At 59.3% G+C, this 54,093-nt stretch overlaps 14 protein-coding genes across 16 annotated transcripts; 6 read left to right on the top strand and 8 right to left on the bottom strand.

The window, feature by feature from the left end:
* Positions 1 to 388: 388 nt before the first annotated feature.
* On the top strand, positions 389 to 4,910 carry IUM83_12130 (Elicitor-like transglutaminase; the record flags this gene model as incomplete). The annotated part of the gene is made up of 2 exons (XM_067936734.1): positions 389 to 2,010; positions 4,652 to 4,910. The coding sequence occupies 2 exons, from the start codon at positions 389 to 391 to the stop codon at positions 4,908 to 4,910; spliced, it is 1,881 nt and encodes a 626-aa protein (XP_067794986.1).
* A 1,537-nt stretch (positions 4,911 to 6,447) lies between these two features.
* IUM83_12129 (elicitor-like transglutaminase) lies at positions 6,448 to 11,939 on the top strand (the record flags this gene model as incomplete). Its single annotated transcript, XM_067936733.1, has 2 exons — positions 6,448 to 6,803; positions 11,705 to 11,939. 2 exons carry the CDS (start codon positions 6,448 to 6,450, stop codon positions 11,937 to 11,939), a joined length of 591 nt encoding a protein of 196 aa, XP_067795055.1.
* A 1,447-nt stretch (positions 11,940 to 13,386) lies between these two features.
* On the top strand, positions 13,387 to 14,804 carry IUM83_12128 (elicitor-like transglutaminase; the record flags this gene model as incomplete). The annotated part of the gene is made up of 2 exons (XM_067936732.1): positions 13,387 to 14,718; positions 14,787 to 14,804. 2 exons carry the CDS (start codon positions 13,387 to 13,389, stop codon positions 14,802 to 14,804), a joined length of 1,350 nt encoding a protein of 449 aa, XP_067795085.1.
* Positions 14,805 to 14,806: 2 nt separating this feature from the next.
* IUM83_12127 (uncharacterized protein) lies at positions 14,807 to 19,160 on the bottom strand (the record flags this gene model as incomplete). Its single annotated transcript, XM_067936731.1, has 2 exons — positions 14,807 to 14,878; positions 14,943 to 19,160. The coding sequence occupies 2 exons, from the start codon at positions 19,158 to 19,160 to the stop codon at positions 14,807 to 14,809; spliced, it is 4,290 nt and encodes a 1,429-aa protein (XP_067795052.1).
* Positions 19,161 to 21,122: 1,962 nt separating this feature from the next.
* On the top strand, positions 21,123 to 23,279 carry IUM83_12126 (elicitor-like transglutaminase; the record flags this gene model as incomplete). 2 transcript variants are annotated; one of them, XM_067936730.1, is made up of 1 exon in its annotated part: positions 21,123 to 23,279. In XM_067936730.1, the coding sequence occupies one exon, from the start codon at positions 21,123 to 21,125 to the stop codon at positions 23,277 to 23,279; it is 2,157 nt and encodes a 718-aa protein (XP_067795001.1). The 2 variants fall into 2 exon arrangements, with proteins under 2 accessions (XP_067795001.1, XP_067795002.1); XM_067936729.1 differs by having other exon boundaries at positions 21,828 to 23,279.
* A 214-nt stretch (positions 23,280 to 23,493) lies between these two features.
* IUM83_12125 (non-structural maintenance of chromosomes element 4) lies at positions 23,494 to 24,628 on the bottom strand (the record flags this gene model as incomplete). Its single annotated transcript, XM_067936728.1, has 3 exons — positions 23,494 to 23,627; positions 23,693 to 23,783; positions 23,852 to 24,628. 3 exons carry the CDS (start codon positions 24,626 to 24,628, stop codon positions 23,494 to 23,496), a joined length of 1,002 nt encoding a protein of 333 aa, XP_067795003.1.
* A 958-nt stretch (positions 24,629 to 25,586) lies between these two features.
* Positions 25,587 to 27,417, bottom strand: IUM83_12124 (Concanavalin A-like lectin/glucanase, subgroup; the record flags this gene model as incomplete). Its single annotated transcript, XM_067936727.1, has 4 exons — positions 25,587 to 26,140; positions 26,220 to 26,312; positions 26,622 to 27,112; positions 27,296 to 27,417. The coding sequence occupies 4 exons, from the start codon at positions 27,415 to 27,417 to the stop codon at positions 25,587 to 25,589; spliced, it is 1,260 nt and encodes a 419-aa protein (XP_067795053.1).
* A 1,297-nt stretch (positions 27,418 to 28,714) lies between these two features.
* On the bottom strand, positions 28,715 to 30,366 carry IUM83_12123 (putative calcineurin-like phosphoesterase; the record flags this gene model as incomplete). The annotated part of the gene is made up of 2 exons (XM_067936726.1): positions 28,715 to 29,984; positions 30,074 to 30,366. The coding sequence occupies 2 exons, from the start codon at positions 30,364 to 30,366 to the stop codon at positions 28,715 to 28,717; spliced, it is 1,563 nt and encodes a 520-aa protein (XP_067795054.1).
* A 1,356-nt stretch (positions 30,367 to 31,722) lies between these two features.
* IUM83_12122 (urocanate hydratase) lies at positions 31,723 to 33,888 on the top strand (the record flags this gene model as incomplete). Its single annotated transcript, XM_067936725.1, has 2 exons — positions 31,723 to 33,735; positions 33,820 to 33,888. The coding sequence occupies 2 exons, from the start codon at positions 31,723 to 31,725 to the stop codon at positions 33,886 to 33,888; spliced, it is 2,082 nt and encodes a 693-aa protein (XP_067795083.1).
* Positions 33,889 to 34,304: 416 nt separating this feature from the next.
* On the bottom strand, positions 34,305 to 35,570 carry IUM83_12121 (dTDP-glucose 4,6-dehydratase; the record flags this gene model as incomplete). Its single annotated transcript, XM_067936724.1, has 1 exon — positions 34,305 to 35,570. One exon carries the CDS (start codon positions 35,568 to 35,570, stop codon positions 34,305 to 34,307), a length of 1,266 nt encoding a protein of 421 aa, XP_067795084.1.
* A 1,548-nt stretch (positions 35,571 to 37,118) lies between these two features.
* Positions 37,119 to 38,446, bottom strand: IUM83_12120 (uncharacterized protein; the record flags this gene model as incomplete). The annotated part of the gene is made up of 2 exons (XM_067936723.1): positions 37,119 to 38,186; positions 38,291 to 38,446. The coding sequence occupies 2 exons, from the start codon at positions 38,444 to 38,446 to the stop codon at positions 37,119 to 37,121; spliced, it is 1,224 nt and encodes a 407-aa protein (XP_067795004.1).
* A 1,175-nt stretch (positions 38,447 to 39,621) lies between these two features.
* IUM83_12119 (putative serine protease family S08A) lies at positions 39,622 to 43,128 on the top strand (the record flags this gene model as incomplete). The annotated part of the gene is made up of 7 exons (XM_067936722.1): positions 39,622 to 40,204; positions 40,290 to 41,174; positions 41,420 to 41,479; positions 41,554 to 41,779; positions 41,851 to 42,102; positions 42,176 to 42,870; positions 43,091 to 43,128. The coding sequence occupies 7 exons, from the start codon at positions 39,622 to 39,624 to the stop codon at positions 43,126 to 43,128; spliced, it is 2,739 nt and encodes a 912-aa protein (XP_067795132.1).
* Positions 43,129 to 43,585: 457 nt separating this feature from the next.
* IUM83_12118 (Cercosporin toxin biosynthesis protein) lies at positions 43,586 to 45,067 on the bottom strand (the record flags this gene model as incomplete). Its single annotated transcript, XM_067936721.1, has 1 exon — positions 43,586 to 45,067. One exon carries the CDS (start codon positions 45,065 to 45,067, stop codon positions 43,586 to 43,588), a length of 1,482 nt encoding a protein of 493 aa, XP_067795138.1.
* A 718-nt stretch (positions 45,068 to 45,785) lies between these two features.
* On the bottom strand, positions 45,786 to 49,880 carry IUM83_12117 (ABC transporter G family member 36; the record flags this gene model as incomplete). 2 transcript variants are annotated; one of them, XM_067936719.1, is made up of 1 exon in its annotated part: positions 45,786 to 49,880. In XM_067936719.1, one exon carries the CDS (start codon positions 49,878 to 49,880, stop codon positions 45,786 to 45,788), a length of 4,095 nt encoding a protein of 1,364 aa, XP_067795139.1. The 2 variants fall into 2 exon arrangements, with proteins under 2 accessions (XP_067795139.1, XP_067795140.1); XM_067936720.1 differs by having other exon boundaries at positions 45,786 to 47,336.
* Between the last annotated feature and the right edge of the window lie 4,213 nt (positions 49,881 to 54,093).

Raw genomic sequence — 54,093 nt, 5'->3', positions numbered from 1 at the left:
CGTCTCAGTTCCACGGCAACTGGAGCCAGCGCCTCGAATTTTGCTAGTAGTGGACGCTAATCGACAATGCAGTGACGTCACGGTTCCGTCGACTTGAAATTCGCTTCGATTCCGTCGTTCTGGTGCATCGATGTCGCTCCGTCGTGAGGGTCCACTACGGACAGCAATACGCTTGGACACCGAAAGTTTCACGGGTCAGTCGACGATCTTTGAGCCGGTTCAACCGGCCAGTGCACGCAATTGACAAGCATCGCGAGGCAGTCATCCATTCACACTCACGCGCACCTCGGAGCGGATCCCGACGCTCGCTTCCTGCCGTTCACTTTGGAATTTGCCTCCTCGAGCTCACTTCGGTCCCTCCTGCGACTCAAGCTCCATTCTCACCGCGATGTCGTCGACCCGCCCGACCCCACCCTGGCTGGGGTACTCCGTCCTCGCGCTGGCGCTGCTGCCGTCGACGATCCAGGGCGAAGCCATCACGGAGAGCGTCGTCACGCCCCTCGGAGACACAGCGTCGCTGACGCACAGCCACCCGGCATTCGGCGGCCTGCAGACCGGCAAGGTCGTGGCGCCCGTCGTGCTCACGGAGCAGAACGGCGACGCTGCGGCGACGCGCAACTTGGAGGCGGAGCTGTCGGACATCTCGCGCCTGGAGACGTACTTCGGCACGTCGATGGAGACCAACTTCAACGTGATCAAGGACTCGTATTCGAGCGCTGTCCGCGACGTGCTGCCGTGGTCCGGGGACTACTGGGCCACGTACAAGGACGGCGTCAACGTCGTCTGGAAGGACGGAGACGCGTCGCCCACCGAGAAGTATGCGGCGGCCTTCGGCATCAACGTCAACTCGTTCAAGGACAGCATCTCGCTGAGCACGGGCGTGCTGTCCGAGGCGGACTACGAATCGGCGTGCACTAGCGACGCGGACTGCGACGACGGCAGCCTGTGCGGCATCCGCGAGGGCGACACCAGCGGCTACTGCATCCCGACGTGGCACGGCATCTGCCACGCGTGGGCCGCCGCCGCGCTGTACGAGGCCGAGCCCAAGTGCGACGTCCAGAAGGACAACGTGACCTTCCACTCCGTGGACATGAAGGCGCTCATCAGCCAGCTCTACGACGGCGCCGCCATCGAGGTGGTCTTCACCGGTGCCCGCTTCAACGGCCCCGACAGCCCGGAGGAGCTGGACGAGTACGGGCGCTACGTCGACGACGCGCGGCGGGACATCAACCCCGCCTTCTTCCACATCGCGGCGGCCAACATCCTCGGCAAGCAGCAGCGCTCCTTCATCGTGGACGTGAGCTCCGACTCGCAGGTGTGGAACCAGCCCGTGCAGAAGTACGAGTTCCTGGAGGCGGACATCGTGGACGCCGCGAACCTGTCGCTCGAGCACTTCGGCACCGAGACGTACCCGTTCAACAGCGGCTTGACGTACCTGGCCAAGTGCACCATGCGACTCACGTGGACGGCCGAGTCGATCGAGGACGGCGCGCTCACGACCACAGGCCGCATCGAGGCGTACACGGTGTACGAGGACTACGAGTACTGCCTCGAGCTGGACGAGAACTACACGATCGTCGGCGGCGAGTGGCTCGGCGACTCGCGCAAGGACCACCCGGACTTCCTGTGGTTCCCCGCGGCCAAACCGAGCGCGGACACCGTCACGGACTCGGGCATTGCGTATGCGGACGTGCTGGGTCTGATCGAACAGTCTCTGGAGTGCGTGGACGTCACGATCAGCCCTGACGCCCCGGATGCGCCGTCGACCAAGACGCCCGGATCGGAGTACACCAAGTCGCCGTCGTACACCAAGACGCCGTCCAAGACCACGAAGACACCAACCGCGACGACCACGACCCCGTCCGCCACGACGTACACACCGCCAACGTCCATTGACTCTTCAGCGGCCACAGAAGCACCGGAGCCGACGACAAAGACGCCCGAGCCGTACACGTACGCCCCTGAGCCGACAACGGAGCAGCCATACACGACGACGCCCGAGCCGTACACGTACGTCCCTGAGCCGACGACGGCAGCACCAGACACCTATGCCCCCGAGCCGACAACAGAGACCCCGTACACATATGCGCCGACCTATGAACCGCAACCTACGCCGAAGGCACCTACACCGACAACGAAGACTCCAAAGCCGACCACGAAGACCCCGGAACCGACAACGAAGACTCCAAAGCCGACCACGAAGGCCCCAAAACCGACCACGAAGACCCCGGAACCGACAATGAAGACTCCAAAGCCGACCACGAAAACCCCGGAACCAACGACAAAGACCCCGAAGCCGACAACAAAAACTCCTACGCCATACACAAACTCACCCTCAACCTACCCACCTCAGACCTATGCACCGGAGACGTACGCGCCGGAGACGTACTCGCCATCGACTTCCCCGGTGGAGACGTACTCGCCTGAGACCTATGCACCGGAGACGTACGCGCCGGAGACGTACTCGCCATCGACTTACCCGCCGGAGACGTACTCGCCTGAGACGTACGCGCCGGAGACGTACTCGCCATCGACTTACCCGCCGGAGACGTACTCGCCTGAGACCTATGCACCGGAGACGTACGCGCCGGAGACGTACTCGCCATCGACTTACCCGCCGGAGACGTACTCGCCTGAGACCTATGCACCGGAGACGTACGCGCCGGAGACGTACTCGCCATCGACTTCCCCGGTGGAGACGTACTCGCCTGAGACCTATGCACCGGAGACGTACGCGCCGGAGACGTACTCGCCATCGACTTACCCGCCGGAGACGTACTCGCCTGAGACCTATGCACCGGAGACGTACCCGCCGGAAACGTACTCGCCATCGACTTACCCGCCAGAGACGTACTCGCCTGAGACCTATGCACCGGAGACGTACGCGCCGGAGACGTACTCGCCATCGACTTACCCGCCGGAGACGTACTCGCCTGAGACCTATGCACCGGAGACGTACGCGCCGGAGACGTACTCGCCATCGACTTACCCGCCGGAGACGTACTCGCCTGAGACCTATGCACCGGAGACGTACGCGCCGGAGACGTACTCGCCATCGACTTACCCGCCGGAGACGTACTCGCCTGAGACCTATGCACCGGAGACGTACGCGCCGGAGACGTACTCGCCATCGACTTACCCGCCGGAGACGTACTCGCCTGAGACCTATGCACCGGAGACGTACGCGCCGGAGACGTACTCGCCATCGACTTACCCGCCGGAGACGTACTCGCCTGAGACCTATGCACCGGAGACGTACGCGCCGGAGACGTACTCGCCATCGACTTACCCGCCGGAGACGTACTCGCCTGAGACCTATGCACCGGAGACGTACGCGCCGGAGACGTACTCGCCATCGACTTACCCGCCGGAGACGTACTCGCCTGAGACCTATGCACCGGAGACGTACGCGCCGGAGACGTACTCGCCATCGACTTACCCGCCGGAGACGTACTCGCCTGAGACCTATGCACCGGAGACGTACGCGCCGGAGACGTACGCGCCATCGACTTCCCGGTGGAGACGTACTCGCCTCAGACCTATGCACCGGAGACGTACGCGCCGGAGACGTACTCGCCATCGACTTACCCGCCGGAGACGTACTCGCCTGAGACCTATGCACCGGAGACGTACGCGCCGGAGACGTACTCGCCATCGACTTACCCGCCGGAGACGTACTCGCCTGAGACCTATGCACCGGAGACGTACGCGCCGTAGACGTACTCGCCTGAGACCTATGCACCGGAGACGTACGCGCCGGAGACGTACTCGCCATCGACTTCCCCGGTGGAGACGTACTCGCCTGAGACCTATGCACCGGAGACGTACGCGCCGGAGACGTACTCGCCATCGACTTCCCCGGTGGAGACGTACTCGCCTGAGACCTATGCACCGGAGACGTACGCGCCGGAGACGTACTCGCCATCGACTTACCCGCCGGAGACGTACTTGCCTGAGACCTATGCACCGGAGACGTACGCGCCGGAGACGTACTCGCCATCGACTTACCCGCCGGAGACGTACTCGCCTGAGACCTATGCACCGGAGACGTACGCGCCGGAGACGTACTCGCCATCGACTTACCTGCCGGAGACGTACTCGCCTGAGACCTATGCACCGGAGACGTACGCGCCGGAGACGTACTCGCCATCGACTTACCCGCCGGAGACGTACTCACCATCGACTTCCCCGGTGGAGACGTACTCGCCTGAGACCTATGCACCGGAGACGTACGCGCCGGAGACGTACTCGCCATCGACTTCCCCGGTGGAGACGTACTCGCCTGAGACCTATGCACCGGAGACGTACGCGCCGGAGACGTACTCGCCATCGACTTACCCGCCGGAGACGTACTCGCCTGAGACCTATGCACCGGAGACGTACGCGCCGGAGACGTACTCGCCATCGACTTACCCGCCGGAGACGTACTCGCCTGAGACCTATGCACCGGAGACGTACGCGCCGGAGACGTACTCGCCATCGACTTCCCCGGTGGAGACGTACTCGCCTGAGACCTATGCACCGGAGACGTACGCGCCCGAGACTTATGCACCGGAGACTACCGCACCAACATCGTCTTCTCCCCTCACAGAGACGCCGTACCCGAGTTTGATCTGCTATGGCGAGACGCCGGCACCTTCGACAACTGAAGCGCCATCGATCCCGTCTTCGGTGTCACCTTCAAGTTATCCGACGGATTCACCTTCGAGCTACCCGACCGAGGCTCCAAGTGCGACCACTGCAGCCCCTACCCAGACGCCGACGTATTACCCAACGTCGGCTCCCAACACGACGGAGACGACCGCGCCAACGCTGGCACCGACGGATACACCAACCTACGCCCCGACATCAGCGCCGACCTACGCCCCGACATCAACACCGACACCGACTTCAACACCGAAGACAACTAACCCGGCCAGCCAGTCGTCGACCCAGTCGGCCACCCAGGGTAAGAGCAGCAGCAAGTGGTACCGTCGACTTGGGGAGTTCACCCTTTGGTGGTGATCGCTATCTCCGCATCCTGGACAGTGACCAGCTAAATCAGTCCAATCCGGGCTACTGAGCTGCACCCCGTGCGTCTTGATGTTCTGCGACAACGGTGACGCCCGGCGTGACCGCAGTCTGCTTCCTCTACATGATTATTTTTGAAAATTGAGGGTGATGCAGTAAATACACTTAGTCTTTGCTCGAATTTTGGATTGGAGGCAACATCACTCGCTCGCTATTAAGTCAATATCATGACCCTATAAAGTACTTGTGATTAGCTGGAAAAAAATACAGGTAGCCATTCCTGATCTGAACGTCCTGCTTGGTGAGTTGTAGGTATGACCTAAAGGGTGACTGGGTGGCTATTATAACAATACCTTTGGGTATTGTTAGGTTTTAGACGTTACCGTATTAGTGTTAGTGCTTTCTACCGTCAAGTATAATAAGTAGTTTGGAATAGTTTGACATTTCAACGCAGTTTGAATATCCAATCGGAGCAACTTCAGCACAGCTAATACAATTTGCTTGTACGTCGCCTTAGAGAGTTTCGTTGGGTGGATGGATGGATGGACGGATGACAGGATGAATGGCCCACTCCCGAATCACTAGGATCTGCAACACACTTCATGTCATCAAGCGTGTGCGCATCCTAGTGGTTTTGGAGCAGGCCATTCATTAAGTCAATGGCGATTTGAAATACAATAGTTTCCTGGTCGCACCACGTGGCCCACGCTCGGTCTTCATAATATGTGCGCTTCATCGCCATAAGCTACGATCGATCAACAGAGAGCAGTGTTGCGTCACTGCTCTCATAACTCTGCTGAACAACTGGTATATTTACTATGCAGACGGGTTTACGCACACCGCGAAAATGACTATTGTAGAGACACCTTCGCTTCTGTTGAGCTGGTGTTGAAGCATCTGACAACCTATCTCAATCTTCAGAGAGAGAGAGAGAGAGAGAGAGAGAGAGAGAGAGAGAGAGAGAGAGAGAGAAGCTCGATCACCAAGTGATGACTCGTTGTGGACCCTATGCGAGCTCAAATTTATTGCTGTCGGTCGGTCCGAGCTAAACAGTTTCTTGTACGCTGTCCAAATGCAGTTGCGTGTCAGCGCAGCGTTACAAGGTTGGTTGTGCATCCTTCCAATTGGGATCACACCAAGATAAGAAGTGGAGGTTCGCTAAGTTTAGCAGGCAATCCCCTACATCCTAACAATACAAGTCATGATTGGGGAGATCAGGCACAAACGCAAGCTTGAGTCCGCTTCACCTTGGCTGTGCCCCGTCGTCTAGTACAATATGGTGGTGCCCCTCTACCAGCATAGGGCACCATGCCGTGACCAATGACCCTGTGCCCGTGCAATGGATCTGCGTTGATCTTCTTTACTTGGCATTCTCAATTTCCTCGACTCGATCCGATCAGCGGCTACTGCCCAGCTCGCCAAGTCGAGACCTACAGGATGGTGATGGTTGCTCGCTCCATTGCGGCGCTCGGCGCGGCGGTTGCTGCAGCCTCGACTGTGATGGTCCAGGCAGCTCCACTCGAGTACAACCCGTACACTCCGGTGGAACTCAACGCACCGCTGACAGCGTCGCACCCGGCTTACGGTGCGAAGCCCAAGAGTGACTGCGTCAAGCCTGTCGTCCCTGTCGACCCCAACGCCGCGCATGCCCAGTCAATGGCGGTTCGCGGTGATGCGGCGTCCCGCATGCTGCGCGACATGGAGGACGCATCTGGCACGGACGTCGACGACTTGGCCTCATTCTTCGGTGAGAAACTGGAGGTGGACTTCACGACGCTCCAGAAGCACTATGCGTACGCTACGGCGTCGAGCGCGCCGTGGCCAGGCAGCTACTGGCCCACGTTCCAGGACGGAATCAACCACGCCTGGAAGCATGGCGAGGCCTCTGCGTCGGAAAAATACGCTAGAGCGTTCGATCTGGATGCCGCAGACCTCAAGAACAGGATCTCCGCTAGCAACGGTATCGACTCGTGTAACAGCAACACTGCATGCTACAGCGACACTGACTGCTCGTCGGGTGTCCCTTGCGCGAAGCGTGAGGGTGCGTCCAGCGGCTACTGCATCCCGACTTGGTACGGTATTTGCCACGCGTGGGCCCCGGCCGCTCTTCTCGAAGATGAGCCCAAGTGCAATGTGGAGAAGAACGGCGTGATGTTCCACGTCATGGACATCAAGGCGCTACTGACGGAAGTGTACGATGGGGCCGACATCAACACGGTGTTCACTGGCGCGCGCTTCAACGGACCGGATAATCCTGCGAGTGAAGACCAGTACGGACGCTTCACCGACGCCACTCGTCGCGACATCGGAGCAGGGTTCTTCCACATCGCCATCACTAACATTATGGGGAAACACCAGACACCGTTCATCATTGACGTGGCTGCGGATTCTGAGGTCTGGAACCAGCCCGTGTGGTCATTCCATGTGCAAACGATGGAGATAGTCGACACTGCGGAATCCTGCACGAAATACTTCGGCACGACTTCGTATCCGTTCAACGATAAGATGGTGCGTTTGGCTTACGTTAAGACCACCGTCATGTGGGCTGTCGAGGCTTACGTGGACGGCCCGCTTGTGTCGACCGGTAAAGTGAACTCGTACACGGTCTCGAATGACTACGAGTACCTGCTCGAGCTGGACGCCAGCAACGCCATCATCGGCGGTGAGTGGGTTGGAGACTCGAAGGAAGACCACCCGGATTTCCTGTGGTTCGCGACAAGCAAGCCTGACATTTCGACCGAGACGAGCGTTGGTCTCAAATACGCCAATGTGCGGGACCTCCTCGAGTTGTCTCTGGCTTGCAACTCGACGGGTAACGAGCTACCAACCACCGACAGCAACGACACTATCCCTGAGCCTACAACCCCAGGGAAAGCCAAAGGCGACACAGGCGCAGGTAAAGGAAAAACAGGAGCAACAACAGAAACCACTGCACCATCAACTCCAGAGCCCACACCTGTTCCAACCTCGACTACACCAACTGACGCCATTACACTAGCGCCGACGTCGACGCCCTCGACGCCGTACAGCTCGACCGATGCGCCGACCGCCACGGATACCACGACGGACGCGCCGACGCCTGCGCCGACCACCGTGTCGCCCGAAGACGAGTCCACCGTTGCGCCGACGTCGACGCCCTCGACGCCGTACAGCTCGACCGATGCGCCGACCGCCACGGATGCCGCGACGGACGCGCCGACGCCTGCGCCGACCACCGTGTCGCCCGAAGACGAGTCCACCGTTGCGCCGACGTCGACGCCCTCGACGCCGTACAGCTCGACCGATGCGCCGACCGCCACGGATGCCGCGACGGACGCGCCGACGCCTGCGCCGACCACCGTGTCGCCCGAAGACGAGTCCACCGTTGCGCCGACGTCGACGCCCTCGACGCCGTACAGCTCGACCGATGCGCCGACCGCCACGGATGCCGCGACGGACGCGCCGACGCCTGCGCCGACCACCGTGTCGCCCGAAGACGAGTCCACCGTTGCGCCGACGTCGACGCCCTCGACGCCGTACAGCTCGACCGATGCGCCGACCGCCACGGATGCCGCGACGGACGCGCCGACGCCTGCGCCGACCACCGTGTCGCCCGAAGACGAGTCCACCGTTGCGCCGACGTCGACGCCCTCGACGCCGTACAGCTCGACCGATGCGCCGACCGCCACGGATGCCGCGACGGACGCGCCGACGCCTGCGCCGACCACCGTGTCGCCCGAAGACGAGTCCACCGTTGCGCCGACGTCGACGCCCTCGACGCCGTACAGCTCGACCGATGCGCCGACCGCCACGGATGCCGCGACGGACGCGCCGACGCCTGGGCCAACCGCCGTGTCGCCCGAAGACGAGTCCACCGTTGCGCCGACGTCGACGCCCTCGACGCCGTACAGCTCGACCGATGCGCCGACCGCCACGGATGCCGCGACGGACGCGCCGACGCCTGCGCCGACCACCGTGTCGCCCGAAGACGAGTCCACCGTTGCGCCGACGTCGACGCCCTCGACGCCGTACAGCTCGACCGATGCGCCGACCGCCACGGATGCCGCGACGGACGCGCCGACGCCTGCGCCGACCACCGTGTCGCCCGAAGACGAGTCCACCGTTGCGCCGACGTCGACGCCCTCGACGCCGTACAGCTCGACCGATGCGCCGACCGCCACGGATGCCGCGACGGACGCGCCGACGCCTGCGCCGACCACCGTGTCGCCCGAAGACGAGTCCACCGTTGCGCCGACGTCGACGCCCTCGACGCCGTACAGCTCGACCGATGCGCCGACCGCCACGGATGCCGCGACGGACGCGCCGACGCCTGCGCCGACCACCGTGTCGCCCGAAGACGAGTCCACCGTTGCGCCGACGTCGACGCCCTCGACGCCGTACAGCTCGACCGATGCGCCGACCGCCACGGATGCCGCGACGGACGCGCCGACGCCTGCGCCGACCACCGTGTCGCCCGAAGACGAGTCCACCGTTGCGCCGACGTCGACGCCCTCGACGCCGTACAGCTCGACCGATGCGCCGACCGCCACGGATGCCGCGACGGACGCGCCGACGCCTGCGCCGACCACCGTGTCGCCCGAAGACGAGTCCACCGTTGCGCCGACGTCGACGCCCTCGACGCCGTACAGCTCGACCGATGCGCCGACCGCCACGGATGCCGCGACGGACGCGCCGACGCCTGCGCCGACCACCGTGTCGCCCGAAGACGAGTCCACCGTTGCGCCGACGTCGACGCCCTCGACGCCGTACAGCTCGACCGATGCGCCGACCGCCACGGATGCCGCGACGGACGCGCCGACGCCTGCGCCGACCACCGTGTCGCCCGAAGACGAGTCCACCGTTGCGCCGACATCGACGTCCTCGACGCCGTACAGCTCGACCGATGCGCCGACCGCCACGGATGCCGCGACGGACGCGCCGACGCCTGCGCCGACCACCGTGTCGCCCGAAGACGAGTCCACCGTTGCGCCGACGTCGACGCCCTCGACGCCGTACAGCTCGACCGATGCGCCGACCGCCACGGATGCCGCGACGGACGCGCCGACGCCTGGGCCGACCGCCGTGTCGCCCGAAGACGAGTCCACCGTTGCGCCGACGTCGACGCCCTCGACGCCGTACAGCTCGACCGATGCGCCGACCGCCACGGATGCCGCGACGGACGCGCCGACGCCTGCGCCGACCACCGTGTCGCCCGAAGACGAGTCCACCGTTGCGCCGACGTCGACGCCCTCGACGCCGTACAGCTCGACCGATGCGCCGACCGCCACGGATGCCGCGACGGACGCGCCGACGCCTGCGCCGACCACCGTGTCGCCCGAAGACGAGTCCACCGTTGCGCCGACGTCGACGCCCTCGACGCCGTACAGCTCGACCGATGCGCCGACCGCCACGGATGCCGCGACGGACGCGCCGACGCCTGCGCCGACCACCGTGTCGCCCGAAGACGAGTCCACCGTTGCGCCGACGTCGACGCCCTCGACGCCGTACAGCTCGACCGATGCGCCGACCGCCACGGATGCCGCGACGGACGCGCCGACGCCTGCGCCGACCACCGTGTCGCCCGAAGACGAGTCCACCGTTGCGCCGACGTCGACGCCCTCGACGCCGTACAGCTCGACCGATGCGCCGACCGCCACGGATGCCGCGACGGACGCGCCGACGCCTGCGCCGACCACCGTGTCGCCCGAAGACGAGTCCACCGTTGCGCCGACGTCGACGCCCTCGACGCCGTACAGCTCGACCGATGCGCCGACCGCCACGGATGCCGCGACGGACGCGCCGACGCCTGCGCCGACCACCGTGTCGCCCGAAGACGAGTCCACCGTTGCGCCGACGTCGACGCCCTCGACGCCGTACAGCTCGACCGATGCGCCGACCGCCACGGATGCCGCGACGGACGCGCCGACGCCTGCGCCGACCACCGTGTCGCCCGAAGACGAGTCCACCGTTGCGCCGACGTCGACGCCCTCGACGCCGTACAGCTCGACCGATGCGCCGACCGCCACGGATGCCGCGACGGACGCGCCGACGCCTGCGCCGACCACCGTGTCGCCCGAAGACGAGTCCACCGTTGCGCCGACGTCGACGCCCTCGACGCCGTACAGCTCGACCGATGCGCCGACCGCCACGGATGCCGCGACGGACGCGCCGACGCCTGCGCCGACCACCGTGTCGCCCGAAGACGAGTCCACCGTTGCGCCGACGTCGACGCCCTCGACGCCGTACAGCTCGACCGATGCGCCGACCGCCACGGATGCCGCGACGGACGCGCCGACGCCTGCGCCGACCACCGTGTCGCCCGAAGACGAGTCCACCGTTGCGCCGACGTCGACGCCCTCGACGCCGTACAGCTCGACCGATGCGCCGACCGCCACGGATGCCGCGACGGACGCGCCGACGCCTGCGCCGACCACCGTGTCGCCCGAAGACGAGTCCACCGTTGCGCCGACGTCGACGCCCTCGACGCCGTACAGCTCGACCGATGCGCCGACCGCCACGGATGCCGCGACGGTCGCCCGAAGACGAGTCCACCGTTGCGCCGACGTCGACGCCCTCGACGCCGTACAGCTCGACCGATGCGCCGACCGCCACGGATGCCTGTTGCGCCAACAACCGTTGAGGGTGAAGCGGCTGTGCCTGTATCGCCCAAGCTGCAATACTCACCATCGACTGCTCCTACGATCCAAAGCGTCAGCGGAGAGGAACAATTGACCCCTGCGACCAAGGGCAGCAATGTGTTCGCGCCGGAGAGAGACATCCCGTCAGAAGTTGTGACGCGGGCACCTACGGCTCCAATTAGTCAACGCAACCAGGGATACTCGGTGCAGCACAACCAAGGCAACGGCGACTACCGCCAGACGAGGGTTAGTGGCGAGGACGCTCGGTCTGTCGATCAGCCCGCTTCCGTGGAGCACGCGATGTGCGCGTAAGTGTCATAAATCCGTCGACTAGCCTAATTGCTGTTCCTAGGTTAGCTGACACTCTGAAGCGAATATGTATATAAGTCAACGTAATGTAATGCATTTTTCAGAATCCCCGTCACGATAGCTCTCGCTCCGCAGGACTTGACGAGCTCATGTTGTGCATCACTCCAACCTGAGCTTCGTGCCTTGCCTGAACGTTCTAGCGTCGCCTAATGGGACGATGCAGTCGTTCTCAGCGCATCTATGCGGTTTGGCCAGAATAATACTTATATGTATGGACTCGAATCCACTCAGAGCCTCCATCTCTGAGTGTCCTGCTTGGTGAGTTGTAGGTATGACCTAAAGGGTGACTGGGTGGCTATTATAACAATATCTTTGGGTATTGTTAGGTTTTAGACGTTACCGTATTAGTGTTAGTGCTTTCTACCGTCAAGTATAATAAGTAGTTTGGAATAGTTTGACATTTCAACGCAGTTTGAATATCCAATCGGAGCAACTTCAGCACAGCTAATACAATTTGCTTGTACGTCGCCTTAGAGAGTTTCGTTGGGTGGATGGATGGATGGACGGATGACAGGATGAATGGCCCACTCCCGAATCACTAGGATCTGCAACACACTTCATGTCATCAAGCGTGTGCGCATCCTAGTGGTTTTGGAGCAGGCCATTCATTAAGTCAATGGCGATTTGAAATACAATAGTTTCCTGGTCGCACCACGTGGCCCACGCTCGGTCTTCATAATATGTGCGCTTCATCGCCATAAGCTACGATCGATCAACAGAGAGCAGTGTTGCGTCACTGCTCTCATAACTCTGCTGAACAACTGGTATATTTACTATGCAGACGGGTTTACGCACACCGCGAAAATGACTATTGTAGAGACACCTTCGCTTCTGTTGAGCTGGTGTTGAAGCATCTGACAACCTATCTCAATCTTCAGAGAGAGAGAGAGAGAGAGAGAGAGAGAGAGAGAGAGAGAGAGAGAGAAGCTCGATCACCAAGTGATGACTCGTTGTGGACCCTATGCGAGCTCAAATTTATTGCTGTCGGTCGGTCCGAGCTAAACAGTTTCTTGTACGCTGTCCAAATGCAGTTGCGTGTCAGCGCAGCGTTACAAGGTTGGTTGTGCATCCTTCCAATTGGGATCACACCAAGATAAGAAGTGGAGGTTCGCTAAGTTTAGCAGGCAATCCCCTACATCCTAACAATACAAGTCATGATTGGGGAGATCAGGCACAAACGCAAGCTTGAGTCCGCTTCACCTTGGCTGTGCCCCGTCGTCTAGTACAATATGGTGGTGCCCCTCTACCAGCATAGGGCACCATGCCGTGACCAATGACCCTGTGCCCGTGCAATGGATCTGCGTTGATCTTCTTTACTTGGCATTCTCAATTTCCTCGACTCGATCCGATCAGCGGCTACTGCCCAGCTCGCCAAGTCGAGACCTACAGGATGGTGATGGTTGCTCGCTCCATTGCGGCGCTCGGCGCGGCGGTTGCTGCAGCCTCGACTGTGATGGTCCAGGCAGCTCCACTCGAGTACAACCCGTACACTCCGGTGGAACTCAACGCACCGCTGACAGCGTCGCACCCGGCTTACGGTGCGAAGCCCAAGAGTGACTGCGTCAAGCCTGTCGTCCCTGTCGACCCCAACGCCGCGCATGCCCAGTCAATGGCGGTTCGCGGTGATGCGGCGTCCCGCATGCTGCGCGACATGGAGGACGCATCTGGCACGGACGTCGACGACTTGGCCTCATTCTTCGGTGAGAAACTGGAGGTGGACTTCACGACGCTCCAGAAGCACTATGCGTACGCTACGGCGTCGAGCGCGCCGTGGCCAGGCAGCTACTGGCCCACGTTCCAGGACGGAATCAACCACGCCTGGAAGCATGGCGAGGCCTCTGCGTCGGAAAAATACGCTAGAGCGTTCGATCTGGATGCCGCAGACCTCAAGAACAGGATCTCCGCTAGCAACGGTATCGACTCGTGTAACAGCAACACTGCATGCTACAGCGACACTGACTGCTCGTCGGGTGTCCCTTGCGCGAAGCGTGAGGGTGCGTCCAGCGGCTACTGCATCCCGACTTGGTACGGTATTTGCCACGCGTGGGCCCCGGCCGCTCTTCTCGAAGATGAGCCCAAGTGCAATGTGGAGAAGAACGGCGTGATGTTCCACGTCATGGACATCAAGGCGCTACTGACGGAAGTGTACGATGGGGCCGACATCAACACGGTGTTCACTGGCGCGCGCTTCAACGGACCGGATAGTCCTGCGAGTGAAGACCAGTACGGACGCTTCACCGACGCCACTCGTCGCGACATCGGAGCAGGGTTCTTCCACATCGCCATCACTAACATTATGGGGAAACACCAGACACCGTTCATCATTGACGTGGCTGCGGATTCTGAGGTCTGGAACCAGCCCGTGTGGTCATTCCATGTGCAAACGATGGAGATAGTCGACACTGCGGAATCCTGCACGAAATACTTCGGCACGACTTCGTATCCGTTCAACGATAAGATGGTGCGTTTGGCTTACGTTAAGACCACCGTCATGTGGGCTGTCGAGGCTTACGTGGACGGCCCGCTTGTGTCGACCGGTAAAGTGAACTCGTACACGGTCTCGAATGACTACGAGTACCTGCTCGAGCTGGACGCCAGCAACGCCATCATCGGCGGTGAGTGGGTTGGAGACTCGAAGGAAGACCACCCGGATTTCCTGTGGTTCGCGACAAGCAAGCCTGACATTTCGACCGAGACGAGCGTTGGTCTCAAATACGCCAATGTGCGGGACCTCCTCGAGTTGTCTCTGGCTTGCAACTCGACGGGTAACGAGCTACCAACCACCGACAGCAACGACACTATCCCTGAGCCTACAACCCCAGGGAAAGCCAAAGGCGACACAGGCGCAGGTAAAGGAAAAACAGGAGCAACAACAGAAACCACTGCACCATCAACTCCAGAGCCCACACCTGTTCCAACCTCGACTACACCAACTGACGCCATTACCCTAGCGCCGACGTCGACGCCCTCGACGCCGTACAGCTCGACCGATGCGCCGACCGCCACGGATACCACGACGGACGCGCCGACGCCTGCGCCGACCACCGTGTCGCCCGAAGACGAGTCCACCGTTGCGCCGACGTCGACGCCCTCGACGCCGTACAGCTCGACCGATGCGCCGACCGCCACGGATGCCGCGACGGACGCGCCGACGCCTGCGCCGACCACCGTGTCGCCCGAAGACGAGTCCACCGTTGCGCCGACGTCGACGCCCTCGACGCCGTACAGCTCGACCGATGCGCCGACCGCCACGGATGCCGCGACGGACGCGCCGACGCCTGCGCCGACCACCGTGTCGCCCGAAGACGAGTCCACCGTTGCGCCGACGTCGACGCCCTCGACGCCGTACAGCTCGACCGATGCGCCGACCGCCACGGATGCCGCGACGGACGCGCCGACGCCTGCGCCGACCACCGTGTCGCCCGAAGACGAGTCCACCGTTGCGCCGACGTCGACGCCCTCGACGCCGTACAGCTCGACCGATGCGCCGACCGCCACGGATGCCGCGACGGACGCGCCGACGCCTGCGCCGACCACCGTGTCGCCCGAAGACGAGTCCACCGTTGCGCCGACGTCGACGCCCTCGACGCCGTACAGCTCGACCGATGCGCCGACCGCCACGGATGCCGCGACGGACGCGCCGACGCCTGCGCCGACCACCGTGTCGCCCGAAGACGAGTCCACCGTTGCGCCGACGTCGACGCCCTCGACGCCGTACAGCTCGACCGATGCGCCGACCGCCACGGATGCCGCGACGGACGCGCCGACGCCTGCGCCGACCACCGTGTCGCCCGAAGACGAGTCCACCGTTGCGCCGACGTCGACGCCCTCGACGCCGTACAGCTCGACCGATGCGCCGACCGCCACGGATGCCGCGACGGACGCGCCGACGCCTGCGCCGACCACCGTGTCGCCCGAAGACGAGTCCACCGTTGCGCCGACGTCGACGCCCTCGACGCCGTACAGCTCGACCGATGCGCCGACCGCCACGGATGCCGCGACGGACGCGCCGACGCCTGCGCCGACCACCGTGTCGCCCGAAGACGAGTCCACCGTTGCGCCGACGTCGACGCCCTCGACGCCGTACAGCTCGACCGATGCGCCGACCGCCACGGATGCCGCGACGGACGCGCCGACGCCTGCGCCGACCACCGTGTCGCCCGAAGACGAGTCCACCGTTGCGCCGACGTCGACGCCCTCGACGCCGTACAGCTCGACCGATGCGCCGACCGCCACGGATGCCGCGACGGACGCGCCGACGCCTGCGCCGACCACCGTGTCGCCCGAAGACGAGTCCACCGTTGCGCCGACGTCGACGCCCTCGACGCCGTACAGCTCGACCGATGCGCCGACCGCCACGGATGCCGCGACGGACGCGCCGACGCCTGCGCCGACCACCGTGTCGCCCGAAGACGAGTCCACCGTTGCGCCGACGTCGACGCCCTCGACGCCGTACAGCTCGACCGATGCGCCGACCGCCACGGATGCCGCGACGGACGCGCCGACGCCTGCGCCGACCACCGTGTCGCCCGAAGACGAGTCCACCGTTGCGCCGACGTCGACGCCCTCGACGCCGTACAGCTCGACCGATGCGCCGACCGCCACGGATGCCGCGACGGACGCGCCGACGCCTGCGCCGACCACCGTGTCGCCCGAAGACGAGTCCACCGTTGCGCCGACGTCGACGCCCTCGACGCCGTACAGCTCGACCGATGCGCCGACCGCCACGGATGCCGCGACGGACGCGCCGACGCCTGCGCCGACCACCGTGTCGCCCGAAGACGAGTCCACCGTTGCGCCGACGTCGACGCCCTCGACGCCGTACAGCTCGACCGATGCGCCGACCGCCACGGATGCCGCGACGGACGCGCCGACGCCTGCGCCGACCACCGTGTCGCCCGAAGACGAGTCCACCGTTGCGCCGACGTCGACGCCCTCGACGCCGTACAGCTCGACCGATGCGCCGACCGCCACGGATGCCGCGACGGACGCGCCGACGCCTGCGCCGACCACCGTGTCGCCCGAAGACGAGTCCACCGTTGCGCCGACGTCGACGCCCTCGACGCCGTACAGCTCGACCGATGCGCCGACCGCCACGGATGCCGCGACGGACGCGCCGACGCCTGCGCCGACCACCGTGTCGCCCGAAGACGAGTCCACCGTTGCGCCGACGTCGACGCCCTCGACGCCGTACAGCTCGACCGATGCGCCGACCGCCACGGATGCCGCGACGGACGCGCCGACGCCTGCGCCGACCACCGTGTCGCCCGAAGACGAGTCCACCGTTGCGCCGACGTCGACGCCCTCGACGCCGTACAGCTCGACCGATGCGCCGACCGCCACGGATGCCGCGACGGACGCGCCGACGCCTGCGCCGACCACCGTGTCGCCCGAAGACGAGTCCACCGTTGCGCCGACGTCGACGCCCTCGACGCCGTACAGCTCGACCGATGCGCCGACCGCCACGGATGCCGCGACGGACGCGCCGACGCCTGCGCCGACCACCGTGTCGCCCGAAGACGAGTCCACCGTTGCGCCGACGTCGACGCCCTCGACGCCGTACAGCTCGACCGATGCGCCGACCGCCACGGATGCCGCGACGGACGCGCCGACGCCTGCGCCGACCACCGTGTCGCCCGAAGACGAGTCCACCGTTGCGCCGACGTCGACGCCCTCGACGCCGTACAGCTCGACCGATGCGCCGACCGCCACGGATGCCGCGACGGACGCGCCGACGCCTGCGCCGACCACCGTGTCGCCCGAAGACGAGTCCACCGTTGCGCCGACGTCGACGCCCTCGACGCCGTACAGCTCGACCGATGCGCCGACCGCCACGGATGCCGCGACGGACGCGCCGACGCCTGCGCCGACCACCGTGTCGCCCGAAGACGAGTCCACCGTTGCGCCGACGTCGACGCCCTCGACGCCGTACAGCTCGACCGATGCGCCGACCGCCACGGATGCCGCGACGGACGCGCCGACGCCTGCGCCGACCACCGTGTCGCCCGAAGACGAGTCCACCGTTGCGCCGACGTCGACGCCCTCGACGCCGTACAGCTCGACCGATGCGCCGACCGCCACGGATGCCGCGACGGACGCGCCGACGCCTGCGCCGACCACCGTGTCGCCCGAAGACGAGTCCACCGTTGCGCCGACGTCGACGCCCTCGACGCCGTACAGCTCGACCGATGCGCCGACCGCCACGGATGCCGCGACGGACGCGCCGACGCCTGCGCCGACCACCGTGTCGCCCGAAGACGAGTCCACCGTTGCGCCGACGTCGACGCCCTCGACGCCGTACAGCTCGACCGATGCGCCGACCGCCACGGATGCCGCGACGGACGCGCCGACGCCTGCGCCGACCACCGTGTCGCCCGAAGACGAGTCCACCGTTGCGCCGACGTCGACGCCCTCGACGCCGTACAGCTCGACCGATGCGCCGACCGCCACGGATGCCGCGACGGACGCGCCGACGCCTGCGCCGACCACCGTGTCGCCCGAAGACGAGTCCACCGTTGCGCCGACGTCGACGCCCTCGACGCCGTACAGCTCGACCGATGCGCCGACCGCCACGGATGCCGCGACGGACGCGCCGACGCCTGCGCCGACCACCGTGTCGCCCGAAGACGAGTCCACCGTTGCGCCGACGTCGACGCCCTCGACGCCGTACAGCTCGACCGATGCGCCGACCGCCACGGATGCCGCGACGGACGCGCCGACGCCTGCGCCGACCACCGTGTCGCCCGAAGACGAGTCCACCGTTGCGCCGACGTCGACGCCCTCGACGCCGTACAGCTCGACCGATGCGCCGACCGCCACGGATGCCGCGACGGACGCGCCGACGCCTGCGCCGACCACCGTGTCGCCCGAAGACGAGTCCACCGTTGCGCCGACGTCGACGCCCTCGACGCCGTACAGCTCGACCGATGCGCCGACCGCCACGGATGCCGCGACGGACGCGCCGACGCCTGCGCCGACCACCGTGTCGCCCGAAGACGAGTCCACCGTTGCGCCGACGTCGACGCCCTCGACGCCGTACAGCTCGACCGATGCGCCGACCGCCACGGATGCCGCGACGGACGCGCCGACGCCTGCGCCGACCACCGTGTCGCCCGAAGACGAGTCCACCGTTGCGCCGACGTCGACGCCCTCGACGCCGTACAGCTCGACCGATGCGCCGACCGCCACGGATGCCGCGACGGACGCGCCATCGGGATTTGTGCCTCAGAAGGAATACGACCCGTCGGATGACGAGACCAGCGCTTTTGCTAGTGGTGATGTTGTTGTGACTCCTGCGCCAACAACCGTTGAGGGTGAAGCGGCTGTGCCTGTATCGCCCAAGCTGCAATACTCACCATCGACTGCTCCTACGATCCAAAGCGTCAGCGGAGAGGAACAGTTGACCCCTGCGACCAAGGGCAGCGATGTGTTCGCGCTGGAGAGAGACATCCCGTCAGAAGTTGTGACGCGGGCACCTACGGCTCCAATTAGTCAACGCAACCAGGGATACCCGGTGCAGCACAACCAAGGCAATGGCGACTACCGCCAGACGAGGGTTAGTGGCGAGGACGCTCGGTCTGTCGATCAGCCCGCTTCCGTGGAGCACGCGATGTGCGCGTAAGTGTCATAAATCCGTCGACTAGCCTAATTGCTGTTCCTAGGTTAGCTGACACTCTGAAGCGAATATGTATATAAGTCAACGTAATGTAATGCATTTTTCAGAATCCCCGTCACGATAGCTCTCGCTCCGCAGGACTTGACGAGCTCATGTTGTGCATCACTCCAACCTGAGCTTCGTGCCTTGCCTGAACGTTCTAGCGTCGCCTAATGGGACGATGCAGTCGTTCTCGGCGCCTTCTGGCCAGGATAGTACTTGAGCCGAGAGGAGGTTGTCCTATTGAGCGTGTTTGCTACGGAGTTGTGCTTCAGCATCTTTATGCTGGTTGGGCTCGCTGCCTTCGTGGTAACGGATGCTGCGAATATCTCAGGCTAAGGCTAACGCCTTGCATGTTTCAGTAGTTCGTGTGTAAGCTATCATTTATCGGCACGCAAGCTTTAACCTGAGCGTACAGGCCGACTCTGCGCACAAGGATATGCAGATGACGTTCTTCACCTTCGTCGATTGCTGCCGGACAGCCTACACCAGAGCCCAGAGTGCCGAGCCCCGTGCGTTGTAAACTAACCTAACGGACAACAACCGACTAGCAAACATCCAGCCGGAGGAGTACGCTCACGTAGGCGGATTCATATCCTCGAGGACTCATATCCTCGAGGCCAGCCCTCGTCTCAGTGAACTCGACTCGCTGACAGCTGCGGCCGCTGCACTTCTTGGTGAGCGGCGACCACGGCAGCCCTGCGGTTTGACTTGTGGTCCCGCCTCCGCATCGCCACCAGCGACTACACCAGCTGACACTCGGTCGCCAATCTTTTGGGGACGTGATCGAGCGCGTCCAGCACGGGGCAAGACGCTATCGGCGCTGCAAAACTCAATGTGCGGAGAATGACCATTCTCGCCAGCAGTGGCCGGTGTCGGCACCGACTCGACTTTGAGGTGATGCAAAAACAAGAAGTATCCAGCATAACGGACGAACAGTGCAATTCGCTATGCGTGCAACCGACGCAACCATAACCAGCCGAGCAGCGATGGCTACGAGTATGCATCTCTAAGGCGTATAGAGATCGTAGGCAGGGTTCTATGACATGTCAACCGGTCAAAACTTGCATGCGCTCTAGCTACACACGAGCATGGCCTTGTCATTCGGTGCACTACGTTCAAGCCGCCACTCTCAGCTAGCGGCGCAGTAATGCGTGGGGCGCTATCAGATAGCTAGCTGTCTTCGAGGCACGTGCTGCGTAGCCACGCTGCTGGTACCCAGAGGTCAGAGTGGTGGGGTTTCAGTCGCCATCCGGTCGCTGCGAACGACGCCATGCTGGCCAAGGCTTCGGACGTTGCAGCTCGCCCGTGGGGATAACTGAAAGCGAAACATTCGCATCGCAGATCTGCCTGCTCGGCTTGGAAACCCATTCCCCAATTTTCCAACTCGTTGGAAAGTTACCTTCCACTCCCAACAGTGGAGCTACCGTAGACGCCTGCCTACCGAGACATCGACTGGCCCATTCTCGAGTATGGTGAAGATTTTCCGCTCCGTTGCACTCGGAGCCGTGATTGCTGCCGCCTTGCTCGCGCAAACTCAAGCAGCGCCGATCAGCTGCAACCCAGTGACTGACACGAACAAGGAGGGTTGCGACCCGCAGCGTGCTGGACCTGTGGACGAAACTTGTGAGGTGCAAGTCCCCGACAGTGAACAGTGCAAGGTGGACGACGCAGGCAGCGCTAGTCACAAGTCATTGCGTCGCTTGGAAGATGCGGCCAACTCGGACGTCTCGGACTTGGAGAGCTTCTTGGGCGAGAGCCTGGAGCTGGACTTCACGACCCTGAAGAACGAGTTCTCGTCAGCATCGGCAGCAACGATTCCGTGGCCAGGCAGCTACTGGCCTACGTACCAAGACAGCATCAACGTCATTTGGAAATCGGGCGAGGACAGCGCCAGCGAGAAGTACGCTAAAGCCTACGGTCTCGACCCCACCGACTTCACGAACAAGATCTCGGCGAAGACCGGCATCGACTCGCGCAAGACGAGCACCGCGTGCTCTGCAGACGGAGACTGTACGTCCCTCAACGACGGCAGTGTGTGCGCCAAGCGCAAGGGGGCTTCCACCGGCTACTGCATACCGACGTGGTATGGTATCTGCCACGCTTGGACACCTGCCTCCATCCTCGAATCGGAGCCCAAGTGCGACGTCGTCAAGAACGGCCAAACCTTCCACGCCATGGATATCAAGGCTCTGCTGACGGACGTCTACGACGGTACTTCCCTCAAGACGGTCTTCACCGGCGCACGTTTCAACGGTCCCGACACACCAGCCAACGTGGACTCCTATGGACGCTACAAGAGCGACTCACGTCGTGATCTGGGCGCCGGGTTTTTCCACATCGCCATCAGCAACATCATGGGCAAGCACAAGCAAGCGTTCATCGTCGATGTCGTTTCAGGCTCCCAGGTGTGGAACCAACCTGTCCGATCGTATGATGTGGAGACGATGGAGCTCGTGGACGCTAGCGAGGCCTCGCTCAAGTACTTCGGCAAGAGTACGTACCCGTTCAACTCGGCTATGAAGTACCTTGCATACGTCAAAACCAAGTTCAGCTGGATCGTCGAAGCCTACGCCGATGGCCCGCTTGTCTCGACTGGAAAGGTGGACTCGTACACGGTCTCCGATGACTACGAGTACCTGCTCGAGCTGGATGGCAATTACACCGTCATCGGTGGCGAGTGGGTGGACGGCTCGAAGGAAGACCACCCAGACTTCCTGTGGTTTCCGACGGCCAAGCCCGCTTCAGACGCTGTCACAAGCACTGGCTTGAGCTACGCCAACGTGCTGGAGCTGCTTGAGCTTTCCTTGTCGTGTGGTGCTACCAATGGGTCGGAGAGTGGGTCAGCTAGTGCTTCGGCCAGCGCATCCACAAGCAAGTCAGCAAGCGCTGCGGCCAGTGCTTCAACCAGTGTGTCAACGTCCACCAGCGCGTCCACCAGCGCGTCAGCTTCCACCAGTTCGTCCACGAGCGCGTCAGCGTCCACCAGTGCATCCACCAGTGCGTCAGCAAGTACTTCGGCAAGTGCTTCAACTAGCGGCTCAACCACGTCGGGAAGTACCGAGGATGCCAGTGCCGCCTCGAACTACGGAAACGGAACCAACGAAGACGCATCGGCTGGATCAACTTACGGCGAGGGTTCCGACGAAGCTCGTAGCGCGTCTGAGGCGGGGTCTGCCGGAACTGCTGCGCCCATTCCGAGCAAGGGCAAGGGTGGCAAGTTCGGCACTACCGATGCCACGGAGACGTACACCAGCAAGAAGGCCACGACTGAGCAAGGCGTTGCTAACCTGCCGAGCGGCAAGGACGCTCTGATGCTGACCCCGAGCACCTCCAGCTCCACTGGCTCGACCGAGAGTTACACTGCTGGTAATGTGTCTAGCGGCAAGGACACCTTGACCCTGGTCGCGAGCAGCGCAAGTACCACCGGTTCGACTGAGGAAGACACCGCAGCCAGTCTTCCGAGCGGCAAGGATGCCTTGGCCTTGACCCCGAGCGCTTCCGTTCCAACCACCACAGCTGATGAAGAATCGACTGTCACCGACGCACCGTCGAGCAGCGGACAAGAAGCGACATCGACGACAACGACGACGGCGACCCAGACTTCTGTGCACAACAGCTGCAAGTAAGCGACTTTGTCCTTAGCCAGCACGGCGCCCAGATCTACACATTGCACATCATGACGTTGTTCTGCATTTGTTAGAACGCGAAAATACACCCCTCGTTTTGAAGTAAGCTGGATGAGCTTGCACTTGACACTTCCGCCTTGATAACAGAAAAAAAGCGTCGCAATTAAGAAAATACCAATACCCCCATGCTAGACGTACTAGCACCGCCCGGTAGCTACGAGCGATGGCCGAGCAGAGGCTCGTCACGCCCAGTTTGCTGAGCGATCTGCTCCCACTGGGCAGGCGTGATGCTGATGATGCTCTGTGTCGACACCGGCAGGTTCTTGTCCTCTTCGCCCTCGTGGTTATCTGCCATATTTCATCACACTTAGCAGCGCATCGCCAGCGACATCCACCGCAGATCTCCAACTTACAGATGTACGGGAGCCCCGTGTCCTCGTCGATCCCGATTTCAGCCGAGCTGTTCCGCACCAGGAACGACGTGTCGAAGAGGTTCTCCACCGTCTACACAGCCCCCACCAATTAGTTCTCCCTACTCCACACCCAGCAACATCACCACCACAACCACGCACCTGCGTGAAGCTCTTGGGGTTGACCACCACGTCGAACAGCGGCTGACGGCGCTCGCGCGCGCTCAGCGTGGACTGCAGCACCTCGAGGCGGCGCGCCTGCGCGTCCTTGCGGTCCTTCTTGTTGGTGTACTCGGAGGGCCTTGCCTCCTGCGCGTGGACGTCCTCCTGCGCGCGGCGCGCCTTCTTGCGCTCCTTGCGCAGCACCTCCGTGTCCATGAGGCCGAAGAGGAAGCTGATCTCGGGCACGGAGCGGAAGCAGGCGCCGGCGGCGGCGCCCAGCGCCGTCCAGTCGAAGCGGCCGGCCTGCGACTCCGCCGCGCAGGCCTCCTGCGACGCGCGCAGCAGCTCCAGCGCGTCGAACTTGGTGAGGTCGCTGGCCCCGAGCGCCTGCGACTGCTTGGCCACGGCCGCGTTGAGCTCGTCCAGGTTGCTGGCGTCCAGGTTGGCCTCGCGCGGGTAGCACACGCGGTCGTACATGACGTCCAGCTCCTGCGTGTGCGCGGCGAACGTGGCGCTCGAGAGCGTGGCCAGGTCCGACGCGTTCTCCTTGATGCTCTGCAGCAGCTCGCGCTCCTGGTAGCGCACGTGGCGCCGGTCCTTCTCCGTCAGCTGCGAGAGCTCCAGGAAGCCCTTGCGCTTGCGCCCGGGCGGCGTCGCGCGGCGCTCGGCCGCTTCATCCGCGTCCACGACCACGGTGCGCTGCGTCTGCTGCGTCTGCTCCTCGTCGCTGGCCTCGTCCGAGTCGCGCGCGCGCCGCCGCTTGCCGGAGCTGCCCATGGTGTCTGCCGCCCAAAAAATATATTAATATTGGGTACCGTTTTTTAATCCGCTAGCAGGGGTTCGTAGTAACGGCAATATATATTAGTGTTATATTATGAAATCAACAAATTGCAAGTAGTAATCGATAATCGCACTGAGAGTGTCATAAATAGTAGCTATAGACGAAACTAGAATTGGTACGATAGTAATACAACTAAATTATTAATACTTACCAATATAATGATTTCTATGTAGTTCTGTGTCATGACGTATTTAACAGATTATATTATAACATGAATTGTGATATCGCTATACTATACTACCCCGAAATCTGCGTTACTACGAATCGCTGCGCTCAAGCCATTCGAGGTTTAAGCTGTGGTTGGTGGTGGCGGAGATGATTCGAACGAGATGACGCAGATACTTTTGAACGGGCTGGCGCTGCATGTAGTCCCGCGGTTGGCTGGGCTCCATGCGTGCGTGGAGCGCCACGCTGCGGTCGACTCGCGGCGCCTTGGCCCTTGAGAAGAGCTCTTCTACCGCCTATGGCACTATGATCCCCCCTGCAGCCTTCAGTAGTTACGACACCATTGCGCTGCTTGCAACTGCAGCAAGCACTCGCTCCGGTCTTGTGATGTCAACGTCATTTACGTAATAATTCAACCAACTCTCTCGCTACTCTCGCTCGGCTACCAAGAAAGCGGAGGCGCTGCCTACCTACTCATGGGGCAGCCCGCGTCTCGTCCAGCTTCTTGGGCCTGGAATAAATCTACTGGTGGAGCTGCTGCGCGTGGAGCGCGGACGCCAGCGACTCGGGGCCGTGTTCGACGCTACCGCCGACGCCTTCACCGTCGAGTCGCTGCTGCTGACACTTCCACGCCCCGCGATCCTGATGCTCCTGTTCTCTGGATGGTCTCTCTCGCCCTTGTTGCCGCCTGCGCGACGGTCTCTAAACGCTTGAAAAACATGACCACGCCTACAATTCTACAGCCAGCGAGTCTCGGTCGCGTGCTGTGCTGTATCCCTGCTCCAGACTCGGGCGACGGCCTATTGACCTGTTGCTTGAGCTCGGCCGGCGGTCTGTCGAGTAGCTGCCGGACAGGATGCGCTCGTTCGGGTAGCTGCCTGCGGCCATACCGGCCAGGTCGCCGGAGCTGTTGCGCATGTGCACGGGAGCGAGGCCAATTCCTAACCTATCGGCGCTACCGCTGTTCGCCGGGTTCGCGTACATGGGCTTGTACTCGCTCGAGAAGCTGCCGGAGCTGCCGGATCGCGCATGGCCGCGAGCACTTGTCGGCGCCTGCGAAAACAGGGTCGGGGTAGGAACACCAGATCCCATGACATCCTGGCGCTGGCGGGGGTACTGCTGCTGGTAGTAGCTGGCGTCCGCCTGGTCGTCCTCATTCTCGTACAAGCGGTTGCGTGCCTTGCAGTAGCACGAAAGCACCGACACGACGGCGACCGTGAAGACCAGCACGCCGCAGCAAATAATCAGCGCGATCTGCCACGTCTTCAGGCCGTTGCTGCTTGCTGCTCGCAATAAATCCGCCCAAAACGTCAGTAAAACAAATGTCGTTGCCCGATATCAACCCTGTCGGCATCCACTCACATGTGGCGGTCGTTCCCGCATCGCCCGCGTTGTCACTGGAGCTCGAGCTGCTGGTCGTAGTAGTGGTGGTGGTGTTCGAAGTACCGTTCGTGTCTGCAGTGGGGGAAGAAGTAGCAGAGGTTGAATTCGACGAAGTACCTGAAGTAGCAGCAGGAGACGTAGTGGCGGGTGCATCTGTAAGCGTCAATACATCCAGCCAGCACCACAGCAGCGACGAGAGCATTACCGAGATGAGAGGAGAGGAGAAGAGCAGCAACGAACGACGCCAGACGCCACAGCACGAAGCAAAACAAAATAAAAAGCACACACCACCAGCGACGAATAATTCACAGCCAGGACAACAACAAGCACAGCGAAGGTCAGAGAGAACGACACCTAACACCCCACTCTGATTCTTTTTACCTGTCGTGGTGGTGGTCGAGCTGGCCGAGCCGGTCGTCGACTTGGACGACGTGGTGGACTTGGTGGAGCTGCTGGTGCTGTTGGTCGTCGTGGACGTCGACGTGGACGACGTGCTGTTGGACGTGCTGTTGGACGAGTCCGACGAGTACGTGCAGTCGCCGCAGTCCGTGCCGTACGTGCAGGTGCCGTCGCTGTTGATGGCGTAGCCGATGACGACGCCGTTGGTCTCGTCGTAGCACTGGCCGCAGCTGCAGCTGCCCGAGCCCGTGCGGGTGGCGCCCGAGCCGCTGCAGCTGCAGCCGGCGGTGCCGCCCGGCCCGAAGCCCGTGAGCTCGGTGGTGTAGCAGATCTCGGCGCAGGCCGCGGCGTCCACGGGCGTCCACGATGCGAGCGCGGCGCTGGCCGCCAACGCGGCGAGAGCCCATGCGCGCATGCTGCCGGCTTTGAACTGGCTCAAGCTCTTGGCGTTGTGCGCTGTAGGTATGTATAACCTGGCGGAGGCAACGGACAAAGCCACACGATCGAACAGACGCACGTGCGGAAGGCGGGCGTGAGTGGCTTGGTGGCTTTCCGCCCCAGCAGACGGCGACGCACCTCAATGGCCGGTGCGCTGGCCACAAGGCACGAGCGATCCCCGGGGACGCAGGAAAAGCAAAGTGGTCGGTTACACGCACGAGTAGGCCTGGCCCGGTCGGGGCTGGCGAGGCTTGGGCTTGAGCTTGGTGCTTGCCTTTCGCCAAGCGAGAGAGCGGGGGAGCGATAATGAATCCGCCGCGCGATTGCCAATGCTGCCCAAGGCTCGGACCGAATGTCTCTCGGCGGAAAGTGCGGCCAGGGCTAGGGCGAGTCAGATTATGTGCCAGTCGGCGCGGCTGAATGTTACCACGATTCAGTACTATAGCGAAGGGGTCATCAGTACATGTGCGTGAATGGTCCATTAGACAGTACAGAGGGAAGGAAGACTCGCGCCACGAAAGGCTTACCCTCTCCAGTGGTTGGGGTATTTTCTGTCCTATCGAGCCTCGAATGCGAATTTGGTAATGCTATTAGATTTCTACAGTCCTCCAGTAGCTTACAAACTGGGTGGTTCTCGAAATCGGCGACTCCTTACTGCTATGTGGAAACAGGTGACAAGCGCTGGTCTAGAGATGAAACATGCGGTTTAACCACACGCTGCTACTGCTGCTTCTGCTCCCAATTGTTGCGCAGTAACAACGTCACGTGCAGAGATTTAGTTATAGGAGTTGATATTCAACGTAGATTTCACTTCTTCTTGGTGTACTGAATTGTGCTAATCACAACGACGCTTAGAATTTCAGATGTACGGTACCTGGCTGATGACTCTGCAGAGTCTGCAGTGATGACAGACCGCCGAGCAGCTGGGGCGATGTGCCTCTATAAAGCGCGGCAGCCGGCGGCGGCGACGGACACTTGCCGTGAGCTTGCATGGACAATGTCCATGTCCACTGGACATGCACGCAATGCGAGCGGTGGCAACTTGACGCAGTCGACATGCTAGTGTCTAGCGGTCTAGCCTAGACCGCTTGCCTTGAGACAAAGTCGATCGCCGTGAAGATGGGGCGCACGTTGAAGTGGAACCCCCGCCTGATTGTGGATGGATTCCCAAACCGTGGGGCAGGCAACCCCAAGTCCACGTTGGCGAGTGGCTCCGGCTTGAGTGCGCCAGAATTTTCAGTTTGGAAGCATAACGCCACCAGTTGCATGGCTGGCCAGCAACGACTGTTGTAAGTGCATACAGTGTTTAATGGTGGTGGTGGTCGCTGTCGTGGTCGGTTAGCTGGGCATTGCTCTCGCTGAATATTGCAGGCGAAGACTGCCTACAGTCGGCAGAAGGCTCGGTTTCTCCTGCTGGATAGGCGAGCTTCCCCGCGCCGGTCTCACGAGGCCGTGTCCATTTTGGGCACCGCCAGCAAAGCGTTCGAGCGGGCGGGATTGCACTCTCGGAGCGGTCTTACAAGCGAACTACTTTATTGATCGTCATAATATCGGAAGGTCTCAGTTCAGGCGACAGCTGCAGTCCGTGTCCCCTGTGGTCCTTTTTGTAAGTTGGTGGTCAAAATCGGTGTCCACATTCACTCGACGATCGTGATTCGCCCTTCCTGCTCCGGATATGCCAGCAGCCTCTTCTTCATCATGAAGTCGGCTACGACCTCGGGGATCTTCGCGGCCTCGCGCAGGACCTCGCCCTTAAGCCACGAGGAGCAGCCGTCGCCACCACCAGCAACGAACTTGGATGTGGCCACAAGGAGCTCCGCCTCCAAGTCTACTGGTTCGCCGTTGTCGTTCACCATTTTGGTCATCGCGGGCGGGGTGGACTGCATGTCGATGGTCAGCTTCAGCCCAGACACGTGCGGGTGCGAGCCGCTCTGCTGCGGATACTTGTACAGATGCTGGATCAGCGCGTCACGCAGGTCGCTGCCCTTGATCCGCACCAACACAGCAGGCCGTGGGAACGGCATCTCATGCTTGAGGATACCCACCGTCACGTTTGACTTGGCCGGGTACTCCTTGTCTCCCCGGATGAAGCCTCCGTTGATGAAGCCTACGTCAGCAGCCAGCTCGCTACGCAGCGCGTCCGCCACCAAGTTGCCAGCATTGCTCTCTCCTGCTCGCAGAAGTGCAGTCCGAGTCGACAACGTGGTCGCCAACGTAGCCAACACCCGCTCGTTCTGTTCGGGGTCATTTTCACTCGCCATTTCGCGCATGTATTTGAAGAGAATCTGCTGACAGGCCGGCTGCGGTGGCATGCGCGCGTTCGCGATCATACTCCACTGCGGTAACACCGCGAGTCCGCGTTCAGGGTGCTCGGCCGATCGGTATAGTTCAAACTCGAGTTTGGCCAACCAGAATGCATTCTGTCCGGACTTGTGAATAAACGTCTTGCCCTCGTACATCGTGAAGGGCTCGTGGTCGTGGCCACCAAGCATCACGTCGATGCCCGGTACACTCCGGGCGAGCTTCTTGTCCTGTGAAATCGACAAGTGTGTAAGTGCAAGGATGAAATCCGCTCCCTGAGCTTTCAACTCATCCACGCATCGACGCGCAGTAGAAAACACGTCGTCGAACTTGACGGTGGCGCCAGGGAATGACAGCGTCGGCGTCTCCTCGGTGCACACGCCAAAAACTCCGAGCTTCAACCCATCTTTCAGTGTAACGAGCTCCGTATCCACCACGCCATCAAACAGCGCCCCCGTTGCAGCGTTCAACACATTGGACCCGAACCACTTCGCCGTCGAGTCGCGCATGCGCGCCTTGAGTTCGTCCGCGCCAAAGTCGAACTCGTGGTTGCCCAGCACCACGTACTCGATGCCCAAATGGTTCATCAGCTCGATCATGTGCGCGCTATTACAATAACCACAACAAAACAACAATTAGTGCAAGCCAGCACCCACAGCACCAACAATGCATTGCCAAGTTGACAGCCAGCGCACCCTTTGAAGTGCTCGCCCATCTCCGAGCCCGAGAGGAAGTCTCCGTTCAGCGTCACGAGCAGCGTCACGTCCTCGGGCAGCGCGGCCTTCTGGCGCTCCAGCAGCGTGGCGAACTCGGCGATGCCGCCGTGCCCGTGCTCGTTCGGCGTCATGTCGTACACGTCGTTCACCGACAGGATGACGAGCTTGGCGCTCTGGTCGCCCGCCGGCGGCTTGGCGGGCTCCGGGTCAGCCGGAACCTTCGCGTCGGTCGCGGTCGGCGAAGGCGGCAGCAGGTCCGTGGTCTCCGTCATGGCGGCGAGGAAGAAGCTGAGCTGTCTGCAGTGGCCGAATCGGGAGTGATCACTCCAATGAAGAATGAAACAATCCCATGGCGAAAGCTGAAGAAGTGATGGCGCTGCATGATTGGTCGAAAATCGTTTTGGTGGTCGGACGCTTCTGATTGGCGCAGCTGCGGCATGGGTTGATTATGCGCAGCATGGCTACATCGCCGTCGCGCAACCTATTCCCAGCGCGCTATTGCTGGCGATGACTGCTTCGTGTTGGCGCACTGTTGCTGCGGTCCGTATCGATTTTCTCGCGGCTGAATACACGAGCCTCGCGCTGGCATTCCGCCTCGTCCTCGCGGGATCTGGCGCAGTTGCTATTCAAAGCACGTCCTGCCTAACGCAAAATTTAGGGCGCAATTTCACGCTGCGATAACTAACACGCGCTCAAAGGCTATGCGAGGACATTGTAGCGAGTCGATTCTCTTTAGTATGTGCATAGTATATATCCAAGGTGCGGGCGTCGTTACGAAGGAACACTACAAACGACACCTGACTAGCACATCCAGCGTTTATGTGTTTTGCATGAAGTCGCGGGATCTTTCGTCAATATTGCGCCTGAGTTAAACGCATACACATGTAAGGAATGCAAATCTGCCCTACGCTGCGGCGCGGCGGTGGCCATCAAGGACATACCGCGCGACACGAAATATTGTTCGAGAACCACTGTCTGCGAAAGCAGGGCTGTTGCTCTATAGAGCGACAAGACCTATCAATCACAATATACGCGTATACACTCTACCCATTGGACTTTTTGCGTCAGGAGCTGCAAATGCGGAGTACTTGCATCCGCGGCAAAAATCGGTGTTCGGTGTTGCAATGAAGTCGCTTTTGCCCATCTTCCTCTACTTGGACACGAGGCGCGCGTCACCCACTTAACAAATACTTTGTTGTAACAGACATTGCGTATTTTAATTGTTCGTGTCTACTATGTTCTAACATACCAGTCAATGTACTATATCACATTATATCAGTATACGACGGCGTTGTTTTCACACACTCCATTTAACTACATACTGTTTCAGGTTATTGATTAGACGCAGAATTGACCTCTATAAACTAAATAGCTTCATCCACCAATGGTAACAGGTAAACAGGTATTCCAACAACTTAAACAACAAATCTATCTCGCTAACCCTGCTTTCAATCGCTGATAAACAACAGTATCCAAGTATCGCCATACACAGTCGTCAAACGTCAACTTGTCCTTGAGATCGGCTACGCCTCTTGACGTGCAACGCATCGCTGGCCGCCAATGCTGCCGCTGGTCATTCCTCAATCCACCGCGCGCTTCGCAAGCGACCCACTGCACACCTCCGCACCATGGCTTCGACCCCGTCCGTGGACCTGAGCATCCTGCGCGTCGGCATCCCGGCCGAGCTGCCGGCGCACCCGGGCAACCACCCGGACCCGACGGTGCCCAAGGCGCCGCACCGCAACATCGACGGCCTGTCCAAGGACGAGCTGGTGCTGGCCGTGCAGAACGCGCTGCGGTACTTCCCGGAGAAGTTCCACGCCGAGCTGGCGCCCGAGTTCGCGCAGGAGCTCAAGGACGAGGGCCACATCTACATGCACCGCTTCCGCCCCGTGCAGTACGAGATGAAGGCGTACCCGATCGAGCAGTACCCCGCCAAGTGCAAGCAGGCGGCCAGCATCATGCTCATGATCATGAACAACCTGGACCGCCGAGTGGCGCAGTTCCCCAACCACCTCGTCACCTACGGCGGCAACGGCAGCGTCTTCCAGAACTGGGCGCAGTACCTGCTGGCCATGCGCTACCTGTCGGAGCTCACGGAGCAGCAGACGCTCGTCATGTACTCGGGCCACCCCATGGGGCTTTTCCCTAGTCGCCCGGCGGCGCCGCGCATGGTCGTCACCAACGGCTTGATGATCCCCAACTACTCGACGCGCGCGCAGTACGACAAGGCCTACGCCATGGGCAACACGCAGTACGGCCAGATGACCGCCGGCAGCTACTGCTACATTGGCCCGCAGGGCATTGTGCACGGCACGACCATCACGGTGCTCAATGCCTGCCGCAAGTATCTGCAGCGTGAGAACACCCGCGGCACGGTGTATGTGTCCTCCGGTCTGGGTGGCATGAGCGGCGCTCAGCCCAAGGCTGGCGTGATCTCTGGAGTGATCTCCGTGACGGCCGAAATCGACGAGTCCGCGGTGAAGAAGCGCCACGAGCAGGGCTGGGTCGACGAGGTTGTCAGCGACCTGGACGCTTGTGTGGTTCGCATCCGCGAGGCCAAGGCCAAGGGCGAGGTGGTGAGTCTGGCCTACCACGGCAATGTCGTCACGCTCTGGGAGCGTCTGGCTGATGAAGCGGAAGCCACGGGTGAGCTGCTGGTCGAGCTGGGCTCGGACCAAACGTCACTGCACAACCCGTTCAATGGCGGGTACTACCCGGTGCAGCTGAGCTTCGAGGAGTCCCAGCGTGTCATGGCTGAGGACCCCACTCGCTTCCAGGAGCTGGTCCAGGAATCTCTGCGCCGCCACGCGATCGCTGTCAACCGCTTGACTGCGAAAGGAATGCGCTTCTGGGACTACGGCAACTCGTTCCTGCTGGAGGCTCAGCGTGCCGGTGCTGACGTGCTGCGCCCCGGTGTCAAGCCCGAGGAGGCTGCCGTGTCCACCACGGCGTTCAAGTACCCGAGCTACGTGCAGGACATCATGGGCGACATTTTCTCGCTCGGTTTCGGCCCCTTCCGCTGGGTGTGCACGTCCGGCAAGCACGAGGACCTCAAGAAGACGGACGCCATTGCCGCGCGTGTGCTGCGCGAGCTGCTGGCTGAGCCGGAGGTGCCTGAGCGCGTGGCCGCTCAGCTGCGTGACAACCTGCGCTGGATCGAGGCTGCCGAGGAGAACAAGCTCGTCGTCGGATCGGAGGCCCGCATCCTGTATGCCGACCGCGTGGGTCGTGGCACGATCGCCATGGCCTTCAACGCTGCTGTTGCCAGCGGCGAGATTTCGGCGCCCGTGGTTCTCAGCCGTGACCACCACGACGTGAGCGGCACGGACAGCCCGTTCCGTGAGACGTCCAACGTGACAGACGGCTCTGCTTTCTGCGCCGATATGGCGGTGCAGAACGCGCTGGGTGACGCTGCTCGTGGAGCCACTTGGATCGCGCTGCACAACGGTGGTGGTGTTGGCTGGGGTGAGGTCATGAACGGCGGCTTCGGCATGGTGCTGGACGGCTCGGAAGACGCCCGTGAGAAGGCCGCGTGCATGCTGGGCTGGGACGTTAACAACGGTGTGGCTCGTCGTGCTTGGGCCCGCAACGCCAACGCGCGCTTCGCCATCGAGCGCGAGATGAAGGCCGACCCTCTGGTGCGTACATCAAATGGTTGAGATGTGAGACCGTCATAGTGGTGATGATGCTAACTTGTGCCTGTGCTGCTTTGTGCTCTGCAGCTGACTGTGACCCTCGCCAACGAGGCCGACGATGCCAGCGTGCGCGATGCCGTGAGCAAGCTTTTCTGAACGACCAACCCACAAGCAGTAAAGTTTTGGTAGAAGTAGCGTTGAAGGATCGGTTGCCAATAGCAACGTCTTCGTAGCGAGAACCGCGAGCTCCAACCGATCGATATACTAAAGAGAAATACAGTCACCATACCTCGAGTATCTTGCTACAGTTTGGCATCAACGAAGACCAGGTTGACAGGGTTCAAGACAAATGCAGTCACCATTGCGCCACGGTGCCTGAGCACCCTCTTGAGACTTGACGTCTAGCGTAAAACAGCGCGACAGAACCCTGTTTTCACTGTGTTGAGTCAAGCGTACAAGTACAAAGCAAGTTTTGTAATGACGGTGCAGATTCTACTTTATCTGGATGTGTTGTTTCGCTGGGGGCGTTATATGCTACACTCGGCTGCGCTAGATGGGAAACTAGTGTCTTACTACGGCAGATTGATCTTGTACGTCTTCTTAAAGTTGATCGGGTGGGCCTCGAGCGCGTGGTCGATGTTGTTGAAGCGGTGGCCATACCGACAAAACCACTTGACCGTCTTGCGCAGGCCATCGCGCCACAAAACCTTTTCTTTCCAGCCCAAACGCCGGATCTTGGTGGCGTCGATGGTGTATCGGTGGTCATTAAAGGGCCGGTCTTGCACGTGTGTGATCATCTTGGCCTTTTCGGCTCCGACGAGTTGCGGCTTCATCACTTCCAACAGGTCCATCGCCACTTCCTTATTCGAGAGCTCGTTCTCACCACCAATATTGTAGACTTCACCCACTTTTCCCTCGTGTAGGATGAGATCAAACGCCGCCACAACGTCGGAGATGTACAGGTAGTTGCGCGTGTGCATGCCGTCGCCATGGATCGTCACCGGTCGGTCTCGCAGGATTTGGTTGATAAACTTGGGGATGAGCTTCTCGGGGTACTGGTGCGGCCCGTACACGTTGTTGCTCCTCGTGATGATGGTCGGGAGGCCGAAGGAGCGGTGGAAGCTCTTGACCAGGAACTCGGCGCCAGCCTTCGTGGCCGCGTACGGGTTGGTGGGTTCGAGCACATGATCTTCCGTCATCGGAGCCGAGTCGGGTCTCCCTTCTCCGTACACCTCGTCCGTGCTCACGTGGATGAACCTCTTGATCCCGTGCAGCCTCGCGGCTTCCAGCAGCACGTGCGTGCCCAGGATGTTGGTCTTGCTGAACTCGATCGAGTTGCCGAACGAGTTGTCCACGTGCGACTGGGCCGCGAAGTGCATGATGGTGTCGATGCGCTCCGTCTTGAGCACGTAGCCCACCAGGTCCGCGCTCGTGACGCTGCCGTGGATGAACTTGTAGTTCTGCGGCAGCGTGGCCAGGAACTCGTCGCTCACGAACTCGTCCCCGGGCTCGCAGAAGCTGCCGCGCAGGCGCTCGCAGACGTCGTCGTCGTCCTCCTCCTCCTCGCTCTGCTCGCGCTCCACCTCGTCCTCCTCGGTGCTGTCTCCGCGCGTCTGCAGACTCTGCAGCTCGTGCTCGCTGCCGCAGGACGAGATGGCCGAGTGCACGTTGCCCACGCACGAGCAGTAGTCCAGCGAGTCCAGGTTCACGATGTAGTACTGCGGGTAGCGCGTGACCAGGTGGATGACCACGTGCGAGCCGATGAAGCCGGCGCCGCCCGTCACGAGGATGCGCCTGGCGAACTGCGCGTCTGCCGACGGAGAAGAGGAGTCGGCCATGGCTTGCGGGTGTCGCGGTCGATCCGGTAGTGACGGCGGCTGACGTCGGTAGATTCCAGGAGCTCTACTCGAGCGTGTCTATTCGAAATTCGGCGTCATCGCGCAGCCGTGTGTTGAACACTGGCGCGCGCAAGTGTGCTTCAGTAGGTATACACGGGCGAGACAGACTGCGAAATTGTATGCAAGGGAGAGGCGGGTGCGTCTTGCTAAGTTGACAACACGTTTTTGCCAAGCTGAAGTTGCGAGGCCCACGTTGCCATTCACGGCAACTGCGTGCATTGGGCTTGCTGACGTTGCATGGAGCACGAGTGTTGACCTAGCAGCAAGGTGACAGCCATGCGTTGGGCCTGGCAGCCAACCTCACTGCATTAGGCTTCGACGATGGTTTTGTCCTCGTCCGCGGATGTGACGTTTTCCAGCGTTTTTCCAGCTTCGACGTTGTGTATTATGCTCGAGCGAGCTGCACACGCAACGACAGTGGCTGCGTGTGACTTCACCGCGAACAGGATGCCTCGTACCCTTTTGAATTATTCGCAATTACGCTGTGTTGCTCGCTGCCACGACTAAATGCCGCGCCAAGCACGCTTGCATGTATCGGAACTTCCGACTTCCGATACGGGAGCCTACCTTCCCAAACGCGGGGGTGTTGCGGTTTGCTAGGCGATGTGGATTTTCGTCGCCATTTGACACTGCAGTTGGTCCCACCGGATGCGTCGAGCCGATATTTGGTGCCCGCATCGCTACCTCCGCGGTAACCGGAGCACGTCATGCTTACCAGGTTTTCATTCCTGCTACGAAGAAAATGCACCGAGTTTGCTCAGTAGGATATGCAAGGTAGGTTACGAACGGCGCTGATCTGTACAGGAGCGGAAAAAATAATAGAGCAGTTTAACAAATCGACGGGTTCGCGTGCTGGCCCCAGCATCGTTTTCTGGTGGAGGGGAGTCCAGTTGAACCCGTAAAAGTATATGCATCGCGTCAGAGCGCAAGCACGACAGTTAGTTCAAACTAGACCAAGGCTGGTCACTCGCTCACGAACACGAACACGGAAGCCAGCACTAGGCGTTTTGCAATCTCTTGAAGGCAAGCCCTCAAGTTCTCTCCATGCATCTACGAAACTGTCTAGAAACTATCCACGCTCCAGGCCACAAACTCTGGTCGCGCGAGTTGGTTGCGACTCGCAACCAGAAGCTTCTCGAATGTCGTTCAACGGAACAAAGGGCTGCGAACTTGACGGAATATGTGCTCGTAGCACGAGCAGGATCCATTACATTGGCGTATAGTTTGGCTGCAGATGCAGATCCCGCTGTGTCGGCAGCTTGCTTTCGTTCTCGACATCATAAATAATGAGACGCTTCATATCAGCGAGGCTCTTGTGCGCTTACCCACCCGGGAACGCCAGCTTGCTGCGGCTAAACGCTAACCTGGTCAGTGTGGCTTCTCTTGTCGCGTAAAGAGCCTCTATGTCTGTCGTGTGCTTTGAATGTGCGCTACGCATAGTAGGCATCTTGCCGTATACTGTAAGTAGCTGATCAGGTGCTTGGCTTTTCAGCTGTAGCGCGCACCTCGATGTTCTGGAATGTCCCTGGGAGCTTCGTAATCTCCATGGGTCTGTGCTGGAAAGGGAATGTGTCCACGGCCATGGTGAGCTTGGTGCGCTGGGTGTGCCTGATGAAGTCGGTGGTGGCTGTCTCTAGACATGTGGTGGTGGTGCACCTCGGGGGTGCTACCAGACGACCAGGATCCCTGTGAGAGATTCGCTTGGGTGGACGAGTGGAAGCTCGAGTCCACCGTCCGCGGAGAAAACGACGTCATGAGCGTCACATCCCACTTGTTCTGGTTCAAATGATATCGCCGGTGGTGTGCACACCACACGCAGTCGGGTGATGAGCACTCCACAAATTCCACTAGTGACCGTGACGGGACCACCACCATCCGCGTGGGCTCGCGCTGCTCGACACGACGCATGATGTACAGGAACGCTAGGCTCAACAGCAGCCCCGGCACGAAGTACTTGACGACGCAGAAGCCCTCGAAACTCATCGAAGACCACGAATCCCTGAGTCCCGAGAAGAAAACCGGCACGTCCATGACGATCTGAAGCGTCACCGACGCCGTAAGCAGAGCCATCAGCAGCGTCATCTGCACGACCGACTTCTTCTTCATGTCGTCCGCCATAGCCGCCGACAGCAGTCTCTCTCGTAATTGCACCGCCACATAGCACGCCACCACCGCGTCAAAAGCGAGGGTGCAGATGTTGATGATCCGGTAGGTGAGTAGCAACGCGGCGGCGTCGTCCGGGTAGTCGTCGATCTCGCTGGGCGAGCTCAGTCCGTGGGCGATGACGTGGATGCCCATGACCGTCGTCCAGATCAAGTGCACCGAGTGCAGGAACACGAGCGGGTGCATGGCCGTGAGGCGCTTGGAGCGCTGCAGCTCCTGAGCCGTGACCCTGCCCGCCGTCACGGCGCTGGCCCACTGGAAGATCACCGCCGCCGTGCACAGCAGCACCATCGAGTTGGACCACCACAGACACGCGATGCCCACGGCCAGCACGCTGGAGTTGCACATGCCCAGCCAGAACACGAGCCGCAGCACGCACGAGAGCAGCAGCACCTGCAGTGCCACACAACACCCACACAGTTTCAAGTCAGCAAGAAGCAGCAATAGCAACAGCAACAGCAATAGCAGCGCTACGGCTGACGTTGCAGCGCGCGTACGATGTGCAGGAAGATGCGGCGCGGGTGCGAGTTCCAGTAGAGCTGGTGGAAGGTGCGCCAGAGGATGACGCCCGCGAGCACGACCTCCAGCAGCATGGGCGGCAGCAGCGCCCCGCTCGCGCAGCTCAGCGTCGACGTCGGGTCCAGCCACACCATGCGGCTGCTTGAGGCTCCGGCACTTTGGGTTATCCGCGGGGACCTGCTGCTTATCGGTTGGCGCTGCCCTGCCCGTCTGCCGAGCCCGAGCGGTTTTTTGTGAATTCCCCTGCGAAGAGAAGACGGGCACCCAGGCGCCTGCGTTGCCCGGCGACAATGAGAGCAGTGGTGTGGGTCAGTGGGGACTTGTAGGGCGGCCGAGCGGCCGAGTGCGCGGGCGCGCGACTGTCGTGGAATGGAGCCCGCCCGCGACCGCCGAGGGACGGTCGGTCGACCCCTCTGCTGTATTGCGCCTGAGGGTTTTTTCGGGCCGAAAGATTGGATTGTAGATGGCGGTGATTTTGCCGTTTCGAAAAAGGGAGTGCTGCTGCGCCCGACCGAGGGGGATACAGAGATCGAGAGAGTGGGTTGTGCGGGGATTTTGCACTGAGGGGAGTGGCGACGATGAGATTGTAGCGCTAGCGGGGGCGCGAATTGAATTGCCCCCTGGTCTTGTCTTTCCCCCGTTACCGAGGCGAAGGCCTACAGGCGAGTTGTGGCTGCTTTCGGCGCAGTTACCGTACGTACGCTCGGGGCGACAGCCACCGGCCACATTCGAGCGGGGTGGGCTCGATTTGAGCCTGCTTGTGTCACACTCGTACTCCTGCAACAGCCCGCGTTCCAGGCTTTTTGGAGAGGTGGATTCGGAAAAACGCACACAAATGCACAAACCGCCAGCAGGCGGCGAGATGCACCGATGTTTCTCATCGCGACGACGCGACCGCGATCGCTGGCCCAGCGACGCTGGCTGGAGGCGCGGCACCCATCGTCAACACGCCGCCATGAGACAGCAATCGCCGCAGCGCAGAGCTGCTTTTTTGAGATCGCTGCAAAGCCCAAGATAATAGAGTCTCCGCAAAAAAGGTCTCCGCAAAAAAAGATCTACTCGCAGGTTCGAAGTTCCAATACAGATGCGTTTCCAACGGTATATTCATTCTCTAAGGCTCTAAAAACGTGGATTTGACTAGTTTTTGTCAAAATTGGACGAATGATAGACCGATGCGGTTTCCGAGGGATTCGGAAGATATAGGTCAACACAAAATCCGCAATCCGCCTCCAGAAAATAGTCCGCCCAAATAACGTGCGCCACACCACAAACAACTTCAACCGCCATTCTGACTTCCGCACTCCTGACGATGAGCCGGATCCATCTCGCGCTCTTCCTGGCCTCACTCTCTCTCGCGCTGGGCCTCATCCGCGGCCTCAACGACCGCGTGCTGCTCGTGCACCTGCACCCGCCACTCGACGCTCGCTCGCTCGCCCTCTCCCCGGCGCTGGGGGCCTCGCAGCGGCGCCGACTCGTGTTCCAGAGCTTCTCCAGAGCCGTCGACGGCGCGCAGCGCAGCGTCGCGAGCTTCATCGAGGCCCAGAGCGTGGGCGACGCAGTCGTCTCCCGCCTCTGGCTGCAGAACACGCTGGTAGTTCGGTACAACGATAACAATACAGACTTAAAGACCTTCTTCTTCTCAGATAAAGGGCTGCGTGGCCTCCCGGGGGTGCTACAAGTGGAGGAGGACGCTCCAGTGCTGAGGCTCATTGGGGCGCAGCGAGAAGAAGATTTCGGAGAGCAACGGGGAGGAGAAGAGCCCCAGAGCAATGTGAAACTACTGCACGCCCCCCAGCTTTGGGCTCTAGGAGCGAAAGGGAAGGGCGTGGTGGTGGCTAGCATCGACTCCGGGGTGAGATACACCCACGAGGCACTGAGAGATACGTTCAGAGGTAGAGTAGCATTATTATATTGTTGTGAGGTGAGGTGGGGTGGCTGACGGTCTTGTGTTGTTGGTGATGATTGATATATCGCCAGGGACGAAGCAGGACGGGACGGTGGACTTCGACTACTCCTTCTGGTTCACGCCCGGGACGGACATGTCCAAGGAGACGCCGGACACGGCCGACGAGGTGGGTCATGGGACCCATACCATGGGGACGGCTGTGGGAGGGAAGGGGGTCGGCGTAGCGCCCGAGGCGACGTGGATCACTGCGCGAGCGTTCGATATATGGGGCGCGGCGAACAAGAGCGACTTCCTGTTGGCTGCACAGTGGGTCTTGTGCCCCACCAAAATGGACGGCACGGGCGCGGACTGCTCTCTTGGTGCGGATGTGGTGACGAATTCGTTTGGGGTGGACCGCTCGACACCTGCATATCCGCAGTGGACGTGGCTGAGCAAGGTGATTGACACCTGGCGCGCGGCTGGCGTCTACCCAGTGTTTGCGAGTGGGAACACCAATGGATTCCTGTGTGGAAGCGTGTACTACCCCGGCAGCCATGAGGATACGATCGCCGTTGGCGCGCTGATTGGAGGAAGCTCGCTCTGGGGTGCAAGTGGGAAGGGGCCGAGTTTGGAAGAGGATTTTGGCGAAAGTGTGACGGCCACAAGCGGCAAGTATGTCATCAAACCTGACTTTGTTGCCCCCGGAGTCGGAATTCGGTCAGCCATGAGCGTCAAGGACGGTGCGTACACGCGGCTCACTGGTACCTCAATGGCGACGCCACACGTGGCTGGCGCTATCGCGTTGCTGCTCAGTTTGTATAATTCCTCGGAAGAAAGCTCTCTGGTGAAGCCGCCAGAGTACGAGAAGGTTTTACAGAGTCTCACCGAGACGACGACGCGCAAGTTACACAAGCCTTTCCTCGTCCCTAGTGAATGCGGCAACACCACATACCAGGAGTACCCGAACAACATCTATGGTTGGGGGTTAGCGAACGTTTGCTTGGCGGCGAAACATCTCGGATTTTCCTGCGTTGACTCCACTTTTGCCGGTCAATCGTTCCAAGAAGCAGGACAGCCCATTGCCCTCGCTGAATTTGTAGCGACCGAATGATGAATGCACGACGCTAAAATCATGGACAGGCGTGCCCAACCAGCTAGCATGGGCAGAGATTTCAGACGATCAACCTTTCTCATGATAATGAGCTTGATCGTTGTTCAACAGTATTGCTTTGCGATGCAATTCCAAGCGAAGAAAAAAAACGTTTAAACTACCAGGCAATCGGTACGCCACATCACGGTTAAGTATTGCTGTCGGCAGTTTATCCTGCAGTTTACCGAGGCGTTCATTTCATACAGTATGTAGAGAGACGTTTGGTGCCGATTGGGCAAATCCATTTGTGTATCTTCCCCCACTGCAGCTTACAGTGCAGGCGCTGAAGGCACCACATCCTGTGGATTCCCAACTCGACGTCACCATGGGCGAGGACTGGGCATACATGGAGTCGCTGCGGCCTCCCGTCTACATCTGTTTGCGTCGCAAGGTCGATAGAGCAGGTTATGAGCCCATGCCGCTGGACGGAAGGTACGTCCTTCCCCAGTTCAGGCTCAGAGGTAGACCCCTTGTCTAAGTTTCACGTAATCCGTTGGCTGCAGGGTGGACAAAGAGGACTGGGCCCATGTGCCGTGGTCCGACGCCTTCGTGGACATCGAAGGGTCTCAGCGCAAACCTAAGGAGCACCCGTTTACCAGGTTCAAGATGATGTACGATGATGACACGCTGTACGTCGGCGCGGAGCTCATCGAGCCCAAGATCTGGGGGACCATCACCGAGAAGAACAGCACCATGTACCACGAGAACGACTTTGAGGTGTTTTTCAACCCGGACGGCAGTCGACACCACTACTAGTGAGTCAAAACTTCCGGTTTTTACTTTAAACGGTTGCTTTGGTAACTGACTGACTATGTGGTTTTGATGTAGTGAGTTGGAGGTGAACTGCTTGAACACCATTTGGGAACTCCTGCTCCATCGGCCATACAAAGATGGCTACAGTATCGAGAACCCGTTCAACCTGGTATCTCTGCGCTCCGCTGTGTTCGTGGACGGCCTGACCAATTCGCCCGAGACTGAGAGTGTGCGCTGGTGCATCGAGATGAGTTGGTCTCTTGCGGAGCTGCAGCAGTTCGACAAGCTGCGCTCTCGTGGCAAAGTGGGGGAACCTCCGAGCGCGACTGGATTGCCATCAGGGAGAGCGACTCCCCGACCTCCTTCGTCTTCCGGGCAAACGTCTAGACCAGCCGTGACTTCTACCAGCACTGTGGCAGGCGACGTGTGGCGGGTCAATTTCTCTCGTGTGCAGTATGAGCTCGAAACGGTGGTGAACGTTGATACACAGCAGCTGCAGTACCAGAAAGTGCCTGACAAGCGCGAGGACAACATCGTGTGGGCGCCGACGGGGGTAATTGATATCCACCGTCCTGAGAGGTGGGGGTTCGTCTTCTTCAGCAGCGAGAATGAGTTACCTGGTGGTGAAATGGAGCTGTCGAGCGCTATGACTGGGTTTCTGGAGGAGCGCATGGCTATTGAACGTATTCTGGATGCAGTTTACTACCGTCAGCGTGCATTCCATGCCTTCCACGGCGGATTTGCGTCGACAATGGAGATGCTCTACACTGGTTTGTCACCCCCAAATTCCCCAATCCCATCTTCGTTGGAGCCTCGGGATACAGAACTGAAGGTGTGGACGGAGGCGTTCCCACTATGTGAACTTCTTCGGCGGTATGAACTTGACTTTCCTATGCTGTCTGCTAAAAGTGATCTTGCTTCCAACGACCCTCCGGCTGAACTAGACGAACTTGTTGCTAATAACGAGGCCCGGACTACGTCTGATGGCAGCCACAGAAAAACTAGCCGGCACTACGCCCCCGCGCTAGACCAGCATGATGAGGATTTCGAAGCAGTCTTGAATGTACTGAGTGGTGACGATCGTGCGAATGAGACTGGCCCACCGCTTGTGACGAAAATTAGCGCGCAACCTCCCAGTCCTCAGTCGCAGGAGATCCAGAGTCTCGAAACGCGTGGCCTTTACTCGAACTTCAGGGTGACAGTCCGGAGCGCGACGCAAGAATGGCACATGACACAAGATGGCCGCCTCTGGCAAACGGCGTAAATTCTTGGCTCGCGATTTGATTTGACGTGCTATCTAAAATGAAAGCATCATTCAATCCCAGAAGTATTTGCTGGTCGAGTTGGCCCACTAGTGACCTTGCCAGTAACAGTGGACAACGATGGACAGCATTGAGTGCTAATATACATACAAACGTGATTCAAGTAACAAGGAATATTCAAGAAAATATCCAGTCTGTTTGGCCAATGCGCTTCTCCCCTGGATCAGTACACAACTGCTCGCATGTCCTCGACTCCCGGAAGGTCATACATCATTTTCCCAGCGTCCATGCTGATGGAGATGCCCTCGGAGCCGTACTGACGCATATTGTGTTCGTACTGCGCTATGGCATCCACTCCTACACCCATTTCACGGAAGTATTTCACCAGCATTTGGGCATCGTGGAGAGCTGTGTTGCAACCGATTCCTGCGGGGGCCATCGTGTGCACTGCATCTCCAATGAGTGTGACCGTAGACGGCTGCCAGTGCCGGATTTCCGGGGACATGGTCGAAATGCGCAGGAACGAGCTCCACTCGGGCGACTGATGCTCGAAGATTGCACGAATCTCTGGGCACCAGTTGCGCGTCATGTCATTCGACAAGTTGGCGACTTGCGTTGGTTTCATGGCGAAGAGATCTTGAACCGTGGTTTCCTCGTTCCGGTGGAAGTGCTGCGCGCGAGCAATGAGGACCCAACAAATGTAGTTCTGGAGATCTGGCACGTCGGTGCTTGACATTGCTGCGAATTCTTTCAGGTCGGCCTGCACATTGCAGCGTGGTTCCATGACAAGACTCATCGGTGGCTCCTTACTGATGACCATGGTGGTTTTGTCAGTCTCGAAGAAGTTTTCAATATTGGGCGTCAACTTCGTCTTGCCGTAGATCGCGCCGCTGTCGGTGTCGAGCAGCGTGGCGGCGCGTGGCACATACTGCCGGCGCACACGCGATGTCGTACCGTCGGCGCCTACAAGCACGCTGCCCTCTACGGTCATGCCATTCTCGAAGGTAACCTCTACACGCCCGTTGGGTTGTACATGAAAGCTCTTGAAAGCCATGCCGTACTTAATTTCATGCTCGTTTAGGTCGGTGAGCATCAGGGAGCGCAGCATGGCTCGATCGGCGCTGAAGACGTTCTTGGTGATGTTGGATTTGTGCGAGAATTGCGCGTTTGGCGGAGCGGTGGCACCGGTTTCGGCGTCCAGGTACTTGAATCCGGGCTGGAAATGGCCTGTTGCTCGAAGGAACACCTCGAAGTTTTCGGATGAGAGGTTGGTCTTTAGCGCTTGGTACCCGTCGCTGTTGATGCGCAAGCGGTAGCCTTGAGTACGATAGTTGGGAGACGGATCGCGCTCGAACACAGTGAAGGGGATCCCATTTTTCTTGAGACCTTGAGCGAGGCAGAGTCCGCCTATCCCCCCACCGACGATCAAGACGTGGGTGTGGTAGTCCATGCGGTAAGATGGCGTATACTGCGGATTGCCACAGCCTGACGAGCCCAGCGAAAAGCTGCTGCTGCGCCCACTTTTGTTGAGGCTACTGCGATTATGTGGGCGCGCAGCAGTCTCCGGTTCCACATAGCCAAAACGCGACTTGATCCAGCGGATCATCTTGCGGCGCTTGGATTCATCGTATTCGTTGGCGTCTCGTGTTTGGCGCTGGTCGTAGTGAGTTGCTCGAGTGTGTTGATGGTGGCGGTTGCGGCCCATGGTTGGTGGTTGTCGGGGTTGGTCTCGGGCTTACACTTGGGAATTGTGCGGACAAGGTATTTTGAACAATGACGACCTGAAAAGTTGGCAAAACGAGAAGTGGTGAGGCCGCAATTGTACCGAAGATGCTCGCGCTGGATAGTGTTCCGATGCATGCGGTGCGGGAGCAGCGCCACGCAGCGCTGGGAGCAGTACGTCAGCGATTGCAATGCCGCAGGAAGACTCGAGCAGCCGGGAATATGGAAATGGAGCTCTAGCGAGTGAACTGGCACAAGAGCAGCCATCCCCGAGCGTGACTAAGCCCTGGAAAGCGGAAGATAGAGCCAGCAATCATCGTTGCAGCGGGTTTGAATGTTTCAATTTCGATGCCAGAATGTCAAACGCCAAGCGCCACTTCGTACTATGGTAATTCGCGGAATGCGCTGCCATTGGTCGGATTGTTGAAGTTGTTGCACAAGTCACACATAAGTGCGTCGAGGGTCCCTTGCTACAGGAGTCCAGCGAAACGACTCTTTCAGCAACGTCAAGTGCGCTGTGGTCTGGCCCCCACGACAAACTCGTGCTCCTTAACGTACGACGTCGATAGCAAATCCTGGACCAGTACCAAGAAGCACTTATGAACTCAAGAGTAGGATCTTTCAGGAGCTCTCGCAGTGTATTTGAATGAAGCACTTTAAGGTCCTCGTGCGTCTCCTTCCTCTACAGTAGAGCTGCAGTCTTACCGCTTGGTGTGGTTGACGAAGCGCAGCGCTAGAAGCGTCAGAAGACGCAGGAAAACGATCCACGCGACGACATACCAGCAGTTCGACCAGATCTCACTGTGCTTGATCCAGAACAAGCTCTCCATGTACTCAGCCACCGTGGTGCCGTCCGCCAGTGTTGGTGGTGTGCCAGTCATCTGTTGACAGCCTGGACCGTGTCCGTCGCCGTCACAAGCTTCGAAGACGATCGCCGTCAAACTGGCGAACGTGTACTTGTTGGGCATAGCGTGATACAACCACACGTAGCCTCGAGGGAGCGACGCCGCCGGAGGGTTCATGCCGGTGAACAGGATGAGGATTGTGTTGATGAGCAAGCCGAAGACAGACGCCACAACCATGCTTGGCAGCAGGAAGATCAGAAGTTGTCCGAGGTACGCTTGCAACAGCACGAGTATCGCCAGGCAAAACCAAAAGGTGAAGAAGTTGCCTACACCTGTGAACCCCACCATCGGGTAGAAGATGATCAGAAAAATGAGTGTTGCGATGAAGCAGTACGGGATTTCAACGATGGTGGTGCCCATGAAGTACCAGAACGCATTGTACGTCTGACTAGCACGCTCACGATAGAAGACCACTCGCTCTTGGTACGTGACGGGAAGTACTCCGCTCAGCGTGACGAAAGTAATGTAGGACGCCGCCATGAAGATCATGCCCATGCCCGAGTTAATCCCTTGGTACGAACTGTAGTCCGCGCCAACATAGGTAATCCCGAAAAGCAACCCTAGGATCACGGAGATGACGTTGCGAGTCAAATTGTAGGACGCCGTTCGCCAATACAAGTCAAAGGACCGCTTGATCAAGAACTTTGCCTGCGTCATGTTGCTGGCAGCGCGTTTTCGGCCAAACGTTAGCTCAGGCAATGCAGGTGACGGCCGCGTGACTCCTTCAGAATCCAGGTTAGCCTGCATCTGCCGGCACTTTTCGCTATCCTTAAAAACAGCAGCAAAGTCCGCCGTGTTGATATTCGCATGACCAACTCCCGCACCAATCACCTCTAGCATCCAAGTTGCGGGATTGTAGCCCGGCTCCAGTTTGGTCACGCCGTCAATTGCCTCGAAGTAGTTCACCAGCTCAGAGGCCTTTGTTCCTACGTCGCCAAAGTACACCATCTCACCTCCACGCTTTAGAAGCAGCAAACTGTCAAAGAGCTGGAACACCACAGTCGACGGTTGATGAATTGTGCACACAATGGTGCGCCCAGTGTTGGCCACTTTTCGCACTCCGTCCATGATGAGCTTTGCGGATCGAGCGTCGAGTCCACTGGTAGGCTCATCCAGAAACAAAACGCTCGGTTGTGCTGCGAGCTCCACCCCAATCGTTAACCGCTTCATCTGCTCCATGGAGCTGCCCCGAATGATCTGGTCGGCGATGGGGTTCAAGTCCAGGAGATCCAGACACTCGTTCACCGAGTCATACTTCTGGCTTTCGGGGATGTCGGCGTCCTGGCGAAGGAATGCACTGAATGTCAAAGCCTCCCTGAAGGTAGCTGTGTCGGAGTGGATATCCATCTGCTCGCAATAGCCCGTGGACCGGCGGATAGCAAGCTCCGTGGCAGCGTGGCCGTTGAGCATAATTTCTCCACGAATCTTTCCTCCCGTCTTGCGTCCAGCGATCACGTCCATGAGTGTGGTTTTACCTGCACCCGAGGACCCCATTAACGCAGTCATGGTACCAGGCAACGCAAAGCCGCTAACACCCTTTAGCAAGTCGATGTCCTCCTTTGAGTTTGCGGGGTCCGGGACCGAATACCACAAGTTCTGGAACGCAAGGGTAACAGGAACGAAGGTTTTCGAGGGAGGAATTTCAACCACCGCATCAACTCGATCGTCGCCGCCAGCACTCTTCGGAGTCTTCATCAGTTCATATTCGTCTTCCGCAGAGGGCTCGTCAGTGTGGTTCCCACTTGAAGTTGTACTGGTCGGGCTTTCGTAGCGTACGTACTCCAGCACCAAGCACGACAGCAGCGTTAGGGTCACGTAGACGCCGGCCAAAAACACCAAGCCGAACCAGAGCCAGTTTTTCTCTGTTGGCACGCCGTACACGCTGAGTAAATACTCTCCGGCCTGCATGCCGTAGCGGGAGCAATAGTCGACGCCTTTGTACACGCACGTGAGAAATCGGGGATCGTTGTACTGATTCACTGCGAGAGCTCGGACGCCCCAGCCTTGAGGGCTTAGCCAATAGACCCAGATCATGTAGTCCGGAATGGTGTCCTTGGTAACCACATATCCTGAAAACGTGACGAAGAACAGTTGCATCAGTTGCGTTACTGGAAAAGCAATGTTTGCGTTTGGCGACGCACACGCGATGAAAAAGTACAAAGACGCAGCTACCATGCTTACGAAGAACAGGACAAGTTCAAACAGGAAGTAGTTTCCGACACTTGGAACGAACCCGCACATCCAATACATGAAAGATCCAAAGATCAGAGACTCCATGAGACCAATTGGGGCAATACTTATCAACCGCGCGATCACATAAGACGAGACACGGAAGAAGTTCGCCCCGCGTTGCTTGTAGAGAATGTCTCGCATGGCCATCGCCGCAGGAATAAGAGCCATGTGACTTGTAGTCACAAAGTTGATCGTGACGAACCCGATGCCCATCACGAGTTGCGAATTCACGTCGTCGAACTGATAGAACGTACTCCCCTGCAAGAGTCCAAGTAGAACTGCCATCAGGAAGCGGCTTTTCACGGCTGCAATGTCCCGCATCGTCACTGTCATTTCTCGCTTGATGAGCGTCCATGTTCCACCCCAAAAATTTTGGTGGAATTCCGGAAGAGAGGCAACGTGGAGTGTGTTGTCGCGAGCGAGATCTGGGCTCGTTGGTGCTTGCAAGCTCTCCATCAAGTGATGGTGGATAGTCGACTGCTCAAATGCTTGGCGAAATTGCTCCGCGGTGGCTGGGGCAGGGCCAGTCTCGTACTGGTGCTGCTTGTTGGTGCCAAGGTCCATCAAAAAGTCAGCAACGTCGCGATGAGGTGGACACTTGAAGCCTAGGCTTTCAAAGTAGTCCAAAGCCCGGCCTCGCGGTCCATGGTACATCACGTAGCCATCGTTCAGTAAGATGACATCGTCAAACAAGGCAAATACCCCTGGAGACGGCTGCAGCAACGAAATCACCACGGACTTACGAAACGTTTTCACAGAGCTTCGAATCGTCGAGACAATGTCGAGAGTGGCAGCGCTGTCTAAACCCGTGCTGATTTCATCCATCATCACCACGTAGTTCTTGCCGAAAGCCATCTCGCCCGTCGTTACGCGCTTTCGCTCGCCACCGGATACACCACGCAGCATTGCGTCGCCCACCACAGTGTTTTGACAGTTTTCAAGACCAAGTTGGCGAACGATCACGTCTGGGTAATGTTTGCGCAAGGCCCGAGCTGCTGTGACGGCAGCTCGGTTCTCCCCGTCAGATCCTAGCACCAGCTGCTGTTCCTCTCGCTTGGACAATTCGCCACCGCTGCACGCGTGTGCAAAGTCCAAAGTCTCCTTCACAGTGAGACTCGGCAGGTGCTTGTCTTGTTGAGGCACGTACGCAGCGAACTGGGGGACTCGTTTGCGCACTTTCTCCTGTGGGATGCCGTTGTATGTCACCTCGCCTTCCACATGGACACTTCCAGACGCAGACAATTTACCACTCAACAGCTTCATCAACGTCGACTTGCCGGACCCGGGTTGACCAAGCACCAGTGTCATGGTGCCCGGCTTCAATTCACCGCTCACAGAGTGCAGGATCTGCTTCTCCACCACTCTTTTCTTCGCGAACATCTTCAAAATCCCCGTCTTAACCACGTTTGGCAGTGTCGGGAGCTCGGACTTGACTTGAGTGCCATCGTGCAGAACAGCACTCACAGACACTGACACGTTCTCAAAGCGCACCTGCACTTTCGGTAGTTGCTTACCAAGAGATCGTTCCAACCGGTTCGCCACATGGTCATGCAGAGCATGTGAGCCGGCCGCCATGAGGCCTGTCCCACTCTCGTAGCCGATTTCCTTCGCGTCTGCAACGTCATAATTCGTGTCAATGGAACTGGACGCGGGAGCCATGGGGAGCACGAGCGAAAAGAAGACCGTCAGCTGGACTGTTCACCGAGAGAGCAAAACGAAAAATGGATCAAGCAGCGGGTTAGTTGGTAGACAAAAGTGAATGCAGGAGGTGTTCGTGGCGTACAATGAATTTCAATCATGTTGTTTATCGTTTAAAGCTCGGCGCACAATCGGATGCGATTGTGCGCCATACTCGAAGTACTACTATACATACGTGGTAGCGAACGAGTGAAGGTCTCATTCCGGCATGAAATCGCATTTTAACAGGCGATCCAGTTAAGAAGAGGGAAAAAAGGGCCCAAAATGGGGAAAATCGTCGAGCCAAGTAATTGCGGTCTTCATTTTCAGGTCGTGAAACTAGCATCATCAGATAGATCGATATTTCAAACCTATAAATATGCTGTCTTTATTCACTTGAACGCAGCTCACATCTTAGCATGAGCGCTCGAAAACAGCGCCTCCGCCTGATTGCCCTTGGTGTGAATGCGATGCATGTCTAAATTCGGAGCACCGCCTTCGGTCCTTGCACTCGGTTTCTGTGGCTCAGGCCACCAGAGTCTTCTCGTCCCCCCTCCAGTTGGAATTCTGCGCCACTGAGAAATCCCCTCTCCAACGCATCCCGTCTGTACCATTATCAAATGTCTCATACCTCCAAATCCCTACAAATGCTTCAAACAGCGCTAGTATCGGCATGCTGCTTGCATACCTTGCCATGACACAACCAGTGCAGCTACGAGAGCCGGGCTTGATTCATTCGTCATTAGAAATTCTAGTTATGTTCCGACTAAAATTTCATTGAAATAGGACAATTTCCGCATTGAATTTTTTTTTAGTTTCCCCCAAAAAAGTCCCCCTCTTAGCTGGATCGCCTGTTAAATGCTAAATCGATAGACTCCCCAAGCACGCGTCAGGTCGGGTCGACTCTCGACCTAAGTACCTCGCTGCGAGCTTGTCTTCTGTGAACTAAGGTACTTGCTTGCTTCCATTACATCCATATTACTAGTATCTGAGAGCAAGTGCACCTTTTCTGATGCTACTATTTTTGCGTTACAATAGCATATGTAACCGGGGATGCCCTCACGATCGATCAAATGAAAGCGACACCACCAGGCATCCCCAAAAATAGATATCCCTACAAATAAATTTGTATTTAGTGTTACAATACTTTATTTTGGTGCCAATTCAGGTTAAAATCCGTAATTTATGTTGCACCACTTTATTTTAAGGTTACCTATTTTGCAGAGCATCGCCCCACCGTTCAAAGTACCAGCGTTTTTGGAGCCACACATCGAGCTCCGGCAGCTCACTCAGAACCACAGGCCTCACTTCCAAACACAAACTCAAACTACCACTCCCTACTGCACGCATCCCGACGCCACCATGGCTGACAACCTACTCGCTGCCACTCCGCCTCACCCGACCTTCACGCCCAGGCAAATAGCAAGCTTTTACTTCAAGCCCTGCGTAGACGTAGACGGAGAGGCTACGGGGTACTACTCCTGCAAGTCATGTGGGAAATCCCGCAAGCATACGCCACGGACGGGCTACACCAACCTGGTGTCGCACGTCCGAACCGACCATCATAACTACGAGAGTGACATGCGCGACGCTAGCGTGGCAGCTAGCGGAACGCTGCTAACATGGGTAAGCCAGAAAGCGGCTAACCGCTACGCTTGGTTGCGTTGGGTTGTCATGGGCAACTTGCCGCTTTCCTTTTGTGATTCAAAAGAAACGCGACAGTAAGTGACGCTGGGTCTATTTTAGAAATTGATACGTATCTTGTAACGGGGTTACACGTACAAGTGGCTGCAAGCCACTTGTAAATTTAACAGATAGGTTATCTGTTAAACGTTTTGGATACTTCCTCACATTGGTGTAAGACACACCGATGGATACATTGAAGTGGACCACCACAGTGAGTGGTCCACACATACCCAAAAGATCCTATTGGTAGAAAGCAGCATCTTTCTACCAATCAGAGACATGCATATTAGCGGGGCCCTGACAGCCAGCCGCTGCCAACCCTTTCATAGATGATAAACAGTTTTTAGCAGATTTTAGAGGAAGATCAATTTACAAACAATACAGTTCTCATTTTACCTTAAACTAGCTACTTGGAGTCTTGTCTAAAGTTAACTTATATTTGTGTACTCAAATATAATTAACCTAAGTAATTACTAAGTACTTACGCTTCCTCATACACGTTGCGCAACGTGTAAGCTAAAGTAGTGAGTCAAGTTAGACCCACTACACCTGGTAGCACTTTGTAGTCCGTCCTGCTTGACGTTCGTACGCGGTGTACGAACGCGGAGCCGAGAACCACATGAGCACGGAGGTGCCCATGGAGAGCTCCAACACGCCTGCAACGCATGTTGCACGCGCTGACTGCCCCCACCTGTCTGACCCAGAGTGGGAGGCCCTCCAACGACTGTCAACAGTCATTGGAGAAGCGGCGATAGCTACAATGCTGCGTACGCTATCGCCGACGGAGCAACATGGTGTTGCTCTGGGATTCATCATGAAGGAGCAGCGTGACGCTGCTTCCTCAGTGACGGCGTCGTCAGGGACGACACCGCGTGCTCAACCATTAAAGTTGAGCGTAAGCAATTACGTGGGAAGAGAGGGCGAGCCTCTCCTCCGGTGGCTTGTCGAACTCGACACAGCCATAGCGGCTCGACGCATCGTCGACCCGCTGTCGAAGGTCGCGTTCGCCATGTCCTGCCTTGGCGGACGCGCAAGGAGTTGGGCGTATGGACGCCGACTCTCCGATCCTACGTGCTTCAGCACGTACGAAGTATTCAAGGAGGAGCTCAAACAAGCGTTTGAGCCCCCGCAAAACGAATTCCGGTCGAGGGCGGAGTTCCTCGACCTTCAACAGGGTAAGCATGATGGCCATGCTTACGCGCAGCGCGCACGATACTTGGTATCAAATATCGTGACTAACCCGATTGACGAGGCGACCAAGGTCGTCACGTTCATGAAAGGACTTAGAGATGGGCCTGTGAAGACCTATCTCTTCCGAGAGTACCCGAGTACTCTCGAAGCTGCGATCACTCTTGCCATGCAAGAGGAGTTTAGCCTGCGGCAGGCTAAACTGCATGTGAACGTGCCGAGGCCGCAACCACGCCCGGTAGCGAGGACGGGAGGTCCGGAACCAATGGACCTCTCGAGCGCAACAACTGCTGGTTACCAGCAGCAGGGAGGTAACGTGCGATGCTTCCGTTGCGGAAGGATCGGTCACTTTGCACGGGAGTGCACAGCTCCCATGCCCCTGGAGGTGGCCGTCGTGGCGATGCTAGGCATCGCCGCGGACCAACAAAAACGCGAACATCCAGTAGGCGCGGGGCGCCCTACTGGTAATGCAGTCGCGCGTGCCGACATCGGGCACGCGACACTAAGGACTGCAGCCCCCAGTGAGACCAGCTCTCACTGCAAGAAACAAGATGACAGGCCGAACCTAGTCATCTTGAAGGTTTACTCGAAGAGAGCGAGTGACTCTCTTCGAGCTTTGGTAGACTCAGGCGCGTCGAACAACTTTGTTCGACTACGAAGCCTGTCGAGACTTGACTTCGAGGAGGTAGAGACACCTCGAAGTCTTCTGGAGGTACGACTGGCAACAGGTGCCATCGTGAAGACCGAGAAGCGCGTCGTGAACGTGCGCTTCTCGTACAAACAACGAGTGTTTGTCGAACACTTTATCATCCTAGACCTGGACGATAAGTTCGACGTGGTAATGGGCATGCCGTGGCTTGCACGGCATGATCCGGTGATAGACTGGAAGAAGCGCACGCTCGTGCGCTTCGGACGCGACAGCGGAACAGAGAGCGATGGCCCTGTTACCGCAGCGCGCGCACCAGCAGGTGCGCGCGGCTCACCAGTCGAGACAGCGCTTCATGCTGCTGTCCCGGAGTGGCCAGGAAGTGCGCGAGGGCGCGCACAAGTGAGACCCACGTCGGCAATGCTGCCGACGTCGGAAGAAAAAGATGTGTTGGTTCCGGGAACCAACACCCACGTTCAAGCGTGTAAGGGACAGTCCCTGACCCGAAGCGGTCAGGTCGACAACGACGCGTCGGCTCCGGGAGCCGACGCACCCTCGGTCATGAGGGGCTCCGCCAATGATTGGCGTCGAGGTGACGAAGGCGTGTCAACTCCGGGAGTTGACGCTGCAAACAGTGCGGGCGGTTGCAAACGTACCGCACTGACGCAATTGCAT

Source organism: Phytophthora cinnamomi (assembly GCF_018691715.1).
Source record: "Phytophthora cinnamomi strain GKB4 chromosome Unknown Contig22, whole genome shotgun sequence".
NCBI classification, from domain to species: domain Eukaryota; phylum Oomycota; class Peronosporomycetes; order Peronosporales; family Peronosporaceae; genus Phytophthora; species Phytophthora cinnamomi.
Note: the sequence above shows the minus strand (reverse complement) of the source record. Positions and strands in the feature narration are given on the sequence as shown.